The sequence below is a fragment of the Protopterus annectens genome, chromosome 1.part2 (genome assembly GCF_019279795.1).
Source record: "Protopterus annectens isolate FY-2018-M chromosome 1.part2, PAN1.0, whole genome shotgun sequence".
Taxonomy (NCBI): domain Eukaryota; kingdom Metazoa; phylum Chordata; order Ceratodontiformes; family Protopteridae; genus Protopterus; species Protopterus annectens.
Window position 1 is genome coordinate 1,221,476,086 of NC_056727.1, and position 72,089 is coordinate 1,221,548,174.

The window sequence follows — 72,089 nt, forward strand, 5'->3', positions numbered from 1 at the left end:
CCAGTTGCACATCTGAACTGCTTCTTACTGAAGTTGGTGCACCTTGTTTGCTGTGGCATAGACTGGATTCGGGCCTGCTGGATCTAGCTTTGTTTGTGTAACTTGAGCACTAATCCAGGCATTCTCTAAAGTATTCAGTTGTATTTATTACTGCTTGGTAGTAATTTGATTAAAGTGTAGCTATCATTCTAAGTCTTTTGGATTAAGCACTTGGGCTTCAGACCAGTTGTTTTACATTAGGAAGGTTTGTGGCATGCACTGTGGTGGCAGGACAGGTAGCTTTCATCCTTCTAAGTTGGGAACTGCTGATTGAGAGCCCAGTGTCTGTTATTCTTAAAGTGTATTAGTTCTGGTTTAAGAACTTGGGCTTCAGGCCAGTTATTTTACATTAAGAAGGTTCGTGGTCTGCACTCTTGTGGGAGAAGAGGCTGGACTCTGCCCTTCTGAGCTGGGAATTTCTGGTTAAAGATTTATAGTGCCTGAATATTTGAACTGTATCTTACTGAAATTGGTACACCTTGTTTGCTGTAGCATAGACTAGATCCAGGCCTGCTGAATCTAGCTTTGTTTATATGCTTGTTGTTTGTTTGCTTGTTATTTCCTGAACGCTAATTCCACCTAATCGCGGCTTCTCAGCTTCTGTGGATCACTAGTGATATCTGCATTGCTTACTGTACTTATTTCCTTGTTTCACTTGAAAGAAAGTTGCTGTTTGTCGTTTTTGCATTTAAGTTACCTGTAACACATTGCACTTAAGTTACCTGGCACTTACTCACTAAAGCAATTATGTAAGTCAGCACTAAAAATTAAAAGCACTACACCCTCACTCTCCACTGGCCCTTGTTTTCAATTATTAAGGAATTCCCAATATTATTCTAGCATGTCCAAAGGTCAGTTGTCAATCTCCTCTCCGGTCCAGCTGGTGAATCTGGGAATCTTGAGGCAATGTTACAACTGCCTCATGTACACAGGCAACCCTCTCCTCCTCCCAACAAATTCCAGCACATGTGAGAGATGCAGCCATATAGCCAAACTGGAGGCTAAGCTCTCTCAACTCAGTACTGGCATAACCAGTCAGGAGGAGAAGGAAACCACACTCACTACAATTCCAGTCTCACATAGACCTATCACGACAGCAAACCAAACACATAATCACACAAAAATATACCCGGAGGCTCTAAATAAAGATCTGCCTAAGCAGCAGAGACCTCCAAAGCAGACACCCAAGCAACCGCTACCCCAAAACAAAACACGTGCAACACATATCTCACAAAGCCAGTGCGCCGAACAGTCACAGCCCTTAAGACTAAACAACACACCTGATACACTTGTAATAGGTGACTCTATCATCAGGCACACTGACGTCCCGCTCACCAGGCTGAACAAGGAGAGGGTCACGGTTAGCAGCCTGTCGGGCACTAGGATCCGCCACATAACACAAGCACTCCGGTCACTCCAAGGCAAGTACAAATATAACTCAGCATTGTCCATGCTGGTGTGAATGACCTGAGACGTACCTCCCTGGACTACATGAAAAGAGACATAAAGGAGCTCTCTGAGCATGTAGCCCAGGCCGGTATGACCCTGACCTTGAGTAGCATCTTACCCTCACCAAGAATGATGCCACAATATGAAGACAAGATGATCAATTTCAACAATTTGCTTAAGTACTGGTGTCATTCAAAGGGGATCCAATGCCTGTCAGCTTGGGATGATATGCTTGACAAGCCACGATGCTTCACTAGGGACGGCTTGCACCTGTCACCCCTGGGCTTTCGGATATTGGCAAAGGCTCTTGCTACCCCTATAGTGCCTTTTTTAGGCAAGGCTCAAAAGACAAACCCACCTCCATAGGTATCACAAGGGATAAGAAACTAAGAGTAATGCTACTCAACGCCAGAAGTCTAAACCTCAAGATGCATGCACTCGAAACTCTCCTTAGCATGGAGAACATCGATATCTGTGCAGTAACAGAAACCTGGTTCAGGGCTCCCGAGAGCACCCCAGCACTACCAGGTTATACCTCATACCATGCTTTTAGGCCCCAAAACTTGGACCGAACCACAAAGGAGGGGGAGTATCGATATTCATCAAAGATACCCACACCTCCAGGTTGGTGGCAAAGCACGAAGCATCAGAGACTATCCATGTGCAACTAACAGTGGGTAAAACTGCCTTCCAGTTTATAGCCTGCTACAGACCACCCTCCCAAACCCAGGAACCCCACACGGCCTTCCTGAGAACACTGGAAAATATGAAGGTCTCTCCAAACACCATTATATTAGGCGACTTCAACTACCCAAACATAGACTGGGAGCATTACTCTAGCTCCAACACCCTAGCCCAAAGGTTCCTAGAATTTATAAACTCAAATGCTATGGAACAACTTGTTACCACTTCCACAAGAGGGGAAAACATACTGGACCTGATCATCACCAACATGGGGACTCTATGCTCCAGACCAGAAGTGTATCCCTCACTGGTAAGATCAGACCATAAACTAATCTCACTGGATATTCACATCCCGACCCCACCCCCTGCCCAGAAAACCACAGTGAAAAACTTCTCTAAAGCAAATTTCACACTCCTCAAAACCGAGGTGGAATCCTTCAAAGCCCCCGGGCCTGTGGAAAATACGGCCCAGACCACAGAATCCTTTATAAACACATTCTATGAACACCTTCAGGAATGCATGGATCATGAGATCCCGAATAAAACCAAGACCCAATCCTCCAAAGGCAGACGTCCTGTCTGGTGGACCCCAGCCATAAACAAACTATACAATAGAAGGAGGAAGCTACTAAATGATAGAGCAAAATCCCAAAAAGGGAAGGCATCACTGATCAGTATTAGCAAAAAACTGCGGGCACTCATAAAATTGTCTAAGGCCAGCTTTGAGAGAAAAATTGCACAGGACACTAAGGATAATCACAAAGCTTTCTTTAGTTATGTTAGGAACCTGGGTGGTAATTCCCGGATATGCTCAGAATTAGTCCAAAATGACAAAAAATACACTGAACCCACAGACATTGCCAACATCCTAGCTGACAGGTTCAGCGCAAACTTCTCCCTCCCCCAAAGGGCAAATATCTATCCCAGCAGAGTGCTGCCCCTGACATCTCAGATGCTCAGGTAAGAGCCGCCCTCTCCAAAGCAAAAAACACAGCATCAATGGGACCAGACGGTGTCCCGGGCTGTGTCCTACATGAACTCCAAGAAGAGCTAAACCCAAACATAAAACTACTGTTCAATCTCAGCCTTACTACAGGATATGTGCCCAAAGAGTGGCGTACAGCAACAGTGGTCCCTCTCCATAAAGGTGGTGCCTCAATGGATCCTGGAAACTATCGCCCCATAAGCCTGACTAGCTTAGTCTGCAAAGCTATGGAAAGGATCATCATGGACCTCATAAATAAAGATATTGGGGACCTACAGACACTGGATCCTACCCAGTTCGGCTTTGTTAAGGGCAGATCCTGCCTTTTAAACCTGGTTGATTTCTTTGAAACAGTCACCAAGGCGATTGACGAGGGGAAGGTGGTCCGCACAGCCTACCTGGACCTCGCTAAAGCCTTCGATACAATACCCCACTCGGGCATTATAGATAAGCTCACCAGCTTAAATATAAACCCCTATGTCACTAGATGGATTGCAAACTGGCTCAAGGACAGAACCCACATGGTTAGAATTGCTGGAGCCATGTCAGACTCCAAACTAGTTACAAGTGGTGTCCCACAAGGCTCAGTCCTGGGACCTCTCTTGTTCGGTATATATTTCTCGGAGGTACAGGCCAACACGGAAGGACTGTGGCTGACCAAGTTCGCAGATGACTGCAAACTGGGTGCCATAATCGACTCTCCAGCCAACACAAGCATCCTCCAAAAGGGCCTCATAGGAACAGACAACTGGTGCCAGAGCGACGGCCTCAAGCTAAATGCCAAAAAGTGTATAGTCATCCCCTTTGGCAAAAACAAAGTGCCCACAAATTACCACATAGGTGGTAATCCATTAAGTACAGAAGAAGTAATTAGGGACCTGGGGACCCATGTTGATAGCAATCTCTCACATTTGACAACCACGTGGCCAAAGTGGTTAGAAAAACATTTTATATAGCCCACCTAATCATGAAGGGATTCACATTTAGATCAGGGGAGGTCATCGTGCCTCTTTACTCATCCCTCATCAGGCCCATTATTGAGTACAATGCCCCTTTTGGGATGTACCTTACCAGACACCTGCAGCAACTGGAAAGACCCCAAAAGTACCTCACCAAGAAGATCAAAGGGCTCAAACAGATGCCATATGCTGCCCGGTTAAAGAAACTCCAGCTCTACTCAGTGGCATACCGCCTGTTCAGAGGCGATCTGTGCCTGATGTATAAAGCCATGTCCAACCCAGAATTAATGGACATGCTGCACCTCAGAAAATCCAAATCCCATCGAGCTACGTGCTCGAGAGACTTGAACCTCAGCACTGAAATAAATAGGACATGCTGGAGGGACAGATTCATAACCCAGAGGCTCCCTTCACTCTGGAATAAAATCCCAGTCCAGGTTAGGCAGAGTCCCTCATTGACTTTCTTCAAGAGGAATCTTGATGAGTGGATGGGAGATCGTAGGTTTACCCCGGGTATCACTTCTGTGTCACTGTTAGACAGAGGCACAGTATACTAACCTCGAAAAAGGGCATAGCAAAATAAATTTAAAATGGGTGGTGAAAGCCAAACACATTCTGGCTAGGCTTATAAATGCCCTAGGGCAGATAGCCTAGTATGAACCTATGAACCTATGCACCACCCGTACTTGCGAGATTCGTTTTGTGGAGTGGATTTGGCATTCTCGCTGTTGGCTTCTGAGTGGGTAAATTCTATACCAGTGGCTGACGCACCATTTTGTTGTTTTTTTGTCATCGCACAATTTTGGTGGAGAGAATTTTAGACCATTGTGTTTACCAGTTGGCAGTGGCAGGTTTGCTCTCTCTCATTTTCTGATTGGATTTATCGTGTAATATGTATGGTGGATTTGGCTGAACTGGTTCGGTGAGTTGACATTGGGGCCTATATCCAGTCAGATGCATGTGATTTGTGGAGCAAAACAATAGCATGCTATTTAGCTGATGGTTTTTGGCTTTCATATCGCCATCTTTGCGACTGGCTTTTATACCGGAGAGTGGATTAATGACAAGAGATGGTTTATATCGGTCCTTGTTTATAAATAGTTGTATGGGGCTGAAGTGCGGCTTCAGATCAAAATTGATGGTCTTGTACTACTTATCATATACTTTATGAGTTGAACTGGTGCAGTGGAAGAATGACAGATGATGGATTATGAATAATACTGTTTTATAACAACTGGTAGTTTGAAATTATACCCGAGGGTTTTGTGTGGAGGAAACAGTGACAGTTTCTGGACTATGAACTATATTGTTTTGTAACAGCTTTGTGGTCCGAGATTGAACTTGAGGGTTGTTGTGTGGAAACGACAGTGACTGTTTCTGGATATGGGATATTTTTTGCCTTTGACCAATGGCTTTGTCATTGATCATGTATGAGGAAGGAGAGGTTCATCTATAAGTGACATTTAACAAATATGTATATTTTTTTTTGATTTTTTTTGCCTGAAGTGAGACTTTAAAAATATGTTTCAAATATCAGTTATTCCAATATATTGGGGTTAGCGCAGACATTCGGATAGTGGAATATTTTACAATATATATTATGGTCTGGATATATGTTTTGGACTCTTTGATTTGATAAAAGCATGATGCCAATGGACATGGTTTATGTATCATATCTGAATTAATACTATGTTATAATATGAATATATATATATATATATATATATATATATATATATATATATATATATATATATATATATATATATGGGTCTACCTGAAAACACTGACATGCAAAAACACCGACAACGAAATCACTGACACCACAAAACCGAAAGTTCAAAAACACGAAACTTCACATGCCCGACAAACCACAATCCCGACAGTCAACAAACAAATCCCCTGTCCAAAAAGCACACACACAACACAAGCACACCAAAAACCTTACAAACCTACACTAAACCTTACAAACACAACTATCTATGCACTAACCTTAACTCAAACCCTAACCCTAAGGTCCGTCACTATCGCACACTCACCTAACCTGCGTCCTAACCCTAACTCACTTAACCCGTCCCTTATCCTAAAGTCTGTCACTATCGCACACTCACCTGACCTGTGCCCTAACCCTAACTCACTTAATCTGCCCCTAACCCACACTTGCCTTACTCGCACCCTAACCCTAAAGTCCGTCACTATCGCACACTTACCTTACCTGCACCCTAACCCTGCTGTTCGTCACTACCGCATACTTACACACTAGTGCTCGTTTGACATGTTGGTGTTGTCAAGCGTCGGGATTTTCAACTGTCGGTCATCTCCATTGTCGATCTTCCGGTGTTGGTGTTCTCGTCATCAGCGTTTCCAGCTTTCGGCATTATCAGGTAGACCTATATATATACATATATATATATATATATATATATATATATATATATATATATATATATATATACACTTTTGTGATGTTATATTTTTGATGCTATGCTCTGGTCTCTGCATTTGGTATATGTTATTGACTTTTGAAATAACTTGGGTCCCCCTTTTTTGATGTGGTACTGGTAAATGTGGTATGATATCATTTGGTTTATATGTATTGGGTGGGCTATATGAACATTTTTTAATAACAGCCTACTTATATAAACTATATTGAATTATGAAATGTTCTCCGCTTGTGGTATTGTATGAGGAAGTCGGGAGTGGCAGAGAAGTATGTAAGAGTGGTACAGGATATGTACGAGGGTAGTGTGACATTGGTGAGGACTGCGGTGGGAGTGACAGATACGTTTAAGGTGGAGGTGGGGTTACATCAAGGATTAGCTCTGAGCCCTTTCTTATTTGCAGTAGTGATGGACAGGTTGACAGTTGAGATCAGATAGGAGGCCCGGTGCAGATGACATTGTGATATGTAGTGAGAGTAGGAACCAGGTTGAGGAGACCCTGGAGAGGTGGAGATATGCTTTAGAGAGGAGAGGAATGAAGGTTAGCAGGGCTAAAACAGAATATATGTGTGTAAATGTGAGGGAGGGTAGAGGAATGGTGAGGATGCAGGGAGTAGAGTTGGTAAAGGTGGATGAATTTAAGTACTTGGGATCAACAGTTCAGAGTAATGGTGAGTGTGGAAGAGAGGTGAAGAAGAGAGTACAGGCAGGGTGGAATGGGTGGAGAAGAGTGTCAGGAGTGATTTGTGACAGATGAGTACCAGTAAAAGTGAAAGGGAAGATCTACAAGAGGGTAGTGAGACCAGCTATGTTATATGGGTTGGAGACGGTGGCATTGACAAAAAGGCAGGAGTCAGAGCTGGATGTGGCAGAGTTAAAGATGTTAAGATTTGTACTGGGTGTGACTAGGATGGACAGGATTAGGAATCAGTATATTAAAGGGTCAGCTCAGGTTGGACAGTTTGGAGACAAAGCAAGAGAGGCGAGATTGCTTTGGTTTGGACATGTACTGAGGAGGGATGCTGGGTATATTGGGAAAAGGATGCTAAGGATGGAGCTGCCAGGTAAGAGGAAAAGAGGAAGGCCTAAGATAAGGTTTATGGATGTGGTGAGAGAGGACATGCAGGCGGTTGGTGTGAAAGAGCATGATGCAGAGGACAGGAAGAAATGGAAACAGAAGATCTGCTGTGGCGATCCCTAATGGGAACAGCCGAAAGAAGATGATGATGATGATGATATAAACTATATTGAATTAACATTTGAACAGTTTACATATACCAGTTACATTTCAACAACCATTATAATGGATCTTATAACTATTTTACAAGGCCTTTCAGCAGATAGGAATGACCTGCAGGCCTTTGGTTTGGCTGATTTAAGTGGGAATATGGTTGATGCAAATACTAGGGATCCAGTCAGTTTGCGAGTTATCATTTAGTAAATTAACAAAAAGCATGAGAATGCTTCGTAGTAATGTCTGGAATTCAAAACTGTTTAAAGCTTATCAGGGCAAAATATTACCCTTAGGGGACTGAGAATATGGATGCAACCACTAGTGGGTCACATTAATGAGATTTTGGCTGAAGAGTGGGAAAAGGCACAACAGAGTGCCTCTATGGGTTTTGCCAACATATTATCCTCTTATTGTGAGCCCATGATTGATGTCAAAATATCTGAGGTTAAGTTATTATGTGAGGAAGTAAAAGCATATGAGGGGGAACCTATTATATGACATGCTTTAACAAGTTAACTAAAGATTTATTGCAGCTTGAAAAACAGTTGAAAGAAAAAAAAAATTCAGAAATTTTACAGAAATATGGGGGACTATCAGCAGGGGAATTCTTTTGGTGCTAAGAGGAGTGTTAAATTTATTGGCTTAAATACTACTACATCGGCACATAAAAAGAAAAGGCCCAGGTCCATTCTTAAAAAGCCTAAAATTATTTATAGTAGCACTTCGGGTGAGGACTCTTTAACCACAGATGTAGAATGTACCAACAATCAGGGGTCACCTGCCCCCAAAAAGCAACGTAGTGCTGACCACCCTTTACGTATGGTAAACACAGGGGTGGACGAAAGCATAGAAAAAATAGACAGTGTGGAAACTTTGCTTCAGGTATTGATACCTCATTAAATAACAATTACAATGTTCATAATATTTCTTCTGTTCAATTAACAGAGGTGGAGCAACAACTTTTGAATAAAGGCTTAAATTATATCCCTGTTTTTTTGTTGATGAAGACATTATTGTGAATGATGTTGTGGTATTTTGTTGTTTGCTTAACCTTAAATTATTTTTGGTAATCAAGATCAGTTTCAAACATCTACTAATTTTAGATTTCGGAAGTCTACTTTTGCACCCCCAATGAATAAACACGTTGCTATTTTTCAAGAGTCAGTGCTTAAGGGTCTACATTTCAGGATGAGTCAGTCTAGAATATTGAGTCATAATTTGTCAACTAGTGAACAACAGGCATTGATTAAATTAAAAAATAATAAGAATATAGTGATTTTGCCAGCTGAAAAGGGTGGGGTGGTGGTTGTAATGGATTTGGCTTCCTTTTTTTCGGAGACACAAAGACAATTAATGGATGCCAGATATTACATGCACATGCCACTTGACCCTAGCCATAGATTCAAAAAAGAAATTGATATTTTTTTCAACAGGCTGTGGAAGAAGGAATTATTATGGAATCAGTAGCACAACAGCTAACAGTTATGGATCCGCAAAGGCAGTATTTATATTTATTGCTGAAGATCCATAAGAATTTGGATAAGCCACCGGGGAGACTGATTGTTTCTGGTATTGGTCAGTGGTGGCTCATGCCATCAGATTGCAGGACTGCAGCCTCCCCAGCTGTGAAAGGAAAATAGTAACATTTTAAGAAATAAAATATTTTACCTGTGACCTGCGAGTCCGACTGACTCGCTGTTAAAGTCCCAGATCTCAAACCATGCATGCATGCTCAGCGAGTTCAGGGTTTAAAACAAAAAAAATAGTTTCTGTAAATCTGGACTTCTGCAAAATCAGTCCAGATTAAGAATAGAAAGCATCAGTGTAAAATACCCAGAAGTCTATGCGGTTTGTAACTCCAGTGAAGTGGAAAGAGATCGGACTGAAACATCTGCAGTCACGTATGTGACGTGGATGACTGGATGGCTAGTGATTGGTTCTTTTCCCACACTGGGAAAAAGAGACTGAGAAACAGTTAGAGAGGCAGCACAGCAGCAGTAATTGTCTGGAGTGGAGTCGGAGTTCAATCAGACAGCAGAGCAGACAGAGCAGAGCAGTGCACCTTATCTGTTTCACCTCATGTTGCCTGGCTGGATTGGAAAGTGAAAAGGATAGGAAGTGAAACTGAAGTATAAATTATAGCAGGTAAGTGAATGGAGGGAAAAAGTTATGTTGTAGTTGTCTTAATGTCTTGTCTTGTCTTGTCCCTGATTTTGCAGAGCAATCTTGATGCATTCTATATGCTTGCCCTGACCCTCATACAGTTTTTGACTTTTATTGTAAACCACCTAGGGCTAGGGCCTAGGACTCCAACTCAGCAAGTAATGGATTAAGATTTGTGGTTTTATGGCAAAATAGTGAGGGCTGAAGTCACTAAATAATGGCATACATTTTTGTTTTAGACTTCATATCCTTCAGAAAATACATGCTTACTTACATACGTCCTTGTTTTTCTAGCAACTCTCTAAGTTTATAAGTGCAATATTTAAAATCTGACCCTATTTTTAGGCCTTTGTCCCTCCATTATTTTAGGTATTGTTTATATTTCTTGTGCTAATAGCTTGAGCACTACATTGAGGAACAAACCTAAAATATTAGGCAAAAATATGGACATTCTGCAAAAATATGGGCAGTTGAGAGGTAGGGTGCACTGCAATATTGTCTTTAGGAAAACATGCATGTCTCCCATTTATACACTGATATATATGGTATCTTGCAAATGTGCTTGAAAATTATTTGTGTTTTATAGAATCCTTTTGATTGGGTCTAATAGCATATATGCATCTGCGTTGAAACCTTTCCTTTCTTATTTCCATTTTATTGGTATCCTCTTCCAGGACTAGTACTTTACTTGACCAACTTCTTGTTAAGCTTAATGCTTCATGCTTTTTATTTGTGCTGATCTGTTCAGGTCATAATTAGATCAGGATGAGTCCCTAGCTAGTGGAGTTTGGCATATTAGTTTGATTGGATTATTAAAGACTTGCATAAGTAACTGACCTTGTTGTTGGCTCAGTTTAAACAGTCAGTATAAGTATTAGTGTGAATTTGTGTAAAGTAAGATGGATTACATTCCTGAGATTGCTTTACTTTGACTATTATAGTTTATTTATTTTTCTTTATTGTTTTTTACCACAAGCACACATTTGAGGTACACACAGTCAGTAAAGTGGCCATAATTGATGAATATGGAGGTGATCAGTAGATCAAATTTCTTTCCTCTGCTGTTGTTTGATCACTGCTAAACAACAGTCTTTTTATCTGGTGGGAATATGGCACTTCAAAAAAGGAGTTTTGGCAAATGTAAAAGAATGAATACTATTCACTAAAACTACTTTTACTCACAGTAGAGTTTGCTTTTTTCTCCATTGTTTTTCATAACCTTGGAGTTGGTTTATATAAATCAGAATTGTGGGTGGTGTGGTGTCCCCTACATGGAAGTGGCAGGGGGGCATGCCCCTGCAACACTATCTTGTTGTAGTATTTGCTGAATGTAGCTTCAGTCAACAGTTATAGATTTGTTTCCTATCACTGAAAGTAATTTCAGTGACTCCACATAAATCCAATCTGATGTGGCTGCAATATTAATACACATATATTTTATTTGTTGAAATCCATGTAAACCTAATATTGATATGGCTTACACCATGTATGTGGGGGAGTTGCAATGCATCTAAGAATAACTATATGGTCATAATTTATTTTTCTTTCCTTTTTGGATAAGAAACGTTTTTACAAGTGGGGGTATCCCAGAGATTGCTACTTTCAGCATGTTACTTGCTACTTTTATAAAGCTGAATATAAATTATAATTAGAACTGCAAGGAGAAGTGGTTTGAGTTGAGTGCTGCTTGTTTTCTAGACTTGATTTTGACTGGTACCATAGTACCACCCCTTTCTAGTTGGCCACACCCCTTCCCATTGGCCCCACACATTCAGCTATCTCCTGCAGCCCCCCTTTGATTTGAAGCCACCAGCCGACACTGGTATTGGTTCTCTTACAGAACCTCTTTTGGTGTTCTTAACACAATATTTACAACCTTTATTAAAATTAGTAAGAGCTAGGATTCAGGACACCACTCAGTTTCTTAAAATAATATCAGATATGCAGTTGGATCCCGATTGCCTGTTATGGACATCAGATGTCACCTCCTTGAATATGAACACACCTCACTGGGCAGGTTTGCAAGCACTGCAATATTGGTTAGACAGAGCTGACATATATCCTTCTGGATTTAATGCTCTATTGATATGTTTGGCTGAACATGGTCTGTCCAAAAATCTGTTTAATTTTCAGGGTGAATGTTATTGGCAGGTACACGGTACTGCTATGGGGCCCTTCTTAGCACCCATATATGCTGATTTATTTATGGGGTTCCTGGAAGAACATTTGATTTATGATAGTAATCATAGGATTTCTATAGGGGAACTAGATATTTGGAGATGTTACCTTGATGACTGTTGGATGGTATGGAGAGCGGATAAATGTTATTCATTGGAGTTTGTACAATACCTCAATGAAAATAAATGGGTCATAGAGTTTACATTAAATTGTGATTCCAAACAAATTCATTTTTTGGATGTTATGGTTGTTAGGAATCCTGATGATGTTCTAATCTCACATGTACACATGTTTTTGGAAATATCCCCAGTATAACAATTTATTATTTGCTACCAGCCTGCCTCCATGGCATATAATTAAAAACATACCCACATCTCAATCTTTGTGTATTAAGTGCATTTGTTCTACCAGGGATAACTATGAGGTCTACCAGCAGGACTTAATTCGTAGGTTTCAGAAAAGGAGCTATGGATATGGTAATGTTATATCTGCCAGTAAATGCATTTCTAAACAGAACAGATCAGATCTATTGCAATGTAGAGATAAAAGCAATCAGAATAACAAAACTAAAAGATTTGTCACTACATATGGACAAAATATTAATGTTATCAGAGACCTTATTAATTGTAATTGGAATATTTTACTAGCGAATAATGAACTGTGTTCCTTTTGGAGGGGGGCAGACTTTGGGGTCCCATTTTAGTCACTACAAGCACTATGGGGGTAATGCGTTCTTCCAATTAACAATTGATGCTTATTAGGGATAGAGTGTTAGGCTCCTTTCCTTCTGGTCACTGTTCCTCTTGCAAATTTATGTTTAAATCTAAACAATTTTCTAGTAAAAACACCAGCAAGGTTTATGATATAAAACTTTTTGCTAATTGTGGTACAGACTGGTTGATATATTTAGCAACCTGTTCTTGCTCAGCCTTTTATATTGGTCAAACCTCCCGCACACTTCGTACATGAATGTGTGAACATTTTAGTGACATTCGGAATAAAAGATCTTCTAGTGCTTTATAGACACAGTTTGGCCAGATTTAATTTTATGGTGGTAGATAAAATTCAGGGAGATAGGACAAATAAGTTAGGCTGGCATGCTCTACTAAATAAAAAAGAAAGGAGTTGGATTATTGAGTTAGGTGGGTTATTCCCCCCAGGTCTTAATGACCACTTATGATTAGTAATAAAGTTGTTTGTGCAATGATTAATTGTTAACTATGCTGTTGTGTCTTTTGGCTTTTCCCGGTTAGGGGTTGCATGATAATTAATTAGGTGTGTGTGTGTGTGTGTGTGTGTGTGTGTGTGTGTGTGTATATACATATATATATATATATATATATATATATATATATATATATATATATATATATATATATATATATATATGTGCATTGTTGCAGAGATAAATTTATCACCGAGGAAGGGAATTATGCCGAAACCGATCTGATTTTGGTGTTTCCACTATATTAAATTAGGTTACTTCTACTCTTTGTCGTGCTGGCCTTTCTTTTATGAACTGTCTAGTGACAGATGCATAGAGTTCAGTAGAATGGGCAAGTTTATGGGACATAAATAAGAGTCAGATGTGAAAGTAAGGGTCTTATATAGGATGAAGTACTTTGAGAAGAATATAATTTACCAAGCCTTGGGGCTCCTGTTAATGCATGGCAAGACAGGTGTAAAGCAATCACCAATCACTTGGAGCTGGAGCAACTGTCAGTATGTGCATGCATACTAGTATACCTTGAGGCATCCAAGAACTCTGTTGGGCTAATTACTGTAAGAAACCAAAAATATATATCAAAGGAGGAGCAAACTGCTGACTTCAATAAAACAAGTTCAAAGCAAAACAAAGCAACACAAAAGTCAGCTAGACAGAATACATTTTAATATTTGTGATAAAACATATACTTATAGATTATAAGAAATAAAAAGCAGAGATAAGTGCTTTCACAACTCATGGTTGCTTCTTCAGATCTATTAATCAGTTGAAACCACAAGACATATATAGCACAATCAATTATGTTAAAACCAATCACCATTTTAAACCTCTAGACCTCAGAGATGGTTTTAAAGGGACATTTTCATTTAATCCCATCCCCCTGTTAGCTGCTACCATAAAAATCAATTTTTCCTCTAAACACGCAACATGAGTTTTAATAAGCAACAGTAAGTTGCGAAAGCGCTTATCTTCATTTTTTACTTCTTATGATCTATAAGTATATGCTTTATCACAGTCATTAAAACATATTCTGTCTAGCTGGGTTTTGTGTAGTTTTGCTTTACTTACAGTAAGAAATGGCAAAAATGAATAAAATAAGCTAGCCAGATGAGAATTATAGCTGTTTGTATGATGGCATAGAAAAGGAAGCCATAATGTAAAAGACGTTTATGCAAACATCCGCTCAGGGGCTGCTACAAGTATGTAAGACAAGAATAACAGAGCATTCACGAATAAATACAATTAGTTAAGGATGAAGAGCATTCTGTATCTGCACAAGCTGTTGGTGCAGATGCTTTTGAACTTACGTGGCTTTTTATCTACTACAATGTCTGCCACAATCCACGAATGGATGGTAAAAGACTTTGTGTAGTTGGTGTGATTAGGTGGCAGTAGGTCTGTAGAGATATACTGTTCTTTCAAAATGTAGTCTCAAGGGAATGGGAGTCAAGTGTAATGAAAGAGAAGCTGTGTCATATAATCTGAAGAGTGAGAGCACTGAGAACAGATCTCTTGGTGATAATGGTGTATCACAGGCCTAGCAGAATGCAGTATCAAAAAGGTTGGAAAGATAGTTGTCAAGATATATGCAAATGTGGAAACAACACACAAGATGGGGCAAAGGACAGGAATCATGCATCTTAAAGCTTATGCTATTTAAAAAAAAACTGCTGAATTTCAGATAACATTCACAAATAGTCATGAAATATTGTCATAGGATCATAGGAAGTTACTAGACTATTGGCCCTGAGGCCCTTACAAGCCTAGCCAAAAATTTAGCCCATGTTCCAACAAGTCAGCACCTTATGCCACTGTCCTGCAGGGAGACAGGTGGAATCCCAGGAGAGTATTTTCTGTTCCCCATCCAGTTATCCAGGTTGTGCTTAAAAAGGTTTATTGAGGTTCTCTGCTTTATGTGGAGAGGGAGTCTATTCCACAAAAGGGGGAGTCTCTGGGTCAGAAATCTGTCCCACCAACAAGTCCTATTGATGTGACAGACAAGGTTGAGGTCATGCATGCAGGTTACTCGGGTGGAGCTTGACTTATGGATATGCAGCAGTTCCATCAAGGCGGGGTCTGAGATTGCTTTGTATGCCAGGCAGAGGTCACCTCTGAGGAGTCTGTAGGAGACTGATTAGAGGGACTGGGATTTTAACCTGGCTGTGTAAGGTAGATGTTTGAGGCCCTGGATTCTCCTAGTGATGAACCTCTGTGGTCACTTCAGCTGCTGCATGTGCTTTGTGAGGTACATACCGGAAGGGGAATTGTACTTAATGGGTCTTATATGTGAAGAATACAGGGATGTTATGACCACCTTGTCCCTGGATGAGATACCCTTACTAATGAGGTGGGCCATGTAGAAAGCTTTCCGTACAATGGAGGCAATATGGTGGTCAAAAGTCAGTTTGCTATCAACCTGGGTGCCCAAGTCTGACCTCTTTAATTAACAAATTCTTACCTGAGCTACAACATAGAACAGGACATGGGTTGGCAGGAGCTGTGAGATCAGGAAAAATGTTTCTACTTATTCTTTAGATAAACACTTTAGTGATATGGGTGCAACACAATACTTTTCTTTTAGGGTAACAGACATGGTTGCTAAGAATTTAACAAGGGGAGATTTGAATAATAAGCTAGAAGTAAAGGAATATGAATGGATTCTCCAGTTACAGGCTGATTGTCCCATGGTATTAATCAGAATGCCACTTTAAAACCAATTATTTAAACACAAGCAGTTGTGTTTGAAATAAATTTTGATATGTTTCTTTAACTTTTTTTAAGTGTTTAATTGCTAAATGAATGTTATTGGCTGTGTAATTTTTAAATTTCTATTTAAGAGATGTATAACACGGAGGAAGAGTTATTACCCAAAAGCTTTTCTGTTCATATATTAAAGTTTTATTTTAGCTACACATTGCTGTGTTTGTTTTATCATTAGGAGCTGTGAGAAGCACAGGAGCTTTGGGGTCACAGATCAAAAGGCCTCGAAGTTAAACAGTGATAGTGAGTTTTTTTTTTGGTTTAATTTTGTTTTTTTAATTTTAATATTTATGTGGAGTGGATGGATATGCTTTGTACAGTCTGGTAATGTGGATGGTGGTTAATATATTTCACAGAAGGTGAAGTCATTTAATTTGTAATGAACACTGGGCCCAGCATCCTTGAGGGATTATTAAGGCTCTCAATGTATTTATGCTTATATGAGTACAATGCATATAAGTTTGGTACTAAGGACATAATTATATCAACAATGGACTTGAGCCAGTTTATCTGCAGCTGTCATGTGAATGAGAAGTGCATGCAGCTGTATCTTACGCTTACCTCATCAGAGCTAGCCAAACTGACCTTCCAGCCTGCAAGCCAACCTTATTGTTCCACAGAGTGAACATATATACATGTTCAAAATACTTTTCTGTCCACACTGTTTGGATGCTGGACTGTTTATAAATTAAAGAGGAAAAGTGATATTTGACAAGTTGATTGATTACAAAAAATAAAAATACCTAGAAACAGAATTGCTTAGTTGACTCATACTCTTCATTCTCCTATGTTCTAGAAGAGAAAAGGTGCCCAGCATTGTTATTAAAAGTCCACTAAACAGATTGGTTTCTTTGTGTTTTTAATTTTATAATTTCTAGTCATTGTGCTGTTATTCTAAGTTGATAGATTTCACTGTGTGCAAGATTGATATGTGTTCCTTTTTAATGTTGTCAGGAACGTTGAGGGGGGATTGTGCTGTCGGTATGACCAGAGGAAACTGCTTTTGGAGAATCACAGCACTGCTCTTTAGGTTTGTTCTGCAATGTTTGAAACAACTTATATAGTTGTCAGAAAACTTTTCATTAGGTTTGCAAGATTTGGTTATGCAAATAAAGCAGACATTATCAATATGGCATTTTATTTTTCCTCACACTGAGAATTATATAATAATGATCTCATTAGAAAACAGTGAAGAAAAATAACAATGGAAAGGTCAATGGGAGACGGAACATTTCTATGCAGGTAACGTGTGAGTGAATGTGTAGTTTTTGTAGTAAATGGGAGTATGCACATTTTAAATAATCTTTTGTATCCTATCTCTGCTCTGTATTGTCTGTCTTGCATTTATTTGGGGGAAGAGGGTGAATTCCTTTTCTCTAATTATGTGCTATATCCCTTTTTAAGAGATTACAAGGAGTAGCATTTATCACATTTCTGTGTTCAGTTTGCTGTAGTGATGGAGTTGACTTTGTATGTATTTTATTGGAGTCTGTAAATACTTATTCACTTTGAGCTGTCTCAAGAGTGAATGTAAAGGGGTGATAGCCATGGTCTCTTATATTTATTTATTTCAGTAGTCTATAAACAATATTGTTTACCCCTGTCTACCTTCCTCCAGTATAGCTATGAAGCCAGATGTTCATTTTCTGAAATGGTATCCTCAGGTGCTCTGCACAGCATCTTTGTACCCTACTGTTCCTGTCACCTCAATTTTCATTTGATGGGTTTTAGACATTACAGCAATATTTCTGTTTGTGCACATATGTTATATGTAGTTCAACATCCATGTTAATTTACTGAGATATGGAAATATTGCATATCCTCTAAATTACTTGCATTGTCATTTTACCTGTCTCAAAGTAAAACATGGTTATAATTTACACCATTTTGTCACTCGCATGTCTTTTTTACACTTGGATATCCAATAATCCCACTGGAAGTGGAAGGAGATATGTTATTATATAAGGAAATTTCATCCTAATTGCCTGTTGAGATTTTTGGCTGGATGCGTATACCTACTTTTCAAGAGCATGTCTCCAAATTTTCAATGTCTGCATGTTGAGAGAGTTATGACAGGAACAAACAACAAAACAAGCTATTTGCTATGCAAAATGTGGTTGTAGTGAGCAATGACTTTAAAGGGCTGTGTTTTAAAGGGCACAACTTTAGGTGTATGGAAGACTTTGGTTTCAAGAAGTATAAAAAAGGTAGATTAATGGTAAAGAAATGTGAAAGTAGTGTTTAGGTAGGTCCTAAGCAAATCTGTCATACCTATTGCCTTTGTGAATGTTTAGTCAAGGGGAAATCTATCTTTCCAGGAGGTAGAGTGGGTGAGGATACTTATAGCCCTAATACAGCGCAATGATCATGGGGCAGAAGCTTTTGATGTGCAGCCCATATGTAAGAGAAGAAAAGGAGGAAAATAGAGGGGTGGAGCTTATCATCTCAGAGGCAGACCCTCATTAAAAAGCCAGGAATGCCCATGTGAAGGATAAAACTGGTAGAGGCTTTCAACAATGTAGTAAAGAGTCCAAGAATGTCCTATCTAGGCAGCAAGAAGATGGTAGAGAAAAATGCAAAAATGGAGATCTTACCTGATGTAAGACCCATGTAAGGTATGTGATATTCTGTAAGATAAGATCAGATATTGGTGAAGGGGTAATTCTGCATGCTCCAGTGTACTTTCCATTAGTGCTTTCCTGAGCATTGTTAATGATGGAGTTTAGCTCCTAGGGAGAAAAGCTAAGTCATGCAGATGGGATAGTTCATGTTTGTAGCAATTCATTGGAAAGTTCTCAACAAAAAAACATCAGTCTGTCAGTAAGTCTAACTGTAATCTGATTCCCCTTCTCATTCAAGTATGAAGTTGGCAGAAAAAGGCTGCAAGGCCTTGTTCCAGACAAAAGATACTGTGCCTTATTGTGAGAACAGTGATCATATCAGCTGTGGAAAAAAATTAAATTCTAGTGCTCATGAACAGTCATTTAAAGGCAAGATTGTGAGCTTGTTATGATTGCAGGTGTTGCAGAGAATAGCTTTTGCTATGACAAACAGAAACATGTGTCATATCAGTGTATCTGTGGCATACAATGACTTGGACAAATGGATTTTAAGTTGAATGCTATTTAGTCAGTACCAGGTACCTAGTCAGTCTTTCTAGAGAAAAGGAGGTAGTGGGGTAAGTAGTCTCAACACATGGGTCTACAAGATCAAGATAGAGAGAGAGAGAGAGAGAAAGAGAGAGACACACACATGCTACCGTCTATATGATTGCATCATTGGAGGGATGGAATTCATGTCTCAGTTAGTAAGGTACTCCTATTCAATTGTTATACTACCTTTTGTTATGCTATAGCTATTTAATGTAGGAGTTTTGATGATAAGCATTATACGTGCTCAATAACTGTGAATGTTTACTCTGTAAATGAGAAGGTGCTGGACTTATGGAAGTTACTAGAAAGTTGTTCAGTACCATGTGCCTTGCCCACCCCTTTATAAGGAAAAGCAAGTGGTGAAATAAATAGCAAAGCCAAAGAACTCTATAAGATGCAAAGGGTCCAAGGATCTCCTGGTCTTCATACCTGTAGATGTAGGAGTAAGGTGAGTCTGTAGGGCTCTTACTGTTTATTTTGTTAAGTCAGTAATTGAGGAGTATAAGCAAATTACTATATACAAATCTGTGTGTAGCCTGTAATTAAAGCATACTATGTTCAGTAACTGTAAATGTGCACTACTGCAGATATAACTTGCTTTGTCTGGTCTGAAAGAGGAGTGCTGGCCTTATCTGTGTGTGTGTGTGTGTGTGTGTGTGTGTGTGTGTGTGTGTGTGTGTGTGTGTGTGTGTGTGTGTGTGTGTGTGCGCGTGTGTGTGTGTAAAGTGATTTTAAAAATACATATGTAGAGTATACATAGACATTTAATATATATTATGGGGAGTGTGCTGGGGTGCTCAAGTATATCAGGGCATATAGCATTTTATGCCTTGTAATAAAGTTGCGTGGTTTTTATTTCGATGGTGTAGTAAGTATGTGGGAAGATGGAGACCTAGTGAGAGGGTTGTCATGTCCAGTTATAGTTGCTTGGGTGTTAAACGTGCTTCAGCCAGTTGTGTTCTCTTCCTTTTATGACTAAATTGATATAGATAATATTGAACATTAGACCCAATGGAGGTTCAGGGTATGGGGAACTAAGAATGGCTGGCAAAACATGAAGCTGACATGCCAGAGAGCCCAAGCTAGAAGGATGTTTAGGCTCAGAACTCTCAACAAAGAGTTAAGAAAAAAAGTAATGAATCAACCAGTTCCAGGTGAAAAACAAGAAGAAAAATCACAGGATGCAGAACAAGAAGAATAAAGGAAAAGGAGATTTATAGTTAGCCTGTCCTGCATTGTCAAGTGTCTGCAACCACCAAATTTGCAAGAACATCCCTGGCGTAAGGTATGTGATGATCTACCTGAATCTGCACAAAGGCTTCTTTGTTGACCCTTGCTTCAGCTTCAAGATGCTTAGTGTCCTTCATGACTTCCTGACCCATCAGAGACAGGTAATGCATTAAACTAAAGACATATTGGTCCATAAAAGCAAAATAGATTTTTTTGTTTGTTTAATCAAACTTTTCTTAGGCTATAGATTCCATATATGTGTTAGGTTTCCTTGCCTCTAGACACTGTAGAAGAAATCAGACCTGATTAGGGTTGCCAGCTGTCCAGTTTTTGACCGGACTGTCCGGTTTTCAGACAAATTATCCAGTTAACAAATTTCATCAAAACCGGACTCGTAAAGTCCGGGGGTTTTTTTTGTGCCACCATACTGAGGTTGTGTTGAATGCAGTATTTGTGTAACTAATACCGTATTTTTGAAAGATGTATTTCTCATGTAAGTAGTAACTTAACATGCTGCATTGTTCCCATTTCAAAGTCAGTAAGTGCATTATACTAGGGAACAATTACCCAGAGGAGAAAGTAAATGTATCCAGCTCGAACGGGAGGTACGATACTTTACTAGCTACACTTACACAATGAAATGCTTTTTTATAACAAAACTTCAGTATTCCTGGTAGCTACGCATTTTAGTACATACTGCTGGAAAAGACATTTTTAGTGAAGAGAATGTACATCAATATTGGACTATGCTATACTGACAGAATAGTATAATAGGTGATTGTTTATGCTGCACTACAAATCTAGTCATTTTACCCAGGTGCACAACTCTCGACTTTTTATCTCCATAATTAGGGACATAGAAAATAACTGGAGAAAATGCACCATATTCAAGACACTTTTCATCAATACTGGTACTATTAATTTAGGAAGCTAGATGATAGGTAATCAACACAAGTGGTATCTAAAAGAACTGCATACCGCACTCACATTAACACATAGGAGACAGCAGCCAGTGATATAATATGAGAAAGAAAGTATTTTTTCTACTCATTTAAAAAACTGAAAGCTGATGGCTCCAAATTATTATGTAAAAACCTCAGGAACAAATATTATATACGTGTATGCTGTTTTTTTTTCCAAGAAACAAAAACGGATTCTAGAAATGCTTATGTGAAACACTTATTCTGCTAAGCTAAGTAAAGTAATAACCACTGCTCATCTGAGCTTCATACACTTATTACACATGGCAAAAACATTGGTATTGGTACCATTTTTCTGAAGCCTAGATCAAGGTTTCCGCTGTTGAAAGCAGAGATACTACTGTTTCTTATAGATGTATTACTCTGGAGTCTCCGACTCATAACAACATCATGATCTGACACTTAAAACAACCCTGATTTGTGTGTAACCACACCAGAGAGCTTTGGGGTGGGCAAAGAACCACATTTTTTGTGACTTAGACTTACTTTACAGTATGATACACACAAAAGTTTGACATTGACAATTGTCACTTACAGCTGCAGCAGCCTAGTAGTGCAATTAGCGCTGCGCATGTTCTCCCCTTTAAGTACGGCTTAAATCATCATGCGTGCGTGCTTATTCCACCACTCATCAGTGTAGAATGGAAATAATCGTGCGCAAATTTTAAGTTAACTAAGCCTAAGCACTAAGCAGCCAGTTCCATTGTGAAGAGCAAGAGGCAAGACTAGGGGGTGTGTCACCACCACCGTGTACAGTGTAAAAACTTTCAGACTACGGCAGAAATAATTAGATAGCAAGCCTAGGTCAGGTGAGGACTTAGCAGATAGCAGTGTATTACTCTCTCTCTTTTGTAATTCATAATCATCATAGCAGCCTTTTGTGCATAAGATCATTATTAGATCAATGTCCTGATACTCTCTAAGGAAAGGAAAGTCTGTGCTGTGTCAGTACAGTAGAGGATGACAGTAGTGAGTCTGACATATATATATATATATATATATATATATATATATATATATATATATATATATATATATATATATACAAGTATGTATGTATATATTTTGTTAGCATGTGCCTGCCTCTGTGTGATGTGAAGGATCTGTGTAAGATTGTAACTCTGGCACACTTAGCAGGACCAGGGAGATGATGAGGATTTGAGAGTTAGGGCCCAGGCCAGGGTCAGTATAATTTTTGTATGGTACTGAGTATTAACTGTGTGTGACAGAGAGAGGGAAATAATAATAATAATTTTTTTTAAAGGACATTGCTCATGTACAAGGAACACTTTTTAAAATATTAGCGATGTTAACCTGAGAAGTTGACAGAATAACTGGATATGTGAGCTGCACCTATCTCTTTGGCATGTACTTGACCAGACACATACAACAGCTGGAACATATTTAAAGCTTTTTTACTAGAAGAATCCAGTGTCTAAACACATTGTCTTATACAGTTCACCTTAAAGCCCTATCACTATACCGGGTCTCCTACAGGTTACTGAGAGAGAATATCTGGAAGGCATCCTTGGATCCAGCACTGATTGATGGACCTTTTGGACATCCACAAAATTAACAGTATCAGAACCATTAGATCCAAGGATTTAAATTTTGCTTGTGACATAAATAGGCCATGTTGATGAGACACAATTGTGTCTCAGAGAGGGTCCCCATTTAGTGGAACAAGCTTCCCATCCATGTGAAGCAGAGTCCATCCCTAGGCTAGCCCTATTTAAGCATAAGTTTGAGTCTTTGACCTATAGGTGGGAAATTGGAAATCACCCTGTTGCCATTGCCAATGCGCAATGCCACCTATCAGTTTTTTTTCTGGACCATCCACAAATCAAATCAATTCTCTGCTCTGGTAGTCAGGAAAACACTGTACAAACTCCATTTTTCTGTTTTACAGTAGGAAACAGACTATCAGTGTTTGTTACAACTGGCTGATTTACTATGCTTTTTTGCTGAAAAGCATAGTAAATCGGCTGAAATGAGACATCCAGAACAGAAAAAGAGGGCGTTCCCATCAGCTGATGTCACTGTGATGTCACAAAATGTTTGGAGCATGGATGGGAGGGGGGGTGGGAATGGGTGGAGTTATGGGTGATGTGAGGGGTGTGACCTTAGTCCGGTTTTAGCCACAAAGAAACCTGGCAACCCTAGACCTGATCAGGCCTATGTTAGCTAGAAGAGCTCACTCATTTTTGTGGGGACCTAGTAAAGATGCTTGTCTTTTAGGAACAGAAGGCTTAGAACTTGTTAATTGCTAGACTACAACTGCATCCTTAAAGACAAATTCCAGTAGGTGGGTCCGTAACCCAAAGCTCTTTTTCCTTATGTCCAAAACAGAGCCTATGCCTGTTCTTTGAATAAAGGCGTGACAAGTAACTGATTTGTCTGCAGTTAAAAGCATTCTGTATCTTTACAAATCTTTATCTGTTTAAAAACTTTCATTTGTTTTCTGTAGTGCTTACTGTCTGTTCCCTCCCTCCCTCCCAGTTGGTGTCTTGCTCTTATACTTGGTGGCTTTGCAGTTGCCCGCCCCTACTGTAAATCTGATCTGTGACACTCCTCCCAGTCTAGTGTCATTAGCTCATTCTACCTAATACAGAGAGAACATTTGATAAGGCCTTCTGTTTCTCCTTTTTCCCTTTCAAAAAAAAGGAAAACAAGAAAAAAAATATATATAGAGTATATTTCAGAGCATTTATTATAACTGTAATTGCCTTAATATTGCTACAACTCAAGTGCTCTAGGTTGCACTGCATCTGAAGTGTTTGTGTGTTTTAGCTGCTTTTCTGTATATATAGACTTCTCTGTTTCTTTAACTAAATAAGCTCTGCAAAGTTGCTTTATTGCATTCCTGCCTGTATTTCTGAGTGTTTTTGCACTTTTAAAGTTTGTTTTTGCTTAGTTTAACTGGTAGGCTACACACTCAAGTGTGCTAGCCGAATTAAACCATTTTCTGTGTTTCTGTACCTAATTTCTGCTACTCTGTAAAAAAACTAAATAAATAAATAAATAAATAAATAAATAAATAATCCTTGTTTCTCACCTTTACTGAACTAGAATAGTCCAGTCTTCAGGTATTGCTGGTCTCTGGGCTGTGTCATAGTTCCTGTGTTGCCCATATCCTTATTTGGATAGGGGGAAGCTTCTCTGTTCACCAGTGAGAGTGGGGAGCTCTGAGCAGCCTATCTATCCCTTGAGGAGTGGTTCCAGCCCAGTGACCTGTAGCTTATTGGCCGTTTTGGGCCATTTCCTATCTCTTCTAACCCCCTGCTTTAAAGCCAGCTTTAGCGTGCTTTTGCGCTTGAAATTTAAAGTTTGTCCTGTTTGTTGCATTTACCTTTTGAGGCTACACACTCAAGTGCGCTAGCCTGTGTTACATATTTATTGCATTTTCCTGCTGTGTGTTGCAAAAAAAGAAAGAAAAACAAAAAAAAATTATCCTTGTTTCCCGCCTTTCCTGGCCTAGAGTAGTCCAAATACAGGCGTTGCTGTATTCTGGACTTTTGGATAGTTCCTGTGTTGCCCATTTCTTTTCTTGGATAAAGGGGGATTCTTTTTTCACCAGTGGCAGTGGGAAACTTAGAGCAGCCTATCTATCCCTGGAGGAGTTTTCCCAGCACAAGAATCTGGTAGTCTATTGACCATTTTGGGCCAGTTTCTAGCTCTTTCAAGTCCCCCTGTATAAAACCCACTTTGGCGCAGTTTTTGCGCTTGTTACTACTCAGCCAAGCTCCTCGTGGTCCTGCAGAGTGGTGCTAGCAGCAGAGAGGCCAAAAGAGCAACTGCTAACCTGATAAATGTGTTTTTTTCCAGCTACTACCTGGGCGACTGTCCGATCTAGCAAGTATTTCTGCATTCTTGAACCGTTTTAAACTGTTTAAAGTTGTTTTTGCACATGCACTTTTAAAGTTTGTCCTGTTTGTTGCATTTACCTGTTGAGGCTACACACTCAAGTGCGCTAGCCTGTGTTACATATTTATTGCATTTTCCTGCTGTTTATTGCAAAAAAGAAAAAAAAAATGTTCCTTGTTTCCTGTCTTTCCTGACCTAGAGTAGTCCAAATACAGGCTTTGCTGTATTCTGGACTTTTGGAAAGTTCCTGTGGTGCCCATTTCCTTTCTTGGATAAAGGGAGGCTTCTCTGTTCACCAGTGGCAGTGGGGAGCTTAGAGCAGCCTAGCTATCCCTGGAGAAGTGTTCTCAGCACAAGAATCTGGTAGTCTATTGGCCGTTTTGGGCCAATTTCTAGCTCTTTCAAGTCCCCCTGTATAAAACCCACTTTGGCGCGTTTTTTGCACTTGTTTCTACTCAGCCAAGCTCCTCGTGGTCCTGCAGAGTGGTGCTAGCAGCAGAGAGGCTAAAAGAGCGACTGCTAACCTGATAAAAGTGTTTTGTTTTTTGCTGCTACTACCTGGGCGACTGTCTGATCTAGCTAAACTGCAAGTATTTCTGTTTCTTGAACTGTTTTAAACTGTTTAAAGTTGTTTTTGCACCTGCACTTTTAAAGTTTGCCCTGTTTCTTGCATTTACCTGTTGAGGCTACACACTCAAGTGCGCTAGCCTGTGTTACATATTTATTGCATTTTCCTGCTGTTTGTTGCAAAAAAGAAAAAAAAAAATATCCTTGTTTCCCATCTATCCTGACCTAGAGTAGTCCAAATACAGGCTTTTCTGTATTCTGGACTTTTGGAAAGTTCCTGTGTTGCCCATTTCCTTTCTTGGATAAAGGGAGGCTTCTTTGTTCACCAGTGGCAGTGGGGAGCTTAGAGCAGCCTATCTATCCCTGGAGGAGTGTTCGCAGCACAAGAATCTGGTAGTCTATTGGCCGTTTTGGGCCAATTTCAAGCTCTTTCAAGTCCCCCCTGTATAAAACCCGCTTTAGCACAGCTTTGCACGATTTTGCACATAGCGCAGCATCGGGCAACGCTGCTTAATTGGGTTTAAACCATTCTCGGCTCCACAAAGTCTGCTCTTCACTTTTTCCCTTAGAACTGATCTAGTTCTCATAATAAACACCCTATTCCTACTCTAAAGCCTGACACTTGCTCACTAAAGCAATTATATAAGTCAGCACTAAAAAATTAAAAGCACTACACCCTCACAAACTCCCCTTGAGTACCTTGTTCCCATTGGCCCTTTTTTCAATTATAAAGGAATTCCCAATACTATTCTAGCATGTCCAAAGGTCAGTTGTCAATCTCCTCTCTGGTCCAGCTGGTGAATCTGGCAATCTTGAGGCAATGTTACAACTGCCTCATGTACACAGACAACCCTCTCCTCCTCCCAACAAATTCCAACACATGTGAGAGATGCAACCATATAGCCAAACTGGAGGCTAAGCTCTCTCAACTCAGTACTGGCGAAACCAGTCAGGAGGAGAAGGAAACCACACTCACTACAATTCCAGTCTCACATAGACCTACCATGACAGCAAACTAACACACAAAAACATATTTGGAGGCTCTAAATAAAAATCTGCCTAAGCAACAGAGACCTCCAAAGCAGACACCCAAGCAACCGCTACCCCAAAACAAAACATGTGCAACACATAGCTCACAAAGCCAGTGTGCCGAACAGTCACAGCCCTTAAGGCTAAACAACACACCTGATACACTTGTAATAGGTGACTCTATCATCAGGCACACTGACGTCCTGCTCACCAGGCTGAACAGGGAGAACGGTCATGGTGAGCTGCCTGTCGGGCGCTAGGATCCGCCACATAACACAAGCACTCAGGTCACTCCAAGGCAAGTACAAATATGACTCAGTCATTGTCCATGCTGTTGTGAATGACTTGAGCCGTACCTCCCTGGACTACATGAAAAGAGACATAGAGGAACTCTCTGAGCATGTAGCCCAGGCTGGTATGACCCTGACCTTGAGTAGCATCTTACCCTCACCAAGAATGATGCCACAATATGAAGAAAAGATGATCAATTTCAACAATTGGCTTAAGTATTGGTGTCATTCAAAGGGGATCCAATGCCTGTCAGCCTAGGATGACATGTTCGACAAGCCACGATGCTTCGCTAGGGACGGCTTGCACCTGTCACCCCTGGGCTTTCGGATATTGGCAAAGGCTCTTGCCACCCCCATAGTGCCTTTTTTAGACAAGGCTCAAAAGACAAACCCACCTCCATAGGTATCACAAGGGATAAGAAACTAAGAGTAATGCTACTCAATGCCAGAAGTCTAAACCTCAAGATGCACGCACTCGAAACTCTCCTTAGCATGGAGAATATCGATATCTGTGCAGTAACAGAAACCTGGTTCAAGGCTCCCGAGAGCACCCCAGCACTACCAGGTTATACCTCATACCATGTTTTTCGGCCCCAAAACTTGGACCGAACCACAAAAGAAGGGGGAGTATCAATATTCGTCAAAGATACCCACACTTCCAGTTTGGTGGCACAGCACGAAGCATCAGAGACTATCCATGTGCAACTAACAGTGGGTAAAACTGCCTTCCAGTTTATAGCCTGCTACAGACCACCCTCACAAACCCAGGAACCCCACTCGGCCTTCCTGAGAACACTAGAAAATATGAAGGTCTCTCCAAACACCATTATATTGGGTGACTTCAACTACCCAAACATAGACTGGGAGCATTACTCTAGCTCCAACACCCTAGCCCAAAGGTTCCTAGAATTTATAAACTCAAATGCTATGGAACAACTTGCTACCACTGCCACAAGAGGGGAAAACATACTGGACCTGATCATCACAAACATGGGGACTCTATGCTCTAGACCAGAAGTGTATCCCTCACTAGTAAGATCAGACGATAAACTAATCTCACTAGATATTCACATCCTGACCCCAGCCCCTGCCCAGAAAACCACAGTGAAAAACTTCTCTAAAGCAAATTTCACACCCCTCAAAACCGAGGTAGAATCCTTCAAAGCCCCTGGGCCTGTGGAAAATACGTCCCAGACTGCAGAATCCTTTATAAACGCATTCTATGAACACCTTCAGGAATGCATGGATCATGCAATCCCAAACAAAACCAAGACCCAATCCTCCAAAGGCAGGTGTCCTGTCTGGTGGACCCCAGCCATAAACAAACTATACAATAGAAGGAGGAAGCTACTACATGATAGAGCAAAATCCCAAAAAGGGAAGGCATCTCTGATCAGTATTAGCAAAAAACTACGGGAACTCATAAAATCGTCTAAGGCCAGCTTCAAGAGAAAAATTGCACAGGACACTAAGGATTATCACAAGGCTTTCTTTAGTTATGTTAGGAACCTGGGTGGGAATTCCCAGATATACTCAGAATTAGTCCAAAATGGCAAGAAATACACCGAACCCACAGACATTGCCAACATCCTAGCTGACAGGTTCAGTGCAAACTTCTCCCCCCCTTCCCCACCAAAAGGGCAAATATCTATCCCAGCAGAGTGCTGCCCCCCTGACATCTCAGATGCTCAGGTAAGAGCCGCCCTCTCCAAAGCAAAAAGCACAGCATCAATGGGACCAGTGTCCCGGGTTGCATCCTACATGAACTCCAAGAAGAACTAAACCCAAACATAAAACTACTGTTCAATCTCAGCCTTACTACAGGATATGTACCCAAAGAGTGGCGTACAGCAACAGTGGCCCCTCTCCACAAAGGTGGTGCCTCAACGGATCCTGGAAACTATCGCCCCATAAGCCTGACTAGCTTAGTCTGCAAAGCTATGGAAAGGATCATCATGGACCTCATAAATAAAGATATTGGGGACCTACAGACACTGGATCCTACCCAGTCCGGCTTTGTTAAGGGCAGATCCTGCCTCTTAAACCTGGTTGATTTCTTTGAAACAGTCACCAAGGCCATTGACGAGGTGAAGGTGGTCCAGACAGCCTACCTGGACCTCGCAAAAGCCTTCGATACAATACTCCACTCGGGCATTATAGATAAGCTCACCAGCTTAAATATAAACCCCTATGTCACTAGATGGGTTGCAAACTGGCTCAAGGACAGTACCCACATGGTTAGAATTGCTGGAGCCATGTCAGACTCCAAACCAGTTACAAGTGGTGTCCCAAAAGGCTCAGTCCTGGGACCTCTCTTGTTCGGTATATATTTCTCGGAGGTACAGGCCAACACAGAAGGACTGTGGCTGACCAAGTTTGCAGATGACTGCAAACTGGTGCCATAATCAACTCTCCAGCCGACACAAGCATCCTACAAAAGAGCCTCATAGAAACAGACAACTGGTGCCAGAGCCATGGCCTCAAGCTAAATGCCAAAAAGTATATAGTCATCCCCTTCGGCAAAAACAAAGTGCCCACAAATTACCACATAGATGGTAATCCATTAAGTATGGAAGAAGTAATTAGGGACCTGGGGACCCAAGTTGATAGCAATCTGTCATTCGACAACCCCTTGGCCAAAGTGGTTAGAAAAACATTTTATATAGCCCACCTAATCATGAAGGGATTCACATCTAGATCAGGGGAGGTCATCGTGCCTCTTTACTCATCCCTCATCAGGCCCATAATTGAGTACAATGCCACTTTTGGGATGTACCTTACCAGACACCTGCAGCAACTGGAAAGACCCCAAAAGTACCTCACCAAGAGGATCAAAGGGCTCAAACAGATGCCATATGCTGCCCGGTTGAAGAAACTCCAGCTCTACTCAGTGGCATACCGCCTGCTCAGAGGTGATCTGTGCCTGATGTAGAAAGCCATGTCCAACCCGGAATTAATGGACATGCTGCACCTCAGAAAATCCAAATCCCATCGAGCTACGCACTCGAGAGACTTGAACCTCAGCACTGAAATAAATAGGACATGCTGGAGAGACAGATTCATAACCCAGAGGCTCCCTTCACTCTGGAATAAAATCCCAGTCCAGGTTAGGCAGAGTCCCTCATTGACTCTCTTCAAGAGGAATCTTGATGAGTGGATGGGAGATCATAGATTTACTCCGGGTATCACTTCTGTGTCACTGTTAGACAGAGGCACAGTATACTAACCTCGAAAAAGGGCATAGCAAAATTCATTTAAAATGGGTGGCGAAAGCCAAACACACTCTGCCTAGGCTTGTAAATGCCCTAGGGCAGATAGCCTAGTATGAACCTATGAACCTATGAACCTATGAAGACAGGAGAGTCAACGGTGGAATTTATTACTCATAATATCTCATCAAAGGAAAGAAAATGAATATATCACTTAGTTGAGATGCAGGACTCATTATTTCTACCTTCTTAAGTGGCAGCAGCCTTAATTTTCTTTTTTTCCAAAAACATTTTTATTTTGTTTTCATTATAAACGTACACAAATGTATATATAACAAATACAATAAAACAATAACAAAACTATTTACAATATTTACATTCATCCATGATAAACATTCATTTTATCCATGAGAAGTTATCAGCATTTGTTCAATTTTTTTATGAATAATGTTATGAGTTCTATAACAAATGGTTTGCAGTTATTTTTTACAAACAAATTTTGCTAAATTAATAAATTCTTTAAACATCAAATCTTGTTTACTTTTCCAGTTCAAAGTAATAACTTTTCTGGCAATTGCAAGAATTGTCCAGAGTAACTGAATCTGAGATTTAGGTATTACATTAGGTATAGGAATATTGAATAGGATTAGTGAGTTAGAAATATGACAGTTATCAGACCATAAAGCCTTTACAAAATATATGAAGTCTTTCCAGTATTGAACAACATTTCTACATTCAATGAGTATGTGAACCCAGTTGGCCTCTAGTAATTCATCACATTTCCAACATTTACTTTCACAGTTTTTGAGTATAAGATTTATTTTATGTGAAGTATAGAAACTCCTATTCATAAATTTCCATGTATACAATCTCCAATATAATGAAGAAGAGGAACCATATGTAGATTTCAATAACAGTTTTTTTGGATTCATCAGATATTTGTTCTCCATTAATCTTTACACAGTAATTCCAAAAATCTGAGTCAAACTTTAGAGTGTCTTGTCATAGTGTCTTATAGATAGGTGAGATACTTAATTTTTGATCATCTGTCTTTTCAAGACACCTAATAAAAAGCTGGATCAAACTAGGTATAGATTCAGTCTCTAGGTTGATTGATACTCTCATTTTGTTTTCTATAAACTGCTGTAATGAGTGTATAAACAACCAACTGTCTTCACTATTATCAAAACTACATAGAAGAGTGTTTAGTGGTTTAATACTCTTATTTTCAATAAACTGATGCTGGAATATCAAGTTATTTTCCTTTAATTTTTGCATCACATTGATGTTGAAAGAATCTAGGCAATCAGGGGAATATGCTATAGGGAATATAAGAAATAGGAAATGTTTAATGTTGTAATTACAATCAATTATATTTTAAAGTTATTAAATATTTGATTAATGCCATAAGAAAAATGATCAGACTTCTTATTAAATAAACAAAATTCACGTAAAAGCCAATAAACTCTATTTATTCTGTATTGTTCCTTAAACTGATTTTCTATAGTTCTGACATCAGTTATATGAATCTCATGTATTATTTTCCAGCCAGATATATAGGTAAGTGAGATCTACTGTAATATTACATTAATTCTAACTGATTTGGAATAAAGATCTAGGGATAGGGAATACTGTCGCATTACTGTTCCAAGCTCTAATGTGCCATTTATATGCAATCCTAGGTTTTAAGGGGAACCATAAAAAATTAAGTAGCATGGAATCTAATTTTTAAATAAGATTTTGGGAGGGCGTAGTATCAATGACTGTATATTAAAACAAAATGTTATATAAAATTATCATTTTAATTAAAGAGAGCCTGTCCATTGTGAAGAACATTTTATTCCATCTTTTGATTAGTTCACTAATGGTGGTTATTAAATTATTGTAGTTTAGTTTAACAGATTCTTTCCATGTACTCTTTATACTGACACCCAAATATTCTAATACATAAATCTCCCAATTAAACAGTCTATTCTCTCTTAGGGTTTTGATGATCTTTTTGTTAATTAGTAAAGTTTTGGATTTATTATGATTAAATTTAAGCACTGAAATTCTTTCATACTTGCTTAAGGTATTTATAACATCATGCAAAGAACCATCAATATCATCCAACATTAACAACATATCATCAGCAAATAATTGTATCTTAGGACAATAGTCCTTCTTAACTTGAAAGCCTTTTATATTTTGTTTGTTTCTGATATATGTAGCAAAAGGTTCTATTGAAAGAGCAAACAATAATGGTGACAAAGAACAACCTTATCTAGTTTCCTTGAGGATTTCTAGTGGTGAGGATAGACATGATCTGATTTTCACATAAGCTTGTGCTCCACTATACATTTTTATTAATAAGTTGACAAAATCTGAGTAGAATTCAAAACCAATCAGAATTATTTGTAGATAAGACAAACTAATAGAATCAAAAGCATTTTCTAGGTCTAGGCTGATAATAGTTAGTTGTTTTTTTGTATTTGCATGCTATGTCTATTAATGATAGCAATTTAATAATGTTATCTTGCACTTTTCTATGAAGAATGAACCCTGACTGATCATTATGTATTAGATTAGGTAATATTTTCTTTATCCTATTAGCTAATATTGTCATGAAAATTTTATAATCAGTGTTTAGTAATGAAATTGGCCTATATGAATCACAAGATTTGGGGTCCTTACCTTGTTTTAAAATGGGGATATAATTGAATATTTCCATGATGGGGGTGTTATACATTTTTGCTTAACCATAGTAAAGGCACTCATCATTTTCTTTATTATATATTCAGGAAAAATCTTATATAGTTCAGGAATTATTCCATCCAGTTCTGGAGCTTTATTATCTTTTAACATTTTTATTTGCTGTTTCACTTCTGTTAGTGTTAATTGTTTATTTAATATCTTATTTTGTTGCATTGACACCTTAGTAGTTATATTTTCTTGAATAAAAGTATTTATTGCATTATCTGTCTCCAAAAGTGGTGTGTTAGAAAAAAAAATAAATAAATTTTCCCACTTTAAATGATTGGTGTATTTTCTATGTATTTGACTATTTTCATGTACTACCTCTGTTCAATTGCCCTGTTTTTAGCATTAATGATGCTGTACCTATCTTTGTCTTTGTCTATTGTCTATTGTACTTAACTTTCTGGAGCTTTTCTCCCCGGGCCTCTACTGAAAATGGACATATATCCAGCTAGACTAGCCCGGTCAACAAATGTAAAATAAAATAAAATAAATAAATAAAATAAGATAAATATCTTTATAATAGTTTTTGAACACTTCTAATATACCCATTAAGTTAGATGTACTCTGAACTGAACCATCACATTTATATTTAATCTCATTAATAAGATTTTGATTGTTTATTTTTTTTTTGGATCTTACCACTATTTTATGTATATATTTAGGATTTACAGCATAAAATTGTAATTTCAAAATTTCCAGGTTTATGACTACCCTATGATTCAGAACTTCTAAGTATTTTTGATTTAACTTAGTAATTTTGTTATGTGCTACTTTGTTATTTGTTTTTATATCCATTTTTATTTTGTCTATGTTTTTTTGTAAGTCTAAAGGTTCTTTGTCCCACTCTCTCCTTTTTTTAAGGTACCAAGATTTTATTCTACCATATATATAAACTTTAAAGGTGTCCCATAGTATAGTATCAGTCACTTCACCATTATCATTTGTTTCCATAAACATGTCTATTTCTTTCATTATCCATTCCCTAAAGTCTTTTAACTTAGTTTAAGAAAGAATTCTCTGTAGAAATCTTAAATCATCTGTTTGCATAGTTAATATAACATTTATAGCATTATGGTCTGAAAGTGAACAAGTCATTATAGAGATGTCACTTTATTTTTGAGTATATATTATTTGATGCAAAGACCTTATTAACGTTTGCTTGTGTACCAAACCAATATGAATACTGAGTACAGAATAAGGAATAATGTTCTCTTAGATCATGTATATTATTAAGGTTCATCTGGTTTGTAAAGTCATTTAACTTCTTGGCTTGAGATGTTAGTTTTATTATACCATTTTTAGAAGTATCATTGCCTGATAATAGGCAGTTAAAATCACCTGTTGCTATAATTTCCCCTTTTGCATTTAAAGTAATGAGGTCCAGATATTTGTCAACATATTTAGTACTCAGTCTTGGTATCCAGTATGTATTAATCAAAGTATAATACTTCATACTGAGTTCCAAAATAACCATGCTTAGCATCCCATCTTTATCTGAAATTGCATCTATAATTCTTGGCATAGTATAAGTATTTTTCCATAGAATAAGACCCTTCTCTTAGTCTTAAAACATGAATCAGCCAGAATGGTATATTCATTAAATGAGTATTTTGCAGGTCTTTTTTAATAGATGGGTTTCCTGTAAAAAGATGATCTGGGCTTTATGCATTTTGATATATTTAAGCAAACCAGCTCTTTTGACATTATTGTTCAAACCATTATTATTTAATGGTAAACATGTATAAGCCATTGACTATAATGTGTATGTTGTTACTTACTGAAAGACCTTTCTTCCATGTTGACTTGGCATCTACTAAATACTTACTTATCATGGATGCAAAACATGTATTTAGCACTACTTTCTAAAACCCAAAACTATTTACAAACACATACATGAAACATAAAGTTTCTGGTTTAGTTAAAAACGTAACTAAACCATCCATCCGCCACCTCTCCAACACCAAAAGACACAATTATCCATCTCTGCTTAGAATATAGTATAAAAACAAAAAAGAAAAGCATTATGAAAGCAACTAAATAAATCTGAGTCCATGAAATATACATTAAAATGAGAGCGTCCAATATAAATGAAGCTATATGAACATGTGACCTATAATAATAGCACCTCTGATAAATAAATATGTCAGAAATACACATCAGATCAAAGTATGTATAAACATTAGAGAAGCTGAAGGTTAAGATTGGTCCTTTGGGGGGGAAGAGGGGTAAAGTTAGCACTGAATCTGTCCGCCAGTATATTTGCAATATCTGTTAGCTTGGTATAGGAGGTACCATTGTGCAGTAGCTAAGAGCAAATCTGGGTATTGCCATGGAGATTTTTTTGCATAACTATAGAAGACCTTATGGTTGTCTTTACTATCTGCTGGAATTCTGTTTTCATAGCTAGTTTCAGAGGATTTGATGAGGGATCTCAACCTTTTGTTGAGGCTGATAAGGGAGTTTTTCCAGTTTTGGGACTTCACCTTATTCTGCATCAGTTTCCTCCCTCTGTTTAGAGTTTGTTTATGGCAGGGGACCACCAGATTGGCTTCCTTTTTTTTGAGGAGAGCATCTTCGTTCTATTGGGTATGGTGAGATCCATGCATTTCTGTACGTGTTTGTACAGTGCATTGATGTATGATTTGGCGGTCATGCAACTATTCTCCATTTGCATGGGTGCCGTGAAATTAGCCACCTCTGTTTTTAGGATCCCAAAGTTAGCTTTGGAGAAGTTTTTCATGGTGGTTACCTTTGTTGGGGGGGGGTGGGAGGGAAGTGGATTTCCAAGGTGATTAGCTTGTGATCGGATATAACCACGGAGGAGTTGACTATTGGTGTAGAGCAACGGTTGCCCATGTTAATAATGACAAAGTAAAGGATGTTGCTACCTCTAGAGGGGGTAAGAACAAGCTGGTCCAGGGCATTGGAAGCAATGAATTCCAGAACGCGTTGGGCAAGTGTATTGGTACATGAGTAGTTTTCCCAGTTAATGGAGGAGTAGTTGAAGTTGCCCAGTATGAGAGTGTTAGGTTGGACTCTAATATTCTCCAGGGTGCTTAGGAATGTGGAGTGTAAATCTTGGGACATAGTTGGGAACCTATAGCAGGCTACGACCTGAATCACTGTCTTACCCACTGTTAGCTGCACCTGAAGTTCTCAGAGGCGTTATGTTAGGCTACCATTCTGGAGGTGTGCGCATCCTTTATGAATATGGAAACACCTCCACCTTTGGAGCTTTGGTCCAAGTTCTTGGGCCAAAAGTTGTGGAATGAGTTGTAGCCATGTAGTGCAGTGGTGCTTTCTGCTGCCTTGAACCAGGTCTCTGTTACAGAACAAATGTCGATGTTCTCCATTTTAAGGAGTACTTTGAGTGAGTGCATTTTGAGACTTAGACTTCTAGCATTGAGGAGCACAACCCTCAAATTGCATTTTTTTTGTAGCTGTTACAGTAGTAATTTGGTCTTTTAAACACTGCCTAAAAAGGCATTATAGGGGTGGCAAGAACCTTAGCCAGTATCTGGAAGCCCAGGGGTGACAGATGCAGGCTGTCTTTGTCAAAGCATTGAGGTCTGTCAATCATGTCATCCCAGGCAGACAGATACTGGATTCCCTTAGAATGACACCAGAAACTTAGCCAGTTGTTGAAATCAGTCATTTTCTGCTTGTACTGTGGTATCATTCTGGGTGATAGTAGGATCCTGCTCAGGGCTAGGGTCATACCCGCCTGGGCTACATAATCCAAGAGTTCCTCCATGTCTCTTTTCATGTAGTCCAGGATGATACATCTCAGGTCATTCACACCCACATGTACAATGACAGATTCACATTTGTACCTGTTGTTGAGGGACCTGACTGCATGCGTTATGTGGCAGATCCTGGTGCCTGACAGGCAGCTGACTGTTACTTTCTCCTTATTCAACCTAGTGAGTGGGACATCAGTGTGCCTCACTATCGAGTCACCTATGACTAGTGAGTTGGGCATGCTGTTTTGCCTCGGGGGCTTTGGTTGAGTGCCACACTGTTTAGGAGAATTATGTGTCTCATGATTAGTGTTGTATTTTGGTGGTCAAGTGCATTTCTGCCTTGAAGGTCCCTGCTGTTTGGTTAGATTTTTATTGAGAACTTCTGCAAAGGCGGGTGTGTGGTCTGTGTTTTTATGTGAAGGTAATGCTGGTGTATGTTCTGGAGGGCTATGTGTTCCATGTGGTGTGGTGCAAGTGTTGATCTTCTCATCTTGACCAGCTATTCCAGTCTTGGCTGGAGAGTGAGTGGCTTCGAGTTTGGATATATAAGTGCATCTCTCACAAATCTGAGTGTTGGGGGGTAAGAGGAGAGGGTTGTCAGTGTACATGAGACAGTTGCTACATTGCCTCAGGATGCCCAAGTTCACCAGGTTAATAGGAGAAAGCATAGGGAACTGACCTTTAGACATGCCTGGAGAGGTGGGCATTAATAAGTACTGCAGCTGTTTCCTTGTAGAATGTTTAGTGCTGGTAGCACTTTTGTGTACTACAGTAATTGCCACAAGAAGTCTGGTAAAATAATAAACTAACAAGCTAGTAAATGTTTTAACCATTTTGTTAGTCATCTATCTAACAATTTTCATGTAAGGATCTGTTGAATATATATATAACACTTATTACAAAAAAAAGCCTCACAGCCCTCTGTTTAGTTACTAAAGGTTTAGTTATGTAACATAAGCATATCACAGAACTACCTCCGCTCTGCTTTCCTTCACCAACACTATACTTCATCACAAAAACAATGGCCTCTTCTCTACTGCCGTATTTCAAGATCTCTCAAAGGCCTTTGACATGGTATCTCATGAGCTACTACTCTCTACTCTCCCAACCTCTCCTTTTCACAATCAGCATGCAACTGGTTCCACAGCAATCTACACGGATGTCAGCAATCAGTAATCTGGAATGATAACCTATCACCTCACCTCCCAGATACTCTCGGAGTTCCCCAAGGGTCTATCTTTGGCCCTCTGCTATTCTCACTTTTCACTAACAACCTACATACTGCCACCACATCAGCATCTCTTATACAGTACACAGATGACTCTACTCTCATCTGCTCTGCCCCCACTCTACTAGGACTACAACAAATCACACAGGAGTCATTCTCTTCTGTAGAAAGCTGTCTATCCAATGCTCAGCTCCTACTCAACCCAAGTAAGACAAAACTTCTCCTGTTCCAACCTTCCAAAACCACCCAAACACCCCCCTTCAACATTCTCGCCAAAGACAATACCATCATCTCTCCATCAGAGCACACAAAATTACTCAATGTGGAAATCGACAACAAACTTAATTTGACACCCACATATCTCTCACAATAAAAAAAGTTCACAAGAAACTTGGGGCATTATATTGAAGCCGCCAATTCCTAATCAAGGCAGCTAGAATCTCCATAGCCAATTCTCAGTTAATCTCCACCCTACTCTATGTGTCCCCCATACTTACCAACCTTAGACAGACAGACCTACACAAGCTGGATGCTTGTTACAACAAAATTGCTAAAGTTGCCACTGGAACCTCCTACTGCAGCTATCACTGTATCTCCCTTAAAGAACTAAACTGGCTAGAACTCCCACAACTCCTTCACTTTAATCAGCTCACCCTCGGTCATAAACTTATTAACCACCCCCTTAACATCCCTTCCCTTCAAACCCTTCTCCAACCTTATCACTCCACTATGCCCCTAAGATCAAGCAACAAAAATCAGCTCACTGTTATCAAACCCCAAAACTCAGCAGGAAAAGCCATATTTTCATGTACCATATCTAAACTTTGGAACAATCTTCCACCCTCTATAACTGCTCTACCTTCCAGCAGCCTTTTCAAAACTGCACTCAAATTCCACTTAAATTTGCACTGACTTTGTCCTTGTTCTAATCCAGAGTAGCACCCCACCCTTAACTCTCCCCACCTAGACTCTTAACCTAACTATACTACCACCACTACTAACCACAGTCAGAATTAGCTAGTTGTCTTTACATACTTTAAAATCTTGTCTGACAACTTTGTTACTAATATTATAAACGACAAGAAACTATCTTAACTTGCAACATTTACTGTATATACTGTTGATAATCAATATCTTGTTATTGTATTAAAGCCAATAACCTGTAATGTTGTTTACTATTGCTGCAACTTTGTATCTCTATTTATCATGTACATGATGTGGAGCTTTTCTCCCCGGACATCCGCTGAAAAAGGACCTGCGTCCAGTCGGAATTTCCCGGTAAACAAATGTAAATAAATAAATAAAATAAAATAAATAAAATAAGTCCGATGTTAATATGCATAATGAGTTTTCTAATGCAGCTCCTAATTCATTGAATGTCATTTAGTTACTAAAAGTGTCACTGAATCTATAGAATGTATGTATCTATAAAAGAACATAGGTATTTTCAAAGGAGTTAAACACTTTTATCAGAACTAATTATTTACAATTTAAAGTATCTAAGTGAAGGAAAACAGAATTTCAAGAGAAAAGAATTCTAAATACAGCCATTTAACAAGTTCAAAAGGTCAAATGATGTCATCACTGTTGTTTCCTCAAGCTGCAGCTTCATAAACTTGTTAAAAAGTATCTAAACTGGCTCATGCACAGCAGAGATTGTCTCTAGTGAGGAAAAAAACATTTTCGGCAGGAAATCAAATCTTGAAGCTTTTAGAGTTTACAAAAAGCAAAAAAAAAAAAAAAAAAACACTCAAGCTTTGTCAGTGCATGTCATGAATCTCCACAATGAGAACAGTCACACAGACTACCAGTTTCTTCACAAAACATCACGATCATGAAAAAATTAACCCTTTCATATAAAAACAGCTATTTAGAAGTAACAACAGCTGCCTCAAATCAGAAATCATTTTAAAACATTTCAATCATTTACCCACCAATTAACCAGACCAGAGGAAAAAAGAACCTAGTATATATATATATATATATATATATATATATATATATATATATATATATATATATATATCTATATATATATATATATATATATATATATATATATATATATATAACTTATATTTAGCTATTTATAAAACACAATTAATGTACTGTATTAATGTTTATATGTGTCTAAACAAAGAGTCTAAAACATCTAGTTAGAAACACTAATGAGAAACATATTGTTACCCCACCACTGACCCACTAGAAAAATCCATTTTGGTATTAAGTCAAATTATACTATTACTGAAGAATTAGAAGATATATATAATTTGTAGTGATTTAAAAGGGGAAAAGTATGTAAAGTACTTATAGTAGGGAAAAGAGAGAAAAGGAACAGTAGTAACAAAAAGGAATAGGAAGAAAGAGAAGAGAGAGAGAGAAAGAGAGAATGTTATTTAAATACTTAGTACTATATGTAATTAGAAGTAGATATAGAAAGAAAAAGAGAAAGTTAATAAAGGTGATTCACATTAACTTACAGTGGTGCTGCGGTAGCGTTGTCACCTCACAGTAAAATGCTGTCCGGTTCGATTCACAGCTAAAGCGTCTTCTGCGTGGAGACATGCATGAATGGGCGTACCTTCATTGAAGGTTGTGCATCAGGGCTGGTAACTCGGCACGTAAAAATCAACCAACCATTAGCGGACCGGAGTTCTGCTGTGGCGACCCCTAACCGGGAAAAGCCGAAAGACACAAATAGAGATTTCCCAGAATTGAATATATTATGATTCATAAAACAAAGCATTTAAAATTAGAAGGAATTTATTAATTTGTCCTTTAGTTTCTTAATTTTGTTTGCTCCTTCCTTCACAGACCATCCATTTTTTGTTGCCTGTCTCTTTAAACTCTGGGATGACCATTCCATTTCTTCTGCATCCGACAGTATTTTCTTCTTTTGGATAAATTCTACTGCTTCTTGTAGGCAATCAACGATCTTCACTCCTTCTGGCAAGGTGATTTTTATTCTTGCAGGAAAAAGAATTTAAGCTTTAATATTGGCTTTTTTCAAGGACTTAATTAGAGGAACACACTCCTTTCTTCTGGATATGATTGTAGAGGTGTAGTCATTGTCAAAACTAATAACTTTTTCACCCATCTTGATAGGGGAATTAGTCCAAGCTGATTTTTAGCACTAAGTCCTTGAATTGTGAGGAAAGAAATCTATTACAAAAATGGGGTTAGATGAACTCAGAGACAAAGCTGGATGTGCCAGGGTCCGATGAGCCCTCTCAATTCCAAAAGATAGGGATTCAGACATATTTAGTGCTGATGAAAACTTCTTATTGAGGAACTGAATCAAGTTAGCACCCTCTTCTTTCTCAGGAATTCCATATATTCTTATGTTATTCCTCCTTGATCTGCTTTCAAGGTCTTCCAGTTTCATTTCAGAAGAAATTCAATGTGATTTTCATTTTCTGTCACTCTAGTATCCAGGTCAATTACTGTTTCCTCTAAGGCAAGAATCTGTTCAGATCTTTTTTTACTATTCCATTTAGAAGTCCCAGTTGTTTACTGCATTCTTGTTTGATAATATCCATTTTGTTTTTGAATTTGTCCATTTTAGTGACAGTTCTTGGATGTTTGTTGTTATAAGATGTAGGTCTTTCTTCACTGCACTCTCCTGGTGTGGGGTCTTCGAGTTGCTCATCTTGAGATCTCCAGTAGAAAACTTATTGACAGGAATAATTTAAAAAATTCTCTAGATTATGAATTAATTTTTAGAAAATAATAAAATGTCTATGTTAATCTATTTTTTATTTTTTTTTTTTCTTCCCTGGGTATTTAGTGCATAACTACAATCGTATGTTAGCTGTCAAACATTGTTGTAACCTACTATGTACTATTGGAACTTTTTGTAACCTACTATGTACTATTGGAGCTTTTCTCCCCGGGCCTCCGCTGAAAATGGACATGTGTCCAGTCGGACTTTCCCGGTCAACAAATGTAAAATAAAATAAATAAAATAAATAAAAATTTTTAGTATACTATTAGTTAGATTTTTCTAAAAATTAAAGTATATTTCCTGTCAGGATATTAAAATCTAAGCAGAGCTATGGATTTCTGCTGCTATCAGGCTGGCATCTTGGCCACACGCCCCCAGCTTTAATTTTCTCACATTCCACCACAAAGAAGGATTCAGAGGTACAGGATACAACTGACCAGCTCCCTGGCTGAGACTTGTAGTCTTCCTATAACTGAAAGCTTGGGGGATAACCAGCTGCACTCTCAGCTGGGATCTACTGGAACCTAGAAAGCAAAAGGCAGGTGTGCAGACAAGATGGTACTGAATGTCAGGCAACTTGCAAAATGGGGGTAATCAAACAATTAAAAAAAAACAGAAAATTATTGCTAAAGTTGCCTTAAAATTCCTTACTTACTTACAGGCAAAAAACAAAATATGCCTACTGTATTCTTCTAATGAGGCAATTTCAAATATCTTTCAAATGAAATTAGTTCACACTTATTTCTATTCAGATCCAATAAAGACACCACAAGAATGATTGCATTTCTACTTTACCTAACAGAATTTTAAAACAGCAAAGAAATATAAAGGCCTAATAACATACCTTATATAACCACTTGATCAAAAATAAATCTGTTATGCTTACACAAGGAAGTCACTGAGCAGTGAACTTTTCTGTATGAAGTTGACAACTGACAGGTTCAGAGTTGGAAAACAAGGCTATATACTGTTGTCACCTTATTTGTTCAGTTTATACTCTGAATATATCAAGCAAAATTCTGGGTTAGATTAATCAGATGCTGGAATCAAAATTGCTTGGAGAAATATTAACAACCTTAGTTATGCAGATGATGTCACTCTGATAACTGAAAAAAGAGTAAGAGGTGAACAGCCTGTTGCTGAAGGTGAATACAGAAGTGCAAAGGGCGTGCTGTTGCTAAACATCAAACAAAACTAAAATTAAGTCACTAGTCCTATCAGTACGATGAAAACAGATGAGCATGAAGTAGAGACAGTGACAGATTTAATTTTCCTGTCTCCAACCTCCCTGGAGATGGTGACTGCAGCCATAAAATGAAAGGTGCTTGCTTTTTGGAAGGAAAACTATGAGAAATCTGGATACATGTTTTTTTAAAGGGCAAAGCTATCACATTATCAATACTGTGGGTTTTTTCAGAAATAACATATGGCTTCTGCCTTTTTTACTTTCTCCAAGTCTTTTGGGGTTCTAATACCATGATGGGAATGGACCCCATTTCTAAGTCAAACTACGATTAAACATCATGAAATTAGTATTGTTTCAATCTTTGATGTCAGCCAAAAGTGCTCTTCGCAGCACCTGCAATGTGCCCAGTAATGACTCCTTCTGCAATTTGTATGTGGTTACATGTATTGGTAATATATCTAAATATGACTGTAGATTCTTTTTTATAAGATCCATTGCTCCTACTCCTTTGGAACTTTCTGGGTATCTTTCTTCCACATTGATCTCATTTCTGCATGCAGATCCTGATATTTTATGACTTTGTATCTCTCCATATGCAAGACACTGTAGTCACTGGATGTAGCAGTTTCAATGATCAATGGTACTTTTGTCTTCTTTTCATGGACCACTATATCCAGTTTTGTAGTATCTATCTTCTGAACTGTTGGTAATTGGTGATCCCATGTGATGTAAACCTCATCACTTTCTATGATGCTTTCTGGCTCATGTTTCCAGTGTTTTTCAACCACATCAATACCATAATGTTTGCACAGTCCCCAGTATAACAGCCTTGCCACATTATTATGCCTTACAGTAAACAGTCTTTCTGCCATTAGTATGTCACAACCAACAACGAGGCATGCAACTGTTTCTAGTTTGATTTTACAGAAACTACATTTGTCTGTTTCTCCCACATTGTAAACTACAACATACCATCTGGTGTACAAAAACCAAAAGGGGGAAACTTCAGAAATTATTTGGAGCAAAGGGAAGCTAAATGGCAGATCAAATTATGGGCAGATCAAAGGCCTGGTTTGAATGATGCCATTAATATCAAATGTTTTTTAAAAGATCACAAATTACATATTAGAAAATGAAATGTTGATTTTATTAGTTAGGTTTCAAGTTTTTATATTCACACTTTTTTGTCATAGTTTATTTGTATATGTCTGTTTTTAAATATGTTATAAATATGATAATCAAATAATAGATTGTCATTAATTAGAGTGTAAGTATATATTTTGTTTGATTTTTTCATTGGTCATGTGGTTCTGAAGAAGTCATCTGATGAAAGCATTAATTAAAATGAAGCTACGCTATCCGTTTGCTGTATTTTTCTGTCTCAGCCTTGGATTTGGTGTTTTTTTTTTTCTCCCACACATTCAATAGACTTTATAAACCAGTGTGTATGTAGCCCATTATCTTGGGCCACCAATATTAACCTTTCTTCTCTTGGTTTGAATTCCCCACTCCTTAACCTTTTCTGCATTAGTTCCTGATCAGCATGAGGTTCTTCCAGAAGTTTTCTATACTTGCAATTATATTTATGTATTTTCAACATTTCTTGCCTTCTCATCTGGTCCTTCATCTTATATTCTTTCTTTTGTTTTTTGGCACATTCAGTTGCTGCCTGATTTTTATCTACTTCTAGTTTGATTTCCAATCCTGCTTGACCCCGATATGCTTCTGATAGATTAAGCAGAGAAGTCATCTTAGATTTATTCTCCTCATGTTTCAAAACTTTCACTGCATTTGGGTCTTGTGAGGTCAACAGATATGTGTGGAGTCCCAACATTGCAGATCTATACATGTAATCAATTTCAAGGAGGCCCATCCCTCCTCCAGAACAGGGAATATATAATCTTGCTATACATTGATTTTTATAAATCATTTGGTGAGCATGAAGCATCCTTCTTGCTTTCCTATCTAATCTATCCAACACCTTTTGGGGCCAGTCAACCACTCCAAGACTGTAAGTTAAGACAGGAAAAGGAAAATGGTTTATAGCTTGGATTTTGTTCCTAGATGTCAACACTATTTTCAGGATTAATTTAAGTCTTCTGAAGTATTCCTTATAAAGTTTTATTTGCATCTGTTCATGTTTTATTGTTGATCCTTCATCAATTTGTAAATATTTATATACTCCTCTTGCTCAAGTTCATGTCACATTCTTGTCCCAGACTGATGTTTTCCTGGTACTGCAGATTTCCTGGTTTAAAGGTTGCTTTTGCACATTTATCAAGACCAAATGACATTCTTATATCATCTGAAAAAGTTTTGACAAATTGCAGTTGTACTTTCAGTTCCTCATCTGATGAGCTATACAGTTTTAAATCAGCAACAAAGAGAAGATGAAAAGTCTTTACACTTTGTTGTTTTCTAGGAGCCAAATTACAGCCAAGGCCTAAGCTTTTAAGTAGACAGCTTAATGGGTTAAGAGCAAGGCAGAATAGCAGCATGACAGGGAGTCACCCTGGAATATCCCCCTGTGAATTTTTATCCATGGGATAATAATTTTTCCTTTATCATGGCTTAATTGCAAAGTAGTCTGCCACTGTTTCATGGTCACTGTAATTTAACAGTGTAGGATGTATCTTATACATTTTTAAGCACTCTTTTATCCATGAATGTAGGATATTATCAAATGCTTTTTTGTAGTCAATCCATGCCATACTTAGATTATTTCCCTTTTTACAGTTCTCCACTCTGACTTTATTTAATAACAAATGATTCTTTGTTCCATATGACATTATTTTATTGCCCTTTTGTTCTACTGCCATAATTGAGTTTTCTTCTAAATGACTATAAACTCTGTCAGCATCAATTCCAATGTATAGTTTATACGTCGTTGGAAGGCAAGTTATTGGTCTATAGTTTTTAGAGTAGCTTGCAGGTTCATTCTTAAGTAGGAGCATTATTTTTCCTATTGTTAGCCAGGTTGGTGTCTGTTTAGGGTGTGCATATAAATAGTTCTTACTCATAGCTAAATCTTTGTGCAAAGATGTTAATACTTTCAACCAGAAGATAGGTACTGCATCTGGGCCTGGGGATTTCCAATTGGAGGCTTTTCTTAACTTTGTTTCAATCTCTCTGACTGTTACTTCATCCCATTTCATATCCTGTACCTTTAAACTTCTTATTCTTTCTTTTATTTCTTCTATCCATTTAGGATCTTTGTTATATTTGACAGAATCTTCATAAATACTTCTCCAAAATGTATCTATTTCTTCATTTTTGGTGGTCTTTCAATTCCTTTTACCTTGTTTCCCAATTATCTGTAAAACTTTTTGGGGGTCATTAATAGATTGCTTTTTTTGTACTTTTCCTTTACATCTATCTGTATATCTTCTAAGTTTTTTCTGCCAGTGGTGAGATTTTTAGCTTTTTATTTGTGATACTGCATGGTAGATCCTGGTCTGTTCTAATACTGTGCATTGTTTTTATTAAGTGAATCTTTCTTAGTATTTTTGTTGAGCTTTTCCCTCTTCTATATTCTTCTAACAGTGGCACTTCTTGTCTTAATTGCTTTATAGTTTTCTCTGTTCGATACTTCCATGATAGTGATTGTTCCCCTTCCTTTCCCTCACTACCCTGTGTTCTTATAGTAGAATTTTATCAGTTATTAATTTAGCTACACAGTAGTATATCCTGTTTACTTCTTATATTGCATGGATTTCTATGGAGAGTCCTAATTACTGTATTCATTTGTTTTATCAAACTTCTGACTTTTTGGGTTTCACTGATCTTCTGTAGTCTATTTCTTCCATTGATCTTAATATGTCTATCTATCTCTACTAAATCAAATAACTCTTATCTTAGCTCATTTTCTTCTAAACTGAGGGCACACTTTTTATTTTCCATTTCCTGCAGGCATTCTGTATAAAGTTCTATAGCATCTTCCTGTGGCACATTCTCTTCAATTTTATCCTGTGCCATCCATTGCTCTGTCATATGGGAATTCACAGGCGTATCACCCCTCAACATTGACTGTGTCAGAGTTTCCACAGTTTCCTGTTCCTTCCTTTGCTGTCCAACTTCAAGTGAATGCTTATACTAGTTTCCATGGAAGACTCCAAAATATCTTCATATGGCACCTGACCAATTGCTTCCCATTTCAGTGGTTCCCCTTAATTTGCATAGCCATTGCTTTATCCTGTTATGGTGCTTTCTGAATAAGGTTCTCCATAACATCAGTTTATATTTCTTTAACTTCTGCATTACTAATCTACTTTTCCTCTTTGTCTTCTTATTTTTTGTATTGTAAAGTTTTCCATATCTGGATTCCTTTCCATGTATTTCTCTTCAAATATCTGTAGTGCTGCTGTTTTTGTATTGGTTAGTTTTGCTTTCTCCTTTGCTTAAATATTACACCATATTAAATTTCTTTTTCTTTACCATGTCCCTATTTCTTCTGCGGAAGCCTCCTAATCTTCCTGCTTCTCCTTACTTTGTGGACTCACACCATCTTGCTGTGATGTAACCTGTGTTAGACCTTCTACAAAAATCCTTCACTTTGCAGGCATTCCATAACTTCAACTTTTATTTTTTAACTTCTACTTTACTAATCATTTTTTAACATTCCCTCTTTATGATATTATTTTCTTTATTGTGATATTTTTTATATCTGGGTGCCTTTGCCTGTATGTCTCTTCAAATATTTTTGGGGCTGCCTTCTTTATATTGATTAATTTGGCTTTCTCTTTTGCATAAATATTGCACCATATCAAATGTCTCTTTCTTTTCCACGTCCATTTGTCTTTTTTATACTTTTCAAAAATCTGTAGGTTTCATTATTTATATTTTTACACTTCCTCAGATGTTTCTTTTTCCAAACAGATCAATGTTTCTTGATCTATATACTGTTTTCACAAATCTGCTATATTAATGAATACACATTTTTATTTGAAGCTTCTGACAGTTTTTCTTGTGAAAATATTTTTCTTTCCTCCAATTTCACTCTTAATCATTTTGTATATCTTGCATATGGAAATTCTGGGGGTTTTGTATAATAGTAACAATACATCATTTCTTTCTTATCCACAATTGTCCAGTTTATCATCTTTATGGCTCTTCTTTGGCATATCAGTTTTTGTGATTTTTGTTAATTACTGCTTCCTTCTACAACAGGGGGGGGCCCATCCTCCCCCTTGGCCTGGTCCCATTGTAGGAATGTTTCCGTATTTTGAGGATTCTACACTGTCATCATTTCCAGTCCTGGCACCAGTGTGCCTACCAAGATTGGGCACTTTTTTATCTGAGGTCTTGTGCACCCAGCTATCTTTTTTAATTTTTGACCTACTTCTGTCCATGACATATGCTATATAAATACAGTCTATATATCAGTGTCGTCTTGGTGAGATTTTGTGAAAAACAGGGTCCACTCAGTGAAGGTACTCACCAAGTCTTGAGGATGAATTCAGTTTCAATAATATTACTCTCCTTTCCTTGCTGACTTATCAGCTGCCTATTCAGACCCCTGTGACTATGGCTGTGAGAGCTGGACTATAGTAAGTAAGGAGATATGCTGGAAAACTGATGCTTTTGAACTGTGACATTAGAGAAAACTTTTGAGAATTCTTTCAACTGCAAGTTCAAATTAGTCAGTACTAGAGGAGCTAAACCCATTTTTTTTGACTGGAAAGCCTGATTAAAAAAAAAAAATGCCATTTCTATTGGGCATATAATTCAAAGACAGGGATCACCAGACAAAATACCGATACTAGAAAAGATCAATGACAGAAGAAGGGCACACAACAGCTAAGATGGATAGACAACATTGCTTTAGCAAAGAAAATGAATTTCTAATCATTAATAGAAACATATTTTGACAAACTCACTTAAAGTCCTTGAGGTCATAAATAGTCACATTCAATTAAATGACTAATAAACAACAACAAATAGTGGAATAAAACTAAACTAAACTAGTCCTAAGATATTATGTCTTAAATCTATTTTGGATGTTGTACACCAACTGAATATCAATGATAAGCATTCTGTATAATGAATTCCCAATCAATAATGGCTAGTCTAGCAAATACTAGGATGAAAACATCACACCTTCAGCTATAGGCAGCTGAAAAGCAAATCAGTGAATTCAGATAGCAAACATACCAAGTTCCTTGTAAGTAATTGACTCAAAAGTCAATAAATTTATCTTAAAATGTTAAACAAATTTATTTCATTTGATGCTGCAGTAGTAAGTCAGGCCAACTTTATTCTCTGCTCTAATGATACATTCTCACAGATTAACAAGATAAGTGAAATATTTAAGTAAATGACTGTAAGATGGACCAGTATAAACTATTTTATCTTCACTGAAGATATAAAAGTCAAGAAGTAGTTCAGGAACAAGAAAGCATAGACAAGATTGAAAAAAAGATGCTGAACAGACAAAAAAATCAGAAATGCCTTTGCAAATATTATGTTTACCACCATTACATACAGATGTCGATAGTCATTGATTGGGTCCAGCATGATTCAGTTGGTGATTTATTTCAGTGAAGAGAAAATAGTGAATACTGGTACAATCTACAGTTATTTGTTAAATAGTTCAGCTATGTTGTTAATTTGTGAACATAACTGTATAATGGCTTGAAATATTAGAGGAGAGACTCAATGCACTCTTATTACATGTGTCAGATGAGCAAAAATCACTACAACTGGGATAACATGTCATCCACAACAGATACACAAATTTATTTAAAACAGAAAATATTTTAAAACAAAGAAACATACAGACTGACCCATAAAAGCTTGAAAAGGAAGAACAACTGGAAAATGAAAATTTAGATGCAAATATATAAACTGCACATATTAGGAAGCATTAGAATGAAACAGTTGTCAAAAAAAAAGATCTAACATTACACAGCTTGCTTGATTTTGCAGGGTCATTAGAAGTATCAGTGGTTCAGGAGGTTAGGAATTAAATAAATGCTACAAACTAAAGCAGTGAAAAAATAGAATCTGATTTGAAATATGAGACTACACACACAAAAAAAATCAGTATGCTGCGATACAAAATGTTGCATAATATCATACTTGGAGATGTTATATTAAGTAAAGGAGAAATAAAAGTAAGATTAACAAGCTTGGAACCATACATGCATGTTTGTTCTGCTGTATCAATCAACACAGTGAGTGAACAAACTTTTTCCAATGCCACATCCTAGTAATGTGCAAAGAATAGTATTTACTTGTAATCCTGGGGGTTCTCTACTAATGTTATGACATTTCACATCAGATAATCAAACCCATAGTGATAGTAATGCAGTTTAATTCTCATACTATTTTTGTTACAGATACCAAGTTATCTCTGTACCATCAGATGAAAAGCCACAGCATCAAGATGCTGAGATCATTCTATTTTTATCTGTATGCTTTTTTTAATTGCAGAAAAAACAATATTTAAATGATTTAAAAATGGTAAGAGGGATGTTTGAAGAGTTTGCAGCAGACAACATTGCATCAACACATTAAACAGAATTGAGACATTGTGACAGCTGACAACAGTGAGTGACATTCTGCCAGCATTTTCAAGTCTTACATTTCATTAAACGTTTTCCCATAAAACACAATAAGATAAGCATTGCAATAAGGTAAGATTTAATTAATTGTCAGTATGGTTTTAGCCACTGAATACTATTAAACCAATGATGCCCAATGAAGAGGAAATGATTGTACAATGAAGGAGTAGGCAAACGAGACAGGAACTGAAGGAGCATGGGAGTACAAACATCAGGAAATTCGTAAGAGCCAGGCAGAGTCAGTAAAGGAGATAGAAGCAGCACAGCTATGAATACATTGCCTGTTTGTACCACAAACTGAAGTACATTGGCTAGTGGTGAAATAATAAGCCAAAAAACATATCTGGTGATGTCTGCAAATGCCACAGAAGGTAGAAATGTGAAGCACCAACTCCTAAAGATTTCAATACTACCACACACTGCTCTAATGGTAAAATAATGTGTTTAACAAAAACACAAGCTTATAATGCTTCACCTTGAATGGCTACTGACAAGATGTTGGAACTGCTATATATTTCATTAAGTCAGTTGCAAGCAGATACTAGGAAGTTAGTGTGGTGGGGTCAGACACTTGATATTTCAGAGGAAAAGCCCTCTGTCTCAGCAGCAGGCAAAGCAAAATGTATTAAATACTGTTGTATTCAATGAAAAGCTATCTGTAGGAAAATGTAACTCTTTGTAGTATAGACATTTTAACAGTAAAGTCTGCCTTTGAGATAATGTCAAAGCAAATAAATTTGCATCTTTTGGAAATACTGGGGTTATGGGATACTGATAAGAGTGGTGCTGCTCTGGTTAATAGTTATACTCTGTGCGGTGCAGGTTCATTAACATTGTGAAAGTGCATTTCAAGCTTAATTTCACTAAATTGTTAAATAGACATTAAGGGACGAATACTGTTATTGTTAACAGAATAATAGAATTACTGGACTGCATTTCATTGTCTTTATCTCTCTTTGAAAAAACTAAGCAGACAGGGAGCTGTAATATTCCAAAAAAGCCAACAACTCGTTGGAATGCACACGGCAAAACAACACTTTAATACAAAATAGTAAAAATATAAAATATGCGAGCGCTTTCGCAGTCCTCTCTGCTTGCTCAGACATACTACAGTAACTGCTGCTCTTGTTTAAATAATGATACATCTAGGTCATATCCAATCAGTTAACAGCATCTTGATTGAATAAATAAAAGTTAAAGGCATACACTATACAAACACTATATAAACAATCAATCATACAAATAGTGAACTAAAAATATATGTAAAAAACTGTAAAAACATGCTCTATAAAATTAGATAGTGGTAAAACTGTAAAATATATGTACAAATATTAGAAGATGTGACCAAACATAATAATCAATGTTTCAAAGCCCTGTTCCTAAGAAAAGTTTTCAGTGAAACCTTACTATTTAGTCCAGGTGGTCTGTCAGCCTGAAGCCTAATTTTCCATTCTTATTCTGAGGCTTCGGTCTTGTTGTTCATGTTCCCATCTCTCTTATTATCTTGTATGATATATAACACTAGAAACTTGAAGGTGTGTGTGTGGCTCTCTCCTTTATAACATGCATCGCTAATGCACTTGTCTCTTTTTTATTTTTAATGTCCCTTACATGTTCTAGGACTCTATCTTTGAGTTACAACCAGGAAGTGGGCGTGACTACACCAGCAGTGTGCAGAGAGGAACAGCACTTACAAGCACACTGCATATAGATGCTGAAAACTCCATTTTCAGTGACCTACAGCCCAGTAAATCATCTTCAGATGCTGCAACTAGTGTTGGTGCCAGCACTTCTAAGGCTACAGCAAAAACAACTAGAAGTGATGAAATACCTGTTGTTAAACCAAAGAATACAGCACTGGCCTGTGTTATTAGTTACATAAACAATGCTAGAGATTCCAGCATTCATGAATGCTCTTCCAAGAATACAAATGGGACTTTTTTGTTAGAAAAACCTTTCCCAATATGAGGGAGGTCACGCAATCGACCCCAGTATGGCAAGACACAGAGACCACACAGTGTGGACGACCAGAACAAGTTCCTGAAGACAAGCAAACAGGTTTGATTTTTAATATTTCCTCCATTTCCTTGACTGAAGCACAAAAAACTTTATTGAAGAGAGGTTTGAGTTTTGTTCCTGCCCAGAGAGTAGACTTGGTGAATGTGCTAAAAGAACTGAAGCTATTTGGCAGGACACTGACTTTAAAAACTATTTTTCAAGGTGGATCCAATGAATATAATGTTTTTAAAAAAACCTATTACTTTTGTTCCTCCCAGTAATTCTGGGATTGATTTATTCATTGATGTATGTGAAAACAAATAAGAAATGTGCTTAGCAATGAAGCTACCAATGTTTTTTATAATTTATCTAAATGTGAACAGCAAGCGTTAAATGACTTAAAATGCTTTAACAGTGTTGAAATATGTCCAGCAGATAAAGGTGGAGGAATTGTTATTTTAGATAGAGACAAATATATTGCAAGTATGTTAGTACATTTAAGTAACACTGATACTTATTGTGAGATTTCTGCAACTCATGTTAAAGCCATTACAGATAGACTGCAAGTTTTTTGTTTGATATGTTAATAACAGGCATGATTTCTGAGCCACTTTTTGAATATTTCAATATAGAGTACTCAGTGACTCCAATTATGTATGGTCTACCAAAAGTCCATAAAAACATAGAAAGCCCACCCATGCGACCTATAGTATCTAGTCGGGGGTGGGCGACAGAACCACTGTCAATATATGTTGAGAAAAGCCTGCATCCTATACTTAAGGAATGTATTACTGTCTTTTTGGACACTAAAGATTTTTTGAGAGACCTTAGTGCACATTTGGAGGGTATAGATGACCAATGCTGGCTTGTTACTCTTGACGTAGAGTCCCTTTTTACAGTTATTCCCCATTCTTGGAGCATAGACAATGTAAGGGAGCTACTTAATAGAAAAGGGATAGAAAATACCAAAATTCGACTTATTTGTACCTTACTTGAGATCATCCTAGAAAATAATATCTTTGTTTGGCGACAAGTTTTATATACAGAAGGTTGGCATGGCTATGGGCACTGCTTGTGCCAATAGCTACGCCAACCTAGCACTTGTACAATGGAAAACTGAGAATATTTTGACAGGTAACATTTTTGCTAAGTCTATTATATGGTACACAGATTTTGTTGATGATATTTTTCTGTTGTGGCATGATAACGAAGATAATTTGCAGCAATTTCTAAATTTCATTAATACCATTACTCCCTTTTTGAATTTCACATACAAATACTCAAAAGAGTCTAGATGTAAAAGTTACAAGAAATGCACTCAATTATGTTCATACCTCCATGTACAGGAAACCCATTAGAAAGAATAATGTTCTACATAGTAGTAGTATGCATCCTAACTACACTAAAACCAATGTGATCAAAGGACAGATAGTTAGATGCATGAGGCTGTATAATGATGATGATAGTTTGTCCCAGGCACTTACCCTGTTAAAACATGAATTTATTGAAAGGGGATATAAAGCCAGAGATATAGACAAACAAATAAAAGTGGCTTGGAAAAAGAGAAGAGAGAGGTACAAGCCCTATTATGATAGGACAAGAGCCAATCAGGATAACCAAAGTAACTATGCCACCAGTACCACAGTAACCAGGAATCCAGAGAATGATGTATTACGTTTTCCATTAACATTTGTGAGTAATATCAGTATAGTCTGTGATATAATTAAAAATAATTGGGGCATATTGTTAAATGTGGATGAACTAGAAGGTGCTATAGGAGCTACACCATCGTTTACCTTCAAAAACAACGTCATTAAAAAGACAGTTGTGCTATAAGAAGTTAGATGGAGACCACTATGCAAGGTCTGATAGGCTAGGTACCTTTCCATGTAGAAGGTGTACAGCCTGCCCCTTCATATTTGGAGGGGGCAGTATACATACCCAACTAGAAAGTTCAGCATTGATACACGCTTTTATATAGACTGTTATAGTAAGAATGTTGTATACTTTGGTTTCTGTACAAAATGCCCAGCCTACTATGTAGGCAAAACTAATTGGCTACTCAAAGATAGAGTCCTAGAACATGTAAGGGACATTAAAAATAAAAAAGAGACAAGTGCGTTAGCAATGCATGTTATAAAGGAGGGAGCCACACACACCTTCAAGTTTCTAGTGTTACATATCATACAATATAATAAAAGAGGTGGGAACATGAACAACAAGATTGAAGCCTCAGAACAAGAATGAATAATTAGGCTTCAGGCTGACAGACCACCTGGACTAAATAGTAAAGGTTTCACTGAAACCTTTTCTTAGGAACAGGGCTTTGAAACATTGATTATTATGTTTGGTCACATCTTCTAATATTTGTACATATATTTTACAGTTTAACCACTATCTAATTTTATGGAGCATGTTTTTACAGTTTTTTTACATATATTTTTAGTTCACTATTTATATGATTGATTGTTTATATAGTGTTTGTATAGTGTATGCCTTTAACTTTTATTTATTCAATCAAGATGCTGTTAACTGATTGGATATGACCTAGATGTAGCATTATTTAAACAAGAGCAGCAGTTACTGTAGTATGTCTGAGCAAGCAGAGAGGACTCTGTGAAAGCGCTCACATGTTTTATATTTTTACTATTTTGTATTAAAGTGTTGTTTTGCCATGTGTATTCCAACGAGTTGTTAGCTTTTTTGGAATATTATACTTTTATCGTTGGTTACTTTATCCAGATTCAAGGGATCTGTGTTTGATAGGGAGCTGTAATAGATGGCTTCATATTATACTACCAGCTGATTGAAATTCAGTGTAAAATCTCACGTTGCACAGCACAGGAAGTAATGCATGGTAGAGTATTGCAATAATGTATGGAAAGGCAAGGGCTAATTGACATATAGAGAAGACATTACTCCCTATAAATGTATTTCATTCAAATGTAATATCCTGCTTGAGTAGCGGGAAGGACTGAGTCTTCCTTTGTTACAAGAGAGTTATTGACATATGCTTTTTTTCATATGCTTTCTATGGTTTGATAATTTTTTAAATGTTATTATAGTTTTGCTAGATGTCTAATTAACCATTGTTAGTGGCTCAACAAGTAGCTCACTCACTTTTTGGTAGTGGAAGACTAGAAAACCGGGGGTTCTTTTCCTACTCCAGGTGACTAAATTGTTGATAGTGTACAGCATCATTGGGGGGGATGCTACTCTCCTGATTATGTCTTCCTTCATATGAAATATTAAACTGTGGTCTCATCTGCTGGAGTTGAGGGTAGTTGAGGTGGATGTTAGAGATCCCATGGCACCTGTCAAAAACAGTTGTGGTGTCCCACTATGGCCTGGACAAATTCACCTAAGTAGTAGAAATACCACCTCAGATCTCCCCTGAAAAAAGACCACTAGCCTAGGGGGACAAACCCAGTCAAAAAGAATAAATAAATACAATAAAAAAGAGGCATCATTCTTTGCTGAACTGTTAGAAATTAAAGCTCTGGTATAGTATTTAAGAAAGACTATTGTGAAATTTTGGCAGACAAATATAAACCAGTTGTCAAATTGAAGGCGATGAAAGTTTGTATTTTCAAAAAATTAGATGCACATAGAATTAGTGAAGGTAGATCACTTATTCAACAGCTCAACAAAAGATAGGAAACACTGTAGTGTAATAAGGGCCATAGTTTTCAACTATTGAAAGTATGAGTTAATAGGGACAATTATTATTTTAAATAGCTAAAGTAGAATGAAATAAAAGATAACATAGAAAAGAAAACCTGATGCAGTGTGAGAAGGGTACAAAGCAGGACAAGATAATAAAGAAAAGTCTCAGTCTTGTTCAAAATTTATGATGAGAAATGTGAATATGTTTAGAAAATAGTATGATCCAATATGTTCACACAAACTTTAAAAATGTATATAATACATTTAGCAGTTGAGAATACTGAATGTTAGATCATTTACATAAAACAATAAAAAGAAAAACCTTGGTTCAATAGATAATTGAATTTTCAATCTTATATATAGTCAAACAATAATCAACACAATGAAGAAGGTGTTGCATCAGACCCAGATGAGATTCAAATGGAATTTATCAATGTTTTAGTGAACTTTTCCCACCAGCATTATTTCAATGCCATAGTTATTTGTGATTCTGAATTGGAATATTTCCACATCTGTGTAAAAGGTGATTATAATGTTAACTAAGAAAAAAGAGAAGATTGAGAACAGTCTATATATATATATATATATATATATATATACGTCAGAAGATCGAACAGCATATGGTCGAGACCATATGATCGATAGTTCAGAAGATCTTCTTCTTTTGGCTTTTCCCGGTTAGGGGTCGCCACAGCAGATCACCTGTCTGCTAAAGATTGGCAGTGGAGTTTTACGGTGTCGAGTTGCCAGCCGGCACCCAGCCTTCCAAAGAAGGCACACACATTCACACCTAGGGCCAATTTAGAGTGTCAAATCCACCTACAGCATATCTTTGGGATGTGGGAGGAAACTGGAGCACCTGGAGAAAACCCACACAACTACAGGCAGGACATGCAGACTCCGTACAGAAGGCACCCCAGCCGAGGATCGAACTGGAGAACCTCTTGCTGTGTAGCAGCAACGCTAACCGCTGCAGCACCGTGGCCACCCATCGATAGTTCAGAAGATTGATCTTCTGAAAATGTAAAAAAAAAAAAGAAAGAAAAAAAGAAAGGAAGATGTTACTGCAGGGGGGCAAGCCCCCCTGTGCCCCCCACACCCCCCTACTTAAATATACCACCTCCAAGCATGATACACTGACAATACAGCATGGAATGGGAAATTTTCCTATTTCCTGCTGTATGCGATCTCAGAGTTGGTATATTTACGTAGGGGGGGTGGGGGGAGCAGGCCCCCCTGCAGTAATGTCTTCCTTTATTTGTTTTTTCTTTTTTTTACATTTTCAGAAGATCGATCTTCTGAACTATCAATCATATGGTCTCAACCATATGCTGTTCGATATTTCAGCTGTTTGATCTTCTGACATGTAACTATAGGTATATATATATATATATATATATATATATATATATATATATATATATATATATATATATATATATATATATATATATATATATATATATATACTGATCTCATTGCTGAATATCAACTACAAAATCCTTAGTAAAATATTAAATAAAAAAACAAGAAGATTATTAGTTTCTGTTTTGCATATGGATTTTGCCTAAAGCACTAATTAACTCATTCAAAGAAACTATTACAAGCAATTATACTGAATCATAAAATGCCTGTAATTAAACCCTGATCATTAAGAGTTTGACTACAGTGATGCTTTGAAAGCATTTTGACTCACTCAAAAGAAAATATATATGGAAAATATTTTATTAGAAAGTTCAGACATTATAGGTGGCAGTCTAAACAATTTATATAGGTACAGACATGAGTTTGTAGCATTGAAAATTGGATAACATTGAAAATATGTTGGCTAGAGTGACTCTTTGCTGAAACACTGCCTGTTTTAACTATGAATATACTTATTGAAGTTATAAGTGAAATTATACATAATAGAATATAGGTGATAAGGTTTCTATCACAATAGCCTAGTATGATTGCTTAACATAGAGGATTAGATTGAGTCACTAATCATAACCTGCTTATTATGTGCTCGAGACATGGATACCAAGAAATTCAACTCAAGAGTGTAGCTCAAGAGGTGAATCTTGCCATCTATGTTGAGAACACATAATTAAGGGTATGATCAGAAACTCAATCATATTTCTTTGTAGTGCATGGAGCTTTATCTGGTCCATGTACTAATAGTTACAGAAAAAAAACATTAAGTATTTTGCCTGCCTTCAAAGCCATAAGGCATTTAGTGAGTACTGTCAGGAAGAACAGTGTAACACAGTCCCTTACGTTCACATTCACCTTGCTATACCTCTCAAATGTCCAGGTTTTCAGAGACTGTCCAGATTTTAGCCTAATGTGCTTGGTCTGTTTCTCATAAAATATTTGGTTTCTGGACAAATCACTGAGGATTGACGTCACTTAATAATGATATTAATTTCAGTGTCATACTTTGTATCCATCAGAAAATGCAGATAAACAGACACCCTGTTATTCTAGCTACTTTCTAAGTTTACGAGAGGAACGAGGGGCACCTTATCAGTATGAGCAGCAGGCTGAAACAAATTTGCTTTTTATTTTGCCACTGTCTTTTGTTGGTCAGTACTTGCAGATTTGGCTACCTAGTGTGAGACCAAACCATAACAAGTTAAGGGTGCTTAACATTTGTTAAGGTTGGGTCTTGTGCTATAGTAGCCTGTAACTGATTTGTCTTTTTTGGAATATTGAAGGGTAATCACTGTGCTCAGTTCATCACAATATTATTTACTTCATAAGCAAGATTTGTGGATCTTATAAGAACTTATCAAGAAATTTCACGTTACAGTGGATAACATTATACATTTCATTAAATCAAACCAGTTGAGTTAGGCTGAAGGAAAAATGCAAGTTAGATAGATAAAATACCAGTCATGTTTCAGGTACATTTTACTGGTACTTGGTTTATCCTACTCTGAACACTACATGAAGCAGAATGTAGCTACTATACATGTCTAAATAAAATTATAAATACATATGATTCACTTCCTTCAAGATGTTTTTTTTTTCTTTTTTGAGTTCAGTGACTGTTATAAAAGAAATCATTCTGCATTTACTAAGCTGTTTTAAATGCATACTGTGACTCTGTTCACAGTAGTAAGAATTAAGCTTCTTAGAAAACTACTTAACATGTCCCTGTGGAAAGGTGATAATCCAAGGATCGCATGGGATAGTTTACTTAAAAGTTGGAATCAAGGTGGTAAAATGTTACTCTCACCAGCACATTATATATGTTTAAATTTTTTTTTACTTTTGACTGATACAGTCAGTGGGATTTAAAAACTCCATGTAGGCTTCCCATGAAGCTTACATAGAGTTTACATGTGTGCACAGTGATATGCGGTTAGCAGCAGCACTCATTGCATATTCATGTCATGCACCATGTTTCAATGTAAATAAGTAAGGTTTTGTGGCTGGCAACAGTGTTACCAGCCAGGAAACCATGTAAGTGAATATGGATAGCACTTTTGTTTAAATCAGAGCACTGAAGGTCCACATTTTTGCACAGAATGCCACAATGATCACCAGTGCTTCACAGATAGCTCTCAACCTCTTAGTGCAAGACATCTGGACAAAGCCAACATAATGAGAGGACAATGACCCAGAAACAGGGATATATTTGATATATTTGCCTTATTGAAATGTAATAGAATAACCAGGGATTTGTGTTAAGATGCTTGCTCAAAAGGATTTGAAGTCTGAAACTCAAATGCACGTAATTATTGCATCACATCAGTCCTGAGATCATTCCAGTGATATGGCAGAAAGCAAAAAATTTGATAAGAAATATATCTGGACATTCTGTGAAAATCTGGATAGTCAAGTGGTGTGAATGTTAAGTATATGGTCCAAACACATTACAAGAAAGTGTATCCACAGTGCAGAGTATTGTGAAATCACATTCCTGGCATTCTGTATTGAAGTTGTGTAAATGATCTGTAAGGATACGGGGACTCCTTAAATAAACACTCAGGAAAGTGTGTGTATTGAATAAGGATGTACAGATGAACTGTTGGAATGAACACAAGGAAAGAGGACAAGTGAAACAACCTAATGTGCAGCAGATGAGGGCACGTCAATGGAAGACAGTTGCAGCAGCAACACCAATCACATATCAATATGGTACAGTAGGGACTGCACAGTGAAAATGTGCATTATGTAACTGTCACACAAGGTGAGATAAAAATGAAGAGTATGTCTGTGTGAGATAAGCATCCTTACATGAATAATGCACAGGACATCTATCGGGGATCTGACATGCAATTAGGGTAGGGTGCATATTGCCTGAATATGAGTGAAATCTCAACAGAAGTCTCAAGCAAGTGGGGCACGGTTAAAGGCCCATGGAAAACATTAAAAGAACCAACCACAATCATAGACAATATCAGTATAATACCATGAGTAATTCCATGGCTCTGACATTACATATGTGATTTAGAGTGATAAGAGATGATTCTGCATAAACACACTTTAAGAAGTATTATGATACATCCACACTCTATGAGGGTAACCATTCACACTGTCCTGGCACTGTAACATCTGCTGGAGATTTTAAGAAGGTTACTGTTATGCCAATATGTGACATTATGAGCAATACAGGCTAGTTGACTGGTGTGCATGGTATATATATATATATATATATGGCACAATCCATTCTGTCAGAAATCACATCCATGCAATTAATGCTGTTAAATACCAATGTATGTTGTTTGTGCATCAGTAGAACAGGTAGCACACATGCATCTGGTGTAACAACTTGTTTTGTGCTCCGCATCATCAGACAGTCATGTATATTCCACAGAAAAAATACCTAGATATGGCCAATAAGCTGTGTGACAGTGCACTGTGACAAAAGTGGTACACTTCAGTTACACATCACTGGAAGATTTGCAGAGACATTACATATGATGTATACAGCTCAGCAAGCTCCTCGTGCTGTCCTGCAGAGACCTACAGCAGCAGAGTGACAAAAGAGAGACTTTGGATTGATTAGGTATCATTTCCGAGCATTTTTTGCTGTTTTTGATAATTCTGCCTAAAACGCAACCTTCTAACATTTTTGTGCTCTAAAAAGCTGATTTTTTTGTTGCATATTGTACTTATTTATCGGATTGCACTTGTAAAGTCATTTTTAGTCGTTTTTGTGTTATAAGCATCTGTTTAACTGTTGTAGGCTACACACTCAAGTGCGCTAGCCTTTTCTGAGCATCTAAAGTGCTTTTAGAGTAAGTTACTGTATTTCTGAAAAAAAAAAAAGAAAAAAAAATACTCTTGTTTCCTACGTTTTCTAAGCTAGTCTAGTCCAGTTTTCGGGTTCTGCTGAATTCAGGACTGCGGTACAAGTTCCTGTGTTGTCCATACCTTACTTGGATAGAAGGAAGTTTTTCTGTTTACCAGTGAGAGTAGGGAGCTTTCAGCAGCCTATCTGTCCCTGAAGGAGTGGTCTCAGCCCAGCAACTAGTAGTTTATTGGCCATTTCGGGCTAATTTCTATCTCTTTCATCTCCCTGCTTTAAAACCCGCATTTGCGCGGTTTTGCACTTGTATACAGCTCAGCAAGCTCCTCGTGGTGTCCTGCAGAGACCTATAGCAGCAGAGTGACAAAAGAGAGACTTTGGATTGATTAAGTATCATTTCCCTGCATTTTGTAGCTGTTTTTGCTAATTCCGCCTAAAACGCAACCTTCTAGCATTTTTGTGCTCTAAAAAGCTGATTTTTTGCTGCATATTGTACTTATTTATCTGATTACACTTGTAAAGTCGTTTTTAGTCGTTTTTGTGTTATAAGCATCTGTTTAACTGTTGTAGGATAAACACTCAAGTGCACTAGCCTTTTCTGAGCATTTAAATTTTCTGTGTTTCTCAGCCAAAAAAAGAAAAAAAAATATTCTTGTTTCCTGCCTTTTCTAAGCTAGTCTAGTCCAGTTTTCAGGTTTTGCTGAATTCAGGACTGTGGTATAAGTTCCTGTGTTGCCCATATCCTTACTTGGATAGGAGGAAGTTTCTCTGTTCACCAGCGAGAGTGGGGAGCTTTGAGCAGCCTATCTGTCCCTGGAGGAATGGTCACAGCCCAGCAACTTGTTGTTTATTGGCCGTTTTGGGCTAATTCCTAGCTCTTTCATTTCCCTGCCTTAAAAACCAGCATTTGTACTTTTTTTTTTTTTTTTTTGCTTGTATAATACTCAGCCAAGCTCCTTATGGTGTCCTGCAGAGTACTACAAGCAACAGAGCAGAAAAAGAGTGACCTTCAGCAGATTTAAGTATATTTTTCTCTGCATTTTCTCCTGTGACTGCTAGGCTCACCGACAAGCAATTTCTAGCAACTCTGAGCTTTAAAAACTCCTTGCTGCATACTAAAAACTGTTTTTTTTTTGCTGTTAGCACTCTATAAGTCATTTAAAGTCATTGTTTGTGCTGTTTAACTGTTGTAGGCTACACACTACAGTGCGCTAGCCTGATATAAGCATTTAAAGTGTTTTTGTGAATTTTCTGTGTTTCTCTGCCAAAAAAAAAACAAAAAAACAAAAAAAATATTTTTGTTTCCCACCTTTTCTAAGCTAGTCTAGTCCAGTTTTCAGGTTGTGCTGAATTCAGGACTGTGGTATAAGTTCATGTGTTGCCCATACCCTTACTTGGATTGGAGGAAGTTTCTCTGTTCACCAGTGAGAGTGGGGAACTTTGAGCAGCCTATCTGTCCCTGGAGGAGTGGTCACAGCCCAGCAACTTGTTGTTTATTGGCTGTTTTGGGCAAATTCCTAGCTCTTTCATCTCCCTGCCTTAAAACCCACATTTGTGTGGTTTTGCATGGTTTTGCACACCGCACAGCACCGGTTAGCTAGGGTTAAACTATTCCAGGCTCCACAAAGTCTGCTCTTCAATTTTTCCCTTAGAACTAGTCAAACTCTCAAACTAAGCACTCAAACTTCCCTTTTACAGCCCAGCACTTGCTCCAAGCTCTGAACCTATGAACCTATGAGTAAGCACTAATAAACGCTAACACAACATCTCCCCCTTTACCATACAAAAGTTCAAGGATCCCTATATCGTCCCTACCAGAAAATCAGTAAACAGTTCAGTTATCCATACAGGCATGTCCAAAGGGCAGTTTCAGGTATACTCTCTAGTCCAGCTAGTGAATCTGGGAATCCTGACGCAATGTTACAATTGCCTCATGTACACGGACAACCCTCTCCTCCTTCCAACAAACACAAATGTATGTAAGAGATGCAACTATACAGCCAACTGGAGGCCAAGCTCTCTCAACCCAAGGCTGGAACAGCCAATCAGGAGGAGAAGGAAACACTTGCACCACATTTCCAGTCTCACATAAAACAGTCATACATGCACCAGCAAACAACACACATAAATACTCAAAAACATACTCGGAGGCTCTAAATAAAAATCTGCCTAAGCAGCAGAGACCTCCAAAGCAGACATCCAAGCAACCTTCACCCTCAAACAAAAACCTTGTATCACATACTTCACAAAGCCAGTGTGCCAAGCAACCACAGCCCATAAGGCAAAACAACACACCCAATACACTAGTAATAGGTGACTCCATAGTCAGGCACACTGATGTCCCACTCACTAGACTGAACAAGGAGAAGGTTACTGTGAGCTGCCTATCGGGTGCCAGGATCCGCCACATAACACAAGCACTCAGGTCACTCCAAAACAAGTACAAATATGACTCTGTCATTGTACATGTTGATGTGAATGACCTGAGACGTACCTCCCTGGACTACATGAAAAGAGACATACAGGAGCGCTCTGATCATGTAGCCCAGGCCGGTATGATCCTGACCCTGAGTAGCATCTTACCCTCACCAAGAATGATGCCACAGTATGAGGAAAAAATTATCAGTTTTAACAACTGGCTAACGTATTGGTCTCATCCAAAGGGGATCCAGTGACTGTCAGCCTGGGGCGACATGCTCAACAAGCCACGCTGCTTCACCAGAGATGGCTTGCACCTGTCGCCCTTAGGCTTTTGAATACTGGCCAAGGATCTTGCCAACCCCATAGTGCCTTTTTTAGGCAAGGCTCTAAAGACAAACCTGCCTCTATAAACAGCACAAGAAACCAAAAATTGAGGGTAATGCTACTCAATGCCAGAAGTCTAAACCTCAAAATGCATGCACTCGAGGCACTCCTTAGCATGGAGCAAATCCATATCTGTGCAGTAACAGAAACCTGGTTCAAAGCTCCAGAGACCACCCCAGCATTACCAGGCTACAACTCATATCATAACTTTCGGCCCCAGAACCTGGACCAAAATACAAAAGGAGGGGGTGTATCCATTTTCATAAAGGATACCCACACCTCCAGGCTAGTAGCACAGCAGGAGGCCTCGGAGACCATCCATGTACAACTAACAGTGGGCAAGGCTGCTTTTCAGATCATAGCCTGCTACAGACCACCTACCTTGTCTCAGAACCCCCACTCAGCATTCCTGAGAACACTGGAAAATATAAAGGTCCTATCAAACACCATGATATTGGGAGATTTCAACTATCCAAACATTGACTGGGAGAATTACTCTAGTACAAACTCATGTGCCCAATGCTTCCTAGAGTTTATAAACTCTAATGCCCTGGAACAGCTGGTCACTGCACCCACTAGAGGTGACAACATACTGCACCTGATCATCATGAACATGGGGGATCAGTGTTCCACACCAGAGGTAAACCCCTCGCTGGTGAGATCAGATCATAAACTAATCACACTGGACATCCACATCCCGACCCCACCCCCCAGTCAAGGAAACCACTGTGAAAAACTTTTCAAAAGCAATCTTCACACTTCTCAAGACCGAGGTGGAAAGTTTCAAAGCCCCCTTGCTAAAAGATAATGCTACCAAAATTGCAGAATCCTTTACAAGTGCATTCTATGAGCATCTACAGAGATGCATGGATTGAGCCATCCCAAGTAAAACCAATACTCACTCCTCCAAAAAGAGGAAACCAGTCTGGTGGTCCCTGGCCATAAATAAGCTATGCAACAGAAGGAGGAAACTACTACATGATAGAGCAAAATCCCAAAGAGGAAAGGCATCATTGATCAATATTAGCAAGAAACTACGATCCCTCATAAAATCATCCAATGCCAGTTTTGAAAGAAAAATTGCCAAAGACCCTAAAGATAACCACAAAACCTTCTTTAACTATGTCAAAAATTTAGGTGGCAACTTTCCGATATGCTCTGAGCTAGTACAAAATGGCAAAAAATACACTGAACCAATTGACATTGCCAACATTCTGGCTGACAAGTTCAGTGCAAACTTCACCCCCCCACCCCCAAAAAGGCCTGTGTCCATCCCAGAAGAATGCAGAGCCCCAAACATCACGGACATGCAGGTAAAAACAGCCCTCTCCAAAGCTAAGAACACAGCATCAATGGGACTGGATGGTGTCCCAGGCTGCGTCTTACATGAGCTCCAAATGGAACTAAACCCTCACCTAAAATCACTATTCAGTCTCAGCCTTACCACAGGCTATGTACCCAAAGAACGGCGTACAGCAACAGTCATCCCGCTCCACAAAGGTGGTGCCACAACAGAACCTGGGAACTATCACCCTATAAGCCTGACTAGCCTGGTCTGCAAAGCTATGGAGCGAATCATCATGGAACTCATAAACAGAGACATTGGGAACCTCCAGACACTGGACCTACCCAATTCAGCTTTGTTAAAGGCAGATCCTGCCTCCTAAACCTAGTTGACTTCTTTGAAACAGTTACCAAGACCATAGATGAAGGGAAGGTAGTCCACACAGCCTACCTGGACCTCGTTAAGGCCTTCGACACCATTCCCCACTCTGGCATCATAGACAAGCTCACCAGCTTGAACATTAACCCCTATGTCACGAGATGGGTGGCCAACTGGCTCACGGATAGAACACACATGGTCAGAGTTGCGGGTGCCATGTCTGACTCTAAACCAGTTACAAGTGACGTCCCACAGGGCTTGGTCCTGGGACCCCTCCTGTTCAGTATATACTTCTCTGAGGTACAGGCAAGCATGGGAGGACTATGGCTGACCAAGTTCACAGATGACTGCAAACTGGGGGACATAATAAACTCTCCGGCTGACACAGACATCCTCCAGAAGGGTCTTACAGAGACAGATACCTGGTGTCAGAGCCATGGCCTCAAGCTGAATGCCAAAAAATACATAGTCATTCCCTTTGGAAAAAACAAAGTGCCCACAAATTACCACATAGGTGATAGTCCACTAGGTACGGAAAATGTAATTAGGGACCTGGGGACTCAGGTAGATAGCAACCTCTCCTTTGATAATCACATTGCCAAAGTGGTTAGAAATTCTTTCTATGTAGCCCTCCTAATCATGAAGGGATTCACTTCTAGATCAAGAGAGGTCATTGTGCCCCTCTACTCATCACTCATTAGGCCCATAATAGAGTACAATGCTCTATTTGGTATGTACCTTACTTGACACCTGCAACAGCTGGAAAGACCACAGAAGTACCTCATCAAGAGGATCATGGGCCTCAAAGAGATGCCCTATGCAGCTCGACTAAAGAAACTCCAGCTATACTTGGTTGCTTACCACCTACTCAGAGGTGATCTCTGCCTGACGTATAAGACCATGTCCAACCCAAAACTAATGGACATGTTCCACCTCAAGAAAACCAAATCTCTTAGAGCCACATGCTCTAGTGAATTAAACCTCAGCACAACAATAAACAGGACATGCTGAAGGGATAGATTCCTGTCCCAGAGACTTCCCTCGCTCTAGAATAAAATCCCAGTCTATATTAGGCAGAACCCCTCACTGACTCTCTTCAAGAGGAATCTTGATGAGTGGATGGGAAATCGTAAATTTACCCCTGGGATCACTTCAGTGGCCCTGCTAGACAGAGGCCCAAGAAACTAATTTAAAAGGGAGGCGAAAGCCAACACATTCTGGCTAGGCTTATAAATGCCCTTGGGCAGATAGCCTAGTACCTACCTATGAACCAATGAACCTATGAGATGTACATGAAGAAGGGTACATTGTACTCAGCTACTGGTGTCATGAAAGCTGAGAACTGTGAAGGAAATGTGGCCTCTGATGTAGATGTCCTTCACATACTCAGTACTTGTGTTATATACAAGGGAGTTGTCAGTGTTGTGACCACATGCTGGTGGACATTCCACTTACCATCTACCCCAGGACACAAGTCATATACCTATTGGTCTGATTATAGGGTGCGATGTCCACATTATACTTGGGTTGTGTGTTACTTTTTCTGACTTTACAAATCCCTCCAAGTTTTCTTGTCATTGCAGGTGTTGTCATGGCTATGGCAGCAGTCTTTGGTATGTGTTGATACTGTTTGTATTATATTAATTTCACAGCAGGAGTCGATTGCTCACAATCTGTAGCTTTTCAGGCAGTTGTTTGAATACAGGACGTGTATGTCATTTGTGATGTGCTGTTTAGATACAGGAACTGTATGCCATATGTGATGTTCATCACTTAATGGCCTAGTAGACAGGTCCGATGTAAGGACCTGATCACTGGACCTAAGATATGTCACGTCACATAGTTTAGCTTCATGACTTGCCATGTATGTGATACACTGGTCTACCCACTTGGTGATATAGCTGTTTATGGCCACATATGACAGTGTAGATTGAATACATCAGTGTGGATTTGTGTCAGATACCTTGACCTGGTCAAGTCCCACAAGATGATACTGTAGTCATCATGCATGCCCACGATGATCTCTTTGAGGACATCTAGCAGATGTAACAGACATGATGTAGCATTAACAACTGATACAGATTTGTTGCACACAGCCAGAATATTACTAGTAACCATTTAGAAGAGGTCCATGATGACATATTGGTCTACCTCACAGTTGAGGAGAGTCAGGATGTCTCTATACATGCATGCATCAGGTGCTATGACTCCATCTCAGATGGATGCATGTTGATGTACACCCTTTTATGGGAACATAGCCCATGTGGAGGGTGTTTTGAAGTGTGTATTCAACCATATAAGGAAGGTGTATGTGCTGAGTCATGCCATAGGTGATCTGTGATGTTGTCACAGGCCATTGACACCATATGATAGGTCTGGATGAAGGTAAGACAATGCAGAATCCTACTGTGACTTGGCCTAGGGTTTCGACACAATCCCCAACACAGGTATCATTGAGAAACTCTCCTAGATAAGGAGTAACCCTTACATCTCTAGATGGGTAACCAATCGGTTCACCGACAGAACACATACTGTGAAAGTTGATGAATCAACCTGTAGAGTTGTCAGCACTGGCAAACCCTAGGGAACTCTGCTTGGCCCTTTACTATTGACTCTATTTCTTGGCAGTTCAGATGAAATTATATGGTTGGGGGCTTACCATGTTTGCTGATTCTTACATATTAGGTGCAATCATTGAGTCCACCAATAATGATATACTTCAGGAGGAGCTAACACTGACAAATGATTGGTGAGAAATCCACATGATCTACAAATAAATGCAGAAATGTGTCTTCATGTTATCCTACCGAAAAGTGGAAGTCCATGTTAATTACAGCATTGACAACAGTCCTGCTATGCTGAATACCAGTGATGCAGGCACTGGAAAGACATGTAGATAGCAATCTGAACACTGACCAGCAAATGTCCATACTGGCATTGAAAGCCTAAATTGTGCACATCATACATCATGCCATCATATTCATATCTTAGGACTGCATGACAGCACTGTACTCAAACCTCATTAGAACACTAATAGAGTATAATGCTCTCTCTTTTGCATGTACCTCACCAGACATATGCAGCAGCTGGACAAACCACAAGGCTTTTTCATCAAGAAAACAGAGGCCTACAAACCATGCCATGATTTACGTGGATAGACTGAAAGCCATGTCACTGTAATCTGGATCATATAGTAAGAGGTGACTAGTCTCTGACCCTGCCATGGTGGAAATAGTGCATATGCACAAAACTGATATAGTTGATGACAGCAGCAGTGTCTGTTGAGAAGAATATGGTAATAACAGTGTCTCACATACTGGTCTGAGAGGCTCTGTGTGATGTCAAGCAAGAACACAAACATACACATGCACACACCAGTTGTCTACAATGAGAATAGAACACTAACCTATCTAAGTGCACAGACTACAGACCTGTGTATTTAAGGCAAGTACTACAGCTCAAGTGTGACTTGGATTGTTTCAGACAACACTTTATAGCTGATGACATCAGCAGTGTGTCTATTAAGAAGAATATGGCGATAACAGTGTCCCACATGCCAGTGTAAACTGCTCTTTGTAATGTCAAACAAGAGTATACACACACACACACACACACACACACACACACACACACACACACACACACAGGGTCTATATTATATCATCGAATGCTTAAAAAAGCAAAAGATGAATAATCTAACTCGTAAGCGAAAGCTTACAATCTCGAAAGCTCAGAACAGCGATCTTTTTCCAAGGGAAAAAAAATCGCTGTTCCAAAAAGAAAAAAAAAATGAAATAATACATAAAGTTGGGGGCTTTGCCCCCACACTCCCCTACTTAAATATTTCAACTCCTAGATCATACTACAGTGCCGAAAATGGCAAAGTAATGGAAGCGGCTAAGTGAATTCTTTCCCTGGGAAAGAATTTGCTTAAAAGCCACTTTGCTATTTTGCATTGCCATTGTTTTAATTTCGACCAAGACGCATTCGATATAATGCATCTTCGGCCATCTAACAGGAACCCCCCCCCACACACACACACACACACACACATAGTTGACTGCAGTGAGAATAGAACCCCTACCTACCTAAGTATAGAGGTTACAGAACTCGGTACTTTATACAAGTTCCACAGCACAAGTCTGACTTTTACAAGAGTGCAGGTCAACTTAGAGTAGATGACATCAGCAGGCCATGTGGTAGAACAGATGTTGGGAGGTCTGCATTGGTTCATAGATTCATAGGCACATAGAAGGTTACCAGCCTAATGGCCCTAGGGTGTTTACAAGCCTAGCAGTGTAAAAACACAAGTACCTTTATTGAACATAGTTAGATGGTCATTGTTAGCACAGCAATATTGTGAGCAGCACCAACTGGCCCTGTCCATGAGGGAAATAGGTGCCACCCCAGGGGTGAATCACCCATCCATTTGTCAAGGGTGCACTTGAACAAGGTCATAGAGGAGCACTGCTTCACACACAGTGGAAGCCTATTACAGAGTAGTGTCAATCGCTGTGGGATATATCTCTCCCCATCATGTTCTGTTTATGTCACAGGCTAGGTTGAGAACTCTGGGGAAAGTTATTCTTGTCCCATTTGATTTGCAGATGTTCAGAATTTCCAGTAGGACGGGCTCTGAGACTGCTCTGTAGGCCCGGCATAGGTCAGCTGTCAGCAGCATGCATGATACTGAGTGCCATAACAAGTCTATCAGTCTGTGCATGTATGCCATGTTTTGGAGGCCTTGGATTCTCCCAGTCACAAACCTCTGTGTTTTCTCAAATTGCTGCAGGTGTCTGGTGAGGTACAGACAAAAGGGAGTATTGTACTCAATTAGTGGTGTGATAAGGGTAGAGTATAGCAGAGCTATGCCTTCCCTGATCCTAGATGTGATGTCCATATGTATGAGGTATGCAATGCAGAATGTGTGTCTCACCACTATAGACACATAGTGATTAGAGTGTAGAATGTAATCAACATGTGTTTGAGCTTAGAGAGGTGTTATGTATATCATAATTAGCGGGATACTTCATTGCCAAAGGGGCAATGTGGAATTGCTTGTTTTAAGGTTCAGTCTTTGTGTTTGGCACCAATCAAATGTCTCTGTCAGCCCCTTCTGCAATATGTTATGATCACTGGGGGAGTTCTACGTTAGTGTGTCCATGTAACAGTCATTTGCATACTTGGTAAAACACAGGCCATCTACCATTGCCTGGGTTTCAGAGAAATAGTGTCCAAATAGTTGAGGGCCCAGCACAGATCCTTGTGGTATTCCACTTGTAAGTGGGCTAGTAGTGGAGGTACAGTCTTCAACTTTGACAGTGTGTTTTCTGTCAGTGAGCCAGTTGGCTATCGATCTAGTAATGTATGGCTTAATTCCTAGATGGGAGATTTTCACTATGAGACATTAATGGGAGATAGTGTCAAAAGCCTTGGATAACTCAAGATAGGGGTATGTCATCCCTAATCCAGGTCTTTGGGGTCAGTATCAAAGAAGTCCACCATGTTTAATAAGCAAGATCTACAATTGACAAAAACAAAATGGGTCAAGTCAAGTGTGTTGAAGGTCACCTATGTCTCTGTGGATAAGGTATATGTGGATTCCTTCCCTAGCCTTGCAGTAAAGGATTTCTGGGCACATGGGTCAATAGTTGTAGTTTTGCATGTTACTAGATTGATGTGTAGATTGATGTGCATTGCATATCACACAACAGTGGATATTACTTTCTGTACTGTAGGTAATATATATATATATATATATATATATATATATATATATATATATATATATATATATATATATATATATAAGTACTGAGACACCACCAATCTTGCAGGTCTTGGGGGGAGGCAACACATGGCTGTATTGTAAATATGTGACATATTGTTAGATACAGCCGTCAGTTTGGTATGTTTCCACAGGTAAGTTCATATTATAGACAGGAAATGGACAGTAAACAGCAATAATTCATAATAATATTTACTTTTCAATACTGCGGTGATCAGTGTATTTGCGTGATGGTTGGCAAAGTGTATGCTCATGCAAGATACACATTTCAAATACTATTCATGCTTGTGCATAACTAAGCATTGTG